Raw genomic sequence first — 70,107 nt, 5'->3', positions numbered from 1 at the left:
CCTCTCTTTAAGGCACCTCCCTGTGTCTGGACCTCTGCTTTGCTTCCTGTCCCTATATTGTCTTTGTCATCTCTCTGCCATCTGAGGCTCTCCCTTTCTCTGCAGCCACGCTCTCTGCCTCAGTCTTCCTGCCTGGATATGGGCTACCAGCCCTTGCCCTTCAGTATACTTGCGTATATATACAAACAGCCCTGAGGCTGTTTTTATGCTTAGCTATGGGAGCAGAGAGAAGGCAGCCCATGATCCCCTGGTGCCTGCCTTCCAGAAAATGGACCCAGTCCTTCTCCCAGGTCCCTTGGGGATAGCCCAGGAGAGAGCAAGGCCTCTGCCCCTTTTGGGCCAGCGTGTCTAGAAGACAGCGTGTCTAGAAATCCTCTCTGATGGTAAGGAAAGACAGTCAGGAGTAGTTGGGAAGAGTAAATAAGATTTGCATGGGAAATCCAGACTCTGAACCCCGAAGTAGCTTGTCCTTGATGGGGAGTATGGCTAAGACTCTTCAGCCCTTAGGTCAGATTCAGAGTCAGGCCCACCTTGGGTGGGGATGAGGGTGAGGTTCAACTGTCTCTGTTCCTGACTGTTCCACCAAAACTGGGCTGACATCCAGCCCATGTTTCTGGGGCCTCCAATACCTACAATATGCTCTATCACCCCTCACCCATGAAACGGGGACAGTTTCTCTAGCTAGTGAAGGGCTGAGCAAGATACAGTCTCATAAAACATGACATAGAAACCACGGCTGTGAGTCAGGAGACCTGGGTGTTAAGAGGGACTTGCTTGGGAAGATTCCTCCCCTCAGGTCTTAGGCTTCTGCAATCCAAGGGGTCAGTTTAGGTGGACCCCAGGTCAATTTTAGCTCAAAGAGCTACAAATCCATGATGTCAGAGACAATCCACCCTAGGAGATCTGGCCCCATGGGATACCCTGCCTACCTCAAACCTAATCACAGCCACTGGTGCTAGAGTCACACTACAGTACAGGGGGCTAGGTAGTCATTGCAGACAGATGGGGAGGCCCAGGGCCAAAGCCAGCCCAGCCTGGACTTTACAGCCAAACTGAAAAGAGAGCTTTCAAGCTCTCAGACACCCCCCGCCCAGACCCCTCTGGCCTGGGCCCACCTGCTGTTTTCAGCTGAGGCTGGGTTGGAAAGGATGCATGGCTGCCACCAGTTAAATTCTACTCTCCACCTATTCACTTTTTACTTTAAAACAAATTAATTTCCTGACACCTCAGTTTCTTCATCCTTAAAATGAGAACACTCTGAGGGGTGTTGTGATTAAATGAGGTAACAACAGTAGATGTCCCAGTGTCTGTAGCATAATCTCAGGGTTGTCTGAAGTGGGGGGGGGGGGCGGGGGGGCGGGGCAGGATCCTCTCTGAGATCACACATGGTGGGAAAGGAGACACAGAGCCATCCATAGGACTGCATCACACCTCATCAAAAGCCTTGTTCTTGCCTCGGTTGATCCCTTCATTGAGGGCTTTGATCCAGGATTCCTTCTCCTCCCCACTGGTTGCTTGAAACTTGATGTCGCTGACCTGCAGGGGACATGGATGGGGTGGATGGCAGATGTTTAACAGAGTTCACATTTGGGGTCTTAAGGAAGTTTCCCATCCCAGATCCCAAAGTCTGTGATGGCACAGCTGGTCAGGAGCAAACTGAAATGTCCCCCCACAACAGGTCTGACAAGGGGCTTTGGGGGAGGGGAGGAGATAGATCAAGCAGAGAAGGGGCTGGCTCTCAGCATGATGCTGCCAGAGATTTGGATTCAAATCAGCCTTGCCCTGTGGAAAGAGCCAAGATCTGGTCTTATTCCATGTGACTTCCCCAGACCAGCTGCCTGTTTTTTCCATAAAGTAGGAGCTGTCCCAGTCTACATCCACACCAGGCTGAGTACAGTGACAGAGGTGACGGGTGTGAAGGGTGTCCATTGGTGAAGGCCCACTGGAACCAGGGCCACATGCAGCTCTCCAGAAGGCCCCACACTCAGCCCTGGCCAAGTGAAAAAGTCCCAGGGTATCCTTTCTGGCCTTGAATCATAGGTTGTATGAGAGAAAGGGCACTGAGGGTCAATTTCAACCCCCTCATCTTACAGATGAGGAAAACAGAGGCTCACAGATGGGATGAGACTTGCACAAGGTGACATAAAGTAATCCCATGACTCAGGACTCTACACCCCATCCCACCCCAGGCATCCCTTCTCATCTCATGCAGGAGCTCCCAGTTCTTACATTAGAATCAGAGAGGGGTACCTAGCCAGCTCAGTCGGTAGAGCATGTGACTCTTGATCTTGGGGTTGTGAATTCAAGCTCTATGCTGGGTGTGGAGATTACTCAAAAATAAAAAAAAAAGGGGCACCTGGGTGGCTCAGTCATTTAAGCATGCTGGGTGTAGAGATTACTCAAAAATTAAAAAAAAAGGGGCACCTGGGTGGCTCAGTCATTTAAGCATCCGACTTCGGCTCAGGTCATGATCTAGCAGTTTGTGAGTTCGAGCCCCACATTGGCCTCTGCTGACAGCTCAGAGCCTGGAGCCTGCTTTGGATTCTGTGTCTCCCTCTCTCTCTGCCCCTCCCCTGCTCACACTCTGTCTCTGTCTATCAATAATAAATAAATGTTAAAAAAAGAAACTGCTTAAAAAATAAAAAAAATTGGGGGGCACATGGGTGGTGCAGTCGGTCAAGCATCCTACTCTTGATTTGAGCTCATCATGATCTCACATGATCTCACATGATCTCTGTGCTGGTGGTGTGGAGCCTGCTTGGGATTCTGTCTTTCTCCCTCTCTTTCTACCCTGACCCTCCTTGTGCGCACGCGCGCTCTCTCTGTCTCAAAATAAATAAATAAACTTTAAAATAAAATAAGGAACACCTGGGTGGCTCAGTTGGTTAAGCATATTACTTCGGCTCAAGTCATGATTTCACAGTTCGTGAGTTGGAGCCCACGTTGGGCTCTGTGCTGGCAGCTCAGAGCCTGAAGCTTGTTTCAGATTCTGTGTCTCCCTGTCTCTCTGCCCCTCCCCTGCTTGCACTCTCTCTGTCTCTCAAAATTAAACATTAAAAAAATGTTTTTAATAAAATAAAATAAAGTAAAATTAAATTAAATTTTAATTTTAAAGTGTTTTTGGGGTGCCTAGGTGTCTCAGTCAGTTAAGCATCCGACTTCAGCTCAGGTCATGATCTTACAGTCTGTGAGTTTGAGCCCCATGTTAGGCTCTGTGCTGACAGCTCAGAGCCTGGAGCCTGCTTTGGATTCTGTGTCTCCTTCTCTCTCTGCCCCTCCCCCGCTCATGCTCTGTCTCTGTCTCTCAAAAATGAATAAATGTTTAAAAAATTTAGGGGCGCCTGGGTGGCTCAGTCGGTTAAGCGGCCGACTTTGGTTCAGGTCATGATCTCGTGGTCCATGAGTTCGAGCCCCGCATCGGGCTCTGCGCTGACAGCTCAGAGCCTGGAGCCTGTTTCAGATTCTGTGTCTCCCTCTCTCTGACCCTCCTCCGTTCATGCTCTGTCTCTCTCTATCCCAAAAATAAATAAACGTTAAAAAAAATTTTTTTTTAATTAAAAAAAAATAAATGTTTTTAATCCTAAAAAAAAAAAAAGAAGAAACAGAGAGCAGCTCAGAGAACCCCCTCCCTGCCAGGATCCAAGATCAGACAAGAATTGGTAGAAGGAGCAAGACCACACAAACAGAGGGACCACTTTGCATGGCAGACACAATAGCAGTAGGTGAGTTGGACATAACACTGCTTACAGCTGGCTGACCTTGAGCCTTAGTTTCCTCATCTGTAAGGAACCTGTGAGGCACCACAACCTGCCTCATGGAGCTGTGAAGACCAAATATGTATCTGAAGTGTTGACTGTGGAGCTGGGCATAGAGTGAGTGCTCAGCAATAGGCATTATCACTGTTGGGGGCTCAGGTGGTTAAGTGTCCGACTCCTGATTTCAGCTCAGGTCATGATCTCACAGTCTCTGAATTCGAGCTCCGTGTCAGGCTCTGTGCTGAGAGTGCAGAGTCTGCTTGGGATTCTCTGTCTCTCCCTCTCTCTGTCTCTCTCCCGTTTGTGCACGCACTTGCTCGCTCTCTCTCTCAAAAAGAATAAAGAAAAAAAAAAAGGAATTATCACTATTGCCTTCCTTCTGACAAAAGAGTCCCGGTTTCCTCATCTGGGTAAAGGCATAAAGCCTAACCCAAACAATGCTGAGGGAATTAAACAGGACTGATGCCAGGGTCCCCGCACACAGTAGGTATTCAGTAAATAGTTACTGAATGAATGAGCCAGTAAATGAATGAACTGGCCCAAAGTTCCTTCCCTTGCCCCGTTTTTGGGTCACTGCCCACTCTGACCTCAAGATGCCCTAGTTCTTTGTCGGGCGGGTCGCCAACGTGCCCATCCCCCACCCTGGTGTTAGATAGCGCCTTCCCTCCGGACACCTTCAATGTTATGTAACACCACAGTCTGCCTGGCCCCCGCAGCATCCTCGTTATATAACTTCTTCCTGGCTGCTGCCGCCTCCTCCTCATACAGGGCCCTGGGTCCCACCCACCTCCCCATGCCAGGCACAGCCAAATGCTCATTTGCATGACCAGGGTAAATTCGATCCTGGCAGCAGATCTGCAGTTAAGTCAGAAACCCCAGGGCACCTTGGCAACTGCCTCTTAGCCCAGGCATCAAGGCTGCAGGGGGCTCAGGGAGGGACGGTGGCAACATCCAGGCTCTGCAAGGGCCTACCCAGCCCTGTGATGGGGACTGCCAGAAAGGCAGCCCAGGGCCAGCCCCTTGGAGCCTAGCTGCTGCTCCTTCTTGCAGGCTCCGAGATGGTGGGGCCCCTGCTCAGTGGAGGATTCAGCATGCCGGAGAGCTGCAGAGGCATACCCTTGAAATCAGCCACAGATGGAGCAAGAGTAGGGCAGAGAAAGAGCACTGGCCTGGGAGTCAAGCTAAGAGTTCTAGTGCCACAAACTCACATTGCACAGGCTTATGCACTACTTGGGGCCTCAGTGGGACAAGATCAGAGGCCCAACCCAACCTGCAATCCTTCCCCAATGACCAGCCCACCTGAGGCAGGCCTGGGCATGGAAAAGGGGTCAGCCTGTGTTCTCTTATTTATTTATTCATTCATTCATTCATTCATTTATTTATTTATTGAGACGAGTGGGGGAGGGGCAGAGAGAGAGAAGGAGATACAGAATCCGAAGCAGGCTCCAGGTTCCTGAAGCAGGCTCCAGGTTCTGTCAGCACAGAGCCTGTCGTGGGCTCAAACTCACAAACTGTGAGATCATGACCTGAGCCAAAGTTGGATGCTTAACCGACTGAGCCACCCAGGCGCCCCAGCCTGTGTTCTCTTCTGCTCCCTGTGAAGGAGGTGGCTTCAGGAAGACCTATTGTACTGGCCAAAGGAACCCCCTAGGAGAGGGAATGCAAGGTTAAATGGGACCCAGTCCCACTCTAAGGAACCTTGTTATCCTGGCTGAATGAGCCAGGCATCCCACAAGGGGGACCAGAATGGGGACAAGTGGAATACCAAGAAGTTGTTCCTCTGGCCCCACCCCTGGCCCTATGTCCTAAAGAGCCACAGGCTACACAGGTCCCTCTCAAGCCCTTCCAAGAAGCCCTGGGGCACAGGCCCTGCTTGGAGTTTCAGAACCAACAGGACTGGCCACAGAATAGGCCCACATGGCCTGGGAAAGAGGGGAGGACAAAATGGCAGAGACGAAAAAAGTGGGAGGGGGAGAGAGGCAGCAGGAAAGAGGAACAGGCCAAGCTGGCCGAGACCAGCAGGGCAGCAAGGCCCAGCTAGGCCACCCTGCTTCCTGGCAGCGTCCGCCTGTGACCTCATGGCAGGGGTGTGGGGATGGGAGGCAGGGGGAGAGGGGCATGCAAGACACTGGCGTCTTTGTTTATTTGATTAGAGGCGGGGAAAAGGCGGCCTCAGGACCAGACAGCCAGGGTCATGTGACCTCCTGGCCAGCGTGTGGCCTCACTGAGGATGGGGAACACCCAGGGTGATAGGAAAGGAGGGTGAGAAGACATGGGAGACCTGGTGCTCCGGGCGGTCCACATCTGACCCTGCTGTCTGTATGAGTTCCTCGGGCGCCAAGAGTCAGGGAGAGCTGGAACTGGATGTGCTGTCCTCCCACCGCCCTGCAGCCCCCACAACTTGCTCCACAGACTCATCTCCCTGACTTATCATCCTGTTCCCAGAGTCACCCAGAGCCAATCTGAACTCTTGGCAGGATTGGGGGGTGGAAGGCAGGGTGTTGGCCAAAGCAGCTAAGAATGCAGCTGCACAAATAGGCCTCTCTGAAGGTAAGTCCCACACTGAGCTAGGCCCCACCCACCTAAGCCCACCATCAGCTGATTGTCAGAGCTGGGGAGAGAAGAACAGCACTGACAGAGGACAGAGAAGCATGACCCCATCTGCCTCACATCCATATAAGCTCACTCAGAGAGACACAAGAAGATCCAGGCAGACCCATGGTCAGGTGAACACTCACCTCTACATAATGTACTCTGCATGTCACTCACACACATACACAACTACAGTGCCTGCTCAGAGAGGAACAGGCAGGGGCTAACTGGCCTGAAAGACCAAAATATGGCTCTCCTCTTCTTAAGAGCCCTAAGCAGCAGATGTCAAGTGAAACCTGGGCTCAACCCCCAATTCCCAGAGCTCCACAGTTGTTTCTGTGCTCCACCCACTGCAGAGTAGGACAAAGGGTTAGTAAATAACGCACCACAGCCTCCTCCAGGGCCCCAAGCCCCAAGCCCCAGCACTCAGAGGACTTAGGCTCCTGGGCCTTAAAGCTGGGGGAGAACAGAGTAGCCTCCAGCAGGCCCAGACCAGATGCTCCCCAACCCCCAGCCTCTGTGACTCAGCCTGACTCTGCGAGGCTCCACATGATGTGCAGGGGTTGGGACGAGGCGTGGCCCAGCTGCAGATGGGCGCGAGCTGGAAAGAGGTGCTGTACATGCCTGCCTCAAATCTAAACTCTCTCCTGACATCTGTGAAACTATACCATGCATCAACACCCACCCAGACTCCCTGCCAGAGAAATGTGCAAGCAGCAAACATCATCTGCATACACAGCATGTCCCAGGGGGAGAACCTCCCAGGCAAGAGACTTTCTCCAGCTTCAGCCAAAAAAGGAAAGTGCAAAGGGAAGAAAGCTGGGGGGCCGCAGGTCTCTGAGCACTGAGTCCAGGACGGAGGCAGGATGGGTGGCCCACCCAAGAAGGCCTGAGATGAAGTGGAGGCCATAGCCTTCCCTCTGCCCCAGACTGTATCAGTGCTGCAGGCCTGGTGGGCTGAAGGCCTCAGTCCCCAGCCTTCCTGTCTCAGCCCCTGTGCCTCATGTGTCCAGGAGGTGGGGAAAGGCCAAGGACCCCACCTCCAACTATAGCCTGGGAAGGAGACCCCAGTGCCTGGAAGGGGAGAAGGGACCAGACCTCAAAGCAGTGCCCCGAATGCATCTCCTATCAACCAGGCAGTGGGGAGACTCCAGGCCAAAATGAGCAAAAGGTCTAACCTGTGGCAGCCTCTGGGTTTGAGCCTCAGCCACACTCCAGAGACCCTCCAGGGGCTACATCCAGGGACCTGGCCTGCATTAGAAAGCCTTCCAGGGGTGATCTTCCCAAACCAACCCAGGTGGACCTGGAGGAAGGTCAGACAGCAGTGGGCATAGCCCTACCTTGTTCCCCGGGGATCGCTGCAGGATAAAGCGGTGTTTACGCTTGAGGAGGGCACGAAGGTCCTGGCACTTCTCATAGCTTCCCAGCTCCACTGTCTCCACACACTTCTGCTCGTCCTGGGGAGGGAGATAGAGGGGCCATGAACTAGTGAGAGCCAGATGCACCCAGACCCTCCAACACCCAGGCCCCACTGCAGACCCTGATCTCAGTCAGTGAGGGTATCAATCCATCAGAAGGCAACCTTGAGCTGCCAATCAATCACAAGATGTGGTATTCAAACCCCGGCAAGTAGACAGTGTTCAGTCCATGCTTGCTGGAGGGAGGCTCAAGGCTCAGCATCCACATGAGAAATGGGGCAGCCAGCCTGGAGGTGGGTAGCGGGGCCGACTCAAATGTGCCTAAGGCCAAAGGAAGAAACGGGAAGCTAGAGAAGCCTGCCTGGCGGTCCATGTAGGCCCGGAGGCCAGGCAGAGATTTGTGGAAGAGGCAGCCTGGAAGAGGGAGTAAGATATCACAAAATGAGAGGAAAAAAAAAAAAGAAAAGGCTTTCCAGGCAGAGCCACAGAGGGAAGTTTGGGGCTGCATGCCTGCCTTTACCACAATGATCCTGAAGTGACTTCCCCACTTGGCATCTTCCTCTGCTGACCCCTGGCTAGGTGAAGAGGCCACTCTCTGTGGCCTACACAATGAAGATGGCAAGGGTTTCTTCAAAAGCAATCCCCCCACTAGCCTGCCACCCTGAGGCCTCATCACTAAGAAGACCAGTGGCTAGAACAGTGGGCCAGCCTCTTCTAGGCCACCAAGGACACTGGCAGGGCTGCCTTCCTGCCCAATAGCCCTGGCACTTGAGTATTTTCTCCATTTGGGCTCCACCTACCAGGTGCCTCTCCAGCAAGCTGCCTGGGACAAGCTCCCCAATGTTGGTCAGTTGCTTCCTCTTCCAGGGGAGACCCAGATGGAACAACTTCTCACTGTGCTGCATTCTCACCCTTGAGCATCCAGGGAAGAAGAAGCCAGCCCTGGGGGTGGGAGTTAGAGGGGAGAGCTGCCCTAGATGCTGGCCAATAAGTTAAGGACATGCTTGCTACTGGACATCAGTCAGAGAGCCAGCAAAAGCATCCCCAGGGACTGCGTTGGTGCTCTGCCATTTTGGGTGGAATATCTGGGAGGCAGTGACTCAACTGTTTGCAGAGGAAATGCCCTGATTTCCCTCCATGATCCTGATTTCCCTCCATGATAATCTGCATATTTTAAGAAACCCTGACACTTAGCAAGCACTTTTGCATCTCTGATTCTCCTGAACCTCTCAATCACCTGAAAGCCCAGAGCCCCAGAATTGACCTCACTGTATACAGAAAGAGAATGAGGCCTGGGGGCGAACTGATTTGCCCACGAAGCATGGACACAAATGCAAGGGGCAGAGCCAAACTCAGACCTATATCCTGATGCCCAGGCCGGAGCTCTTTCAAGCACACCACACTCCTCCCAGCCAGTCAGAGGCTTGGTGATCAATGCCTTAGCAACAGGTTGCTCTATAGTAGTGGTTCTCTACATGTAGTACCTGGGCCAGCGCAGTAGCACCACCTGAGAACTTGTTAGAAATGCCAATTCTCAGGCCCCATCCCACTAAATCATAACCATAGGAGAATGGACCTAACAATCTGACTTTTAGCAAACACCTCAGGTGATTCTGATGTATACAAAAGTTTGAGAACCTCTGCTTTACACCGTAGAATCTCAACCTTGTTAGCACCTGGGAGCTTTAAAAACCCCAATGCCCAGGCAACATCCCAGACCAATTTCATCAGGACCTGGGCATGTGGAACCCAGGCATCAGTATTTTTCAAAGGAAAGCTAAGGGTGATAACCACTGACCTGCTCTCTGTTTGGCCCCTCAAGGGAAGGAGAACAGACAGATGGTCAGGGTGGCCTGATCTTTCCCATCCAGGTTCAGTTAAGTGTCTTTTCCCATATTTGCCTCCAAGCATCTCTTTGCAGCCCCTAGTCTCCAATCCTTTTCAAGTTCCTCCACTCAACATGAAGACTAGTAAGATCCCGGAAACTCTCCCGCCATACCCACAAGCCTGAGCCCTGATGCTTTCTCTCCTCTGAGGTCCCCCATCCACAAAGCACCTGCCAGGAGCAGGCACCATACTAGGTTCTAGGGACACCGTGCCATGGGGAAGAACAGTCCTCTAACTCCCTGCTGGACATCTCTCTCTACCCTGTGCTGCATGTGTCTGCTCTCTTTTCTGCCCACATAGGACCAGTTTGCTGGACTGAATACCTGACTCAGAGTAAGACCCCAGGAAGTCCCCTCCCACCTGCATCCAGAGAAAGGAAGCTGCCTGGGGAAGGATGCCCAGTCCCAGAGAGAGTAGCTCCCCATGTGCAGAGGCCTCCCTCAACTGGACAACTAGTAGCCCAAATATACCCTCCTCTCTCTGAGAACAAAAAGTCAATCCATCCCCACCACCCGGCTCCCCAGGGTTGCCTGACCTGGGTCTCCTCTCCACCCGAAACGCTGAATCATCTGGCCCTTCTGCAGCTCAGAAAAACGGATAAACCAGCAGGCACTGGGCGGGGGCAGCATTTTTGGAATGTCAGCCTCACTGACAGCAAAGAAACAGCCAAGAGTCATTTGCACTCGCCTAGTTCCTTACATCAGAAAGAGGAATTGAACTAATAAGCATTTCTCAATTCCTACTCCTGGGCCAACCTCCCCCACCCCTGAGTGCAAAGTTCTTGAAACTGCACTGAGGTTTTTAATAGTGATTTTTTTTAAGCCTGATTTAGATGTTTCGTGTTTACGGGATGTAAAATCCTTCCTGCTTCCCAGCTGTGGCCAGGTGCAGAGACACAGCCCAGGACAAGTCGAGCAGCGCCTGACAGGCTGACAGCTTGGAGGCTTGTCACTCAACTATTACGGCAGCTGGGACTGGAGGAAGCTGTGACAACTGCCTTTATTTATAAAAATATCCCCCTGCTGCCGCCACAGCATATCCTAATTTGGCGACGGCAGCGGTTGAGAACATCTGGGGGGCTCCCTGCATAATTCATTCCCTTGCCCTCCTCCAGCTGCTTCTCTGACACCCCAACTCCATGAGCCTGGGGACTCACGCAGGAAAGGCAAGGTGCTTCTCAAAGTCAGTTCCTCTAAACAGTTAGATCTGGTTGCCCAACCTTTCTTGGCCTGGGTCAGTTATGAATTTGCCAAGATAACCTGAGGGATGCTCAGAAAGGATGAGAGGACAGGCAGAATCCCTCTTCTGCCCCCAGACCAGTTCTTCCCCATGTATTCCATCTGTCAGAGGCACACAGTGATAGCCCACTTTCAGTGGATGGGCCTTCTAACAGCCTCAGTCCCAGAACACAAACAGCATCCACAAGCAAAATTCATCTTTCCTCCTCAGATCTCACCTAGAGCTTCATCGACTCTTACTTAACACACAATTTTAACATCTTTGGTTGTCCAAGTTTCAAGCCTACTGAAATGAGTAGGGGCACAAGCCTGAGGGGGGAGCTGAGGTCTCTGAGAAGCACAAGGACAGCAGAAGTGGCGACTGGCACTTGATGTTAAAGGAAAGAGAAAAGCTGAGAAGTACAGTCAGGCAGTATAGGATAATCTGATGATAGGGGACTCTGAGCCACGAAGGAAAGACTCACTTTAGTCCAACACCTTCTGTTGAATAAGGCAGAGGATATTCAACATATTTTAGAGGATTTCCACCAAAAATAAGTTTCAGAGTTTACTCGCCAGAATCTATGGGTAGAAAGAGCACTGGATTTGGTTTGGGTCCCAACTCCTTCATTCACAGAGATGCTGAACAATCATTTGGCCACCTTGGGCTTCAATATCTCCCTCTATAGAATGTGATGTGATGACACCCTCACGGGACTACTATGAGCCTCATATGAGAGGTATGCAAGAACTCCAAACAAGCAAAGTTTTGGTTGAATGGAAGAAGCTCTAGTTTTCTGGAACACTCACTCATGTTGAACCTAGCCCAATGCCAAGGAGTTACAGTATAGAAGTACACTGAGGAGACACACACATTTCTATGTACATACACTTCAAAGGGCCCCTCATGCACGAGCCTGAGACTTGCACCTGGAAGTATCGTCCCCATACCATAGAGACCCAGAGAAGATCAGGCACTTGCCCAAGGACTCAGGTCTCAAACCAAATCCAGTTGCACAGCATGTCAAAAGTGGAGCAGGTGTTCCAGTCCCAGTTCTGGGATCCTTCTGCTCGCCTGGGCTGCCATCATCCCTTTGTCTCCTGCCCCAGTAATCCCAACCTCAGGGCCAGGTGAGTCCTTACCTCATTCTCATAGACCAGCAGCTGGGCCTGGCAGAGGAGCAGATATCGGTCTTTCCAAAGTCCCAGGAGGCCTCCACTGCTCTTCTTGATCCAGCCAGCCTTGTCGGCCATCCTCGCTCCCCGAGGCTTCTCGCCCCCTTCCTTCACAACCTGTAAGATAACAACAGGACATGCCGTGACAGCTGCTGACATGGGGTCACACAGTCCGATGGCCACACAAGGGATATGTCCCTCTGCTGGGTACCTACTCATATCATCCCACATGAGCTTCCCCACAACTCCCAAGGCAGGTATCCTTCCTTAATCAAGTATCAGAAATAACAGTAATAGAGGTGCCTGGGTGGCTCGGTTGGTTAAGTGTCCAATTCAGCTCAGGTCACAATCTCACAATTCATGGGTCCGAGCCCCACATCGGGCTTTGTGCTGACAGCACAGAGCCTGCTTCAGATTCTGTTTCCCTCTCTTTCTCCCCCTCCCCCGCTCACATGCACTTTCTCTCTCAAAAATAAATAAACGTTAAAAACAGTTATTAAAAAAAGAATTAACAGTAATGACAACAGCAACAACAATAATAATAGCAATAGCCACCTCAATACTGAGCCACGCATCATCCCATTTAAATGATATAACTACTCTGAGGTGGAAGCATCATTATTCACATGGTACAGCAAACTGAAGCTCAGAGAGGTACAGCAAACTGTGTGACTTCCCAAAGTCACACAGTGGGACAAACAAACCCAGAAGTCAAACCAGGTCTCTGACCCCAGGTTCTTCCAGCTCCACCATTCTGCCTCATGGATTCATTCAACCAGTCCACAAACGCTATACTGAGCACTGACAACGTCACTGGTGCTGGAGTAAGCAGGAAACAATAAAAATAATGCATCTCTGTCCTCATAGAGCTGGCGATGCAGGGAAGGAGGAGGTGAACAAACACCAGACATAAATACATTAAGGAGCATGAAACGCTATGAAGGGAACAGTGAAAGGGGCATGAAGAAGGGAGTGAGAGTGGACAGTGGGGGACCTGGCTCAGGTCTGGGTGGCCCAGGAAGGCGTCCCAGAGAAGGACCATTCAAGCAGGAGAAGAAGGATGGAAGGAAGCAGGCAGGCAGTGGTAATCTGCCTCTCCATCCCTGCCCGTCAAGAGAATCCATTCTACGGCTTCCTGCCCCAAAGCAGGGGGTCCTCTGCTCTTGGTCCCACCACAGGCCAGGACTTGTGGGTGGCCATCCATCTGGTAAGGGCTCCAAGGACTCTGCCTTCGACCACAGGCTGGTATAGGAGGTAAACTCGAGTCCTCTTCTCAGACATGGGCAGCCACCCTGGAGCCTCCAGGCCAGCCCTCAATTATCTACTTAGGTGGCTGGGTGTCAGGTACATGCCTTTCAGATGGGCTCATTTCACCTCTGGTCCCCAGCACCTAGCACTGTTCCTTTACACATAATGGGTGCTTGAGAAATATCTGTGAAATGAAAACAAAAATACACCGATTTGCTAACCACTTTGCTTCAGTGACTGGTGCCCACAGCAGTGAGTGTGAAGGAGAGGGTAAAAGAGAGGAGGTCAAGAGCGTGTCAAATCTAGAGGATGCTAGAAGGAAATTAGCACTGACTAATTTTGAGTACTTTATAATTTACATAAAGTTCAAAAAAGGGGCCCCAGTTAAAAGGAGCATGCCTCTCCCCAGGGATACCCTGTGGCCACAGCTGGCTTTGGAAAGACAAGCCCAGGCAGAAGACTGGTGAGCTGTCAGGGGCTGGGCAAGGGGCTGGGCACCTCCCTGCTCGATATCATGGCAAGGGAGCCCCAGCTTGGCTCTCACTGTGGCCCCACCCCTCTGAACTGCACACTCCAGTGGTTGAGAGTCTGAGCTTTTGACACCCAAGTCACACAGACCATAGGCAAGTCACTTAACCTCTCTAAGCCTCAGTTTCTTCATCTGTGAAATGGTGATAATAACAGAAGTTGCAAGGATTTTAACTCCATGAGGGCAAAGATTTTTGCTTTGTTTCATGCAATATCCCCAGTGCCTAGATAGCATCTGGCATACAGTAGGTACTCAATAAATGTTTGTTGAATAAAGATATGGCATATAAAGAGGTGCCTAGAATACCCTAAACTTGGGAAATGGTATCTGTCATTGTCACTGTTGTTGTCACTGGCATCCCTTCCAGCTCTCAGGGATGTTTTCCCTGGGCCTGGTTCAGAATTCGGGAGAAGGCCTTTATGGGCTTAGCTGCTGGGTCTCAGTACCCTAGGAGCTTTAGGAATGTGGTGTGCCCCTCAGCATCTCTCCCTAACTTGTAGATGACTAGAGAAGTGGGGAAGTCAGATGGTCCCAAAGTATCTTCCCAGATGGGAGGAGTGTGGAAGTGGGAGGCTTGCCTATAGGCCAGTTCTGAGCCACCCTGACCACAGTGAGAGGAGACTTCAGGGACCTTTGACAAGAAGGGGGAGGCTCTCACATCCTATCGTGCACCACTCCCAACACCAGAGACCCTGTATTCAGCCCCCATTAGCTACACGACCATGACTGGCAGGGGCCTCATCTCCTCAGTGAGCCCTACAGGCTGGCCCAGGCCCAGGGCTAGAAGGGAAGAATGGGAAACCCCACCCCACATTTCACACATCACACCCCTCCATCAGCAACTACAGTGGCGCTGTTGGCCACCTCCTCGGCCTGCAGACTCTCAGTGTCTCTTGCACAGAGCAGTAGGCACTGGTCTCCCACTGCTGAGCTCCAAGCTTGCCTCCTGCTTTTCAGGGGCCCACCCACCACCCCATGGGATCTCACACCCCTTTGTAAACTCCTTCCCCTTGTGACCTCCTAGGCCTGCCTCACCCACTGTCTGACACGTGAAAACTTCCTGTCAGCTGGAAGCTCCCAGGGGGCAAGGCTGAAAGCTTGTGCCTTAACCACTGTCCTCTCAGGGTGTAGCAGAGCAGTGCCCAGTGAATACTGGGACTGAGTTAGTAAAGAAGCCTTTAGGGCTGGGTGGGAACAGGGTGGGACTGAGGGGAGAAGGCACTTTGGGGATGTGGGGGGAAGTGACAAGGGGCTGGAGATGGCATGAACCAAAGCCCAGGAAGGGTCTCCTTGTCAGGAATTAGCCACAGCAACAGCCACCAAAGGGAGGCCTGGCTAGAGGCCAGAGTCCTGCTTGCCTGCTACCCTCCACCCTGCCCCTCTCCCTGCCCCTCAGACACTTCCACCAGGGGGCCTGGCTATGCCCCAGTAAGTTTTAATAAGTGGCCCCTCCTCTTGGCAGGGCTCACAGGGGAGGTTTTGTCTTGCTCAGCCCAGTTTCACGGCCTTCTCTCCTCTCATTGACCAGCTGACCACTGTTCTTCCTGTTTCACCCTCTCTCTTCCCACCCATCCTCACTCAGACCCTCCCTTGCCCACTGTGAGCAGCTCCTGAGGCACCCCTGAGCACCAGACTGGCTCCCCTTTGCTTGAGGTGGGAAGATCTCTGTGTCATTCCTTTAGGACAAGAAAGAAAAGAAAAAAAGAAAAAGATGTCAGGTCACCCTAACACTATGCACAGAAGGGAAGGGAACAGGTGGAAAGCCACAACACAGGCCATGGTGGAAAGACAGAGACAAGCAGAAGAAACCTTGTTGGCACCTCACACCACAGGGAGCTTATGACAACCTTTGCCCTTTAAGCCCAATGATGTGCTGACCAAACTCTGCTAAGATCCCACGATGTCAGAGCCCTGGGATGGGGTTATCAGAGAGGAAGCATAGACTCTGCCCTGAGGGAACTTGCAGTCTGAAGGGGGCAACAGAGACCCTACAAGGTAAGTCTTCAGTCTGAGGGTGCGGAGGGCATCCCCTGCTCTTGAGGGCCCCAGCCTTTTGGGAGAACATAGGACCTACCCGGAAGGAAACATGAGTCCCAGCTCTCTGGTGCAGTAGGGGTTTGGGGTTAGTTTAGGAAGTCCTTGCAGAAACTAAGGTTTTAGTAGGAGTATGAGGCAGGCAAGAGACACACACCTTGGCCCAGAGGAGAAGGGAGGACACAAAGGGTATCAAGAGACCCTTCATTCAACCCCTTCATTATGGAATGAGAAAGTATAGCCAGAAAGGGCAAGAGATTAGCTCAAGGTCACAAAACCAGGGCTGGACAGGACACTGTCCTGCCTCTCTCTAGATGGACGTGGACAAACGAGTTGCCTGGAGCCACTAGAGGCCGAGGCAGGGAAAGGCATGACTGAGAGAGAGAAGGTGGGGGCGGAACCCCAGGGCAGAAACAGGAAAGAAACCCTAGGTTCTGGGTTTTCAACCTTACTCCAGTGGCTGCAACAATATCCCACATCTGTATTCGCAGTTTTCAAAGCTTTTGCATGCATATCATCACATTTCTGGATTGCCCACCTCCCTCTTTTTGTGGATGGGGAAACTGAGGGCCTGAGAACTCAAATGGACAAATGCCCAGTGTCTGGACCCAAACTTCTTCACTAAGCCTCAGCCTCAGCTTGGTAGCCTCAGATTACCAAGCTATTGCACAGAGGAGGTCAGTGAAGCTGAGGGGGGTTGGCACTAGGGTAGCTGGGGCCCCCAGAGAGAAATGTAAGCTAGGGGGAGGGCTGCAAACAGCCATGTGGGAGTGAGGTGAGGCCAGCCTGAGGTCATGGGGCAGAGCAGGTGACTATGATCTAAGAGGTGTTTTAGAGAAACAAAGATGGGCAAGCACTGAGACCTAGAGAAACAAGAAGTGATTAGGAGAAGGAATGGGAGGACAAGAGTGAGGGATGCCTAAGACAAGGCAGGAGATAGGGAGCCCCTCTGTGTGGGAAGGAGGTGGGCAAGCCCTTAGATGGCTCAGGTATATGGGGAGCTCTTGGCATCTGGGAGTCAGTAAATGGCAATGTTAGAAACTCAGGACTAGAGGGAGTGCAGGGCTGGGCTGAGCTGGCCAGGAGACAAACCATTGGCCCAGGAGGCCCCAGGAGAACTTCCCTTAATTGGGGGCCAGAGCAGATCTGGAGATGGAGTAATCCTGTCCCACATCCTCTGGGAGAAGGGGAGGGGCCACAACCAGACAGTCTAACCCTCACAGCAGGGGCCTGGGGTGGGGGAGGGCAGCCCTACCCCTGTCAGAAAGAAACCACAGCAAATCATAGTGGCCTGACTTTGCCCCCTCCTTCCACCCACTCTGAGAGAAGGGGACACAATCACACAGGACCCAGGGAGGAGGCCAAGCCCTATATTTTATAGAAGAGGAAATGCAGGCTGAGAGGGGAAGTGACTTATCTACCATCCCACAGAAATGCAGGGCCTGGCCTGGAAGGAACCCTGACAGACAGTGGCCCCAGGAAATAGGGAGCTGGACACTGATGGGGACACGGGCAGCCTGATCCCCTCAGGGCTTTCCAGCTGGCCAGGGTTACCCCAAGAGTGAAGCCTTCATTTTTTCCCTCCATCTATCCAGGCAAACACATCCCCATCCCTTGGGCTGGGAGGGACAAAAGCTGAGATCCCCTCAGAGGACAAGAAGCAAAGTCCTTGAGACTCAGCAGGTCCCGGCTCCAATTTATTCATTCCACATGTATACATTAAGTGCTCACTGTATGCTTCGGTGATGGGGCTGATGGGAGAACTGAGTTTGCAATTCAAGGGCAGGGGTCACTGAGTGCCAGAGCCGACTCCAGATCAAGAGGGTCCTGAGGGGGAAGAGGGAAGCTCAAGGCTGCCCAGCTCCTCCAGGGAGTTGGCCCTCCCAAGGATGTGGGGAAGGTAGGGGCCAGGATCAGCCCCTATGTGGGCCTGATTCTGGGGCAAGGGAGAAGATAGGAGAAAGAGGATCACAGGGACTTATACAGGGAAGAAAAAGGCAACTTCTCCAATCCTCACCACCAGACACGGTCACAGACTCAAGATTCCTTGACACAGGGACTCCAGACCCCACAGACTCTCCAGGACACTCAATCTACCCCTTCAGGATCAGACCCCGCCGACACGGGGTGTCAACGGTAACCAGGTTCGAGCCCAGTTCCAGGCCACTTTCAGCAAGTTATCAACTGACCAGAGCCTCAGTCTCCCCCTCAATCCAATGCGAACTATAACAACCGCGATGCCCACAGCTGGTGTGAGAAGCCAAAGAGATAACGTAGAAGGATGTGACTGCGAAGTGCAGGACACGGAACACTACCCCCACCCCTGCTCTATCTGCCTAGCCTCAGCCTGGAGAGATGGGGGTGGGGTAGGGGTTAGGTGTCGGAGTCCAGAGAGAGAGGGCTGATCGGAACAAGGGCCTGAGCCTGCGACCCCAACAAATGTAAGGGTCTCGAAGACCCCAGCCCAGGCCCCCCCCCCCCCCCCCGTCTGGCCTGGCCCTCACCTCCTCCTCCATCGCGAGTCCGCAGAAGTCCGGCCGCTCCGCCGCTCACTCCCCGCGCCGCGCGGGCTCCGCCACCTCCATCCACACCCGGCCGGGCGGCGGCTCTCAGCGTTCTGTCCCGCGGGCAGCCCGGGGCCCAAGAAACTTCGGGGGGGCGGGGTTGGGGGCGGGGAGAGGCTTCCGGGGGCGAGGGGGCGGGGCCCAGGGAAGGGACTAGCAGAGCTGGGAGGCCCAGGGCTGGGGCGGGAAACGGGTGGGGCGGGGCCGGGGCGGAGGGGTGGAGCCTGGACGGGGCCGGGTGGGGGTTTGGGGACTGGATGGTGGAGCCAGAAGGAGGAAGCAGGAGGGGTGGGCGGAGAGAGATTTCCCCGACCGCCGAGGGAGAGGGACTGGAAGGGGACAGAGGGTGCGGGGACCGGGCGGAGGGAGGGGGTGGGGGCTTCCGGCTAGAGGCCGAAGAGAGGGACGCGGGCGGGGCCCAAGGGCGGGATCGGGGTGGGGCAGGACCAGCGTGCGCCCGAGGCGCTGGCTGCTTGCGCCTTTGAAGTCTCCAGGCCCCAGAGGGCTGGGGTTGCGGGACTGGGCCACGCCGCCCTGGGCGGCCCAGAGATGGGAGCATCAAGAGGCTCCTCCTCTTTCCTCCCCGGCTGGGGCAGTGGCGACGACTTGGTTCTCTTCTCCCAGGAGCCTCCTGGCAGGACTGGGCCTGGACCTCTAGTCAGGTCCGGAGAGTCCGGTAACGCGAAGACTTGGGGCTGGGAGGCTGGACTTCGGGGGAGGGAGTCTTCCCCTGTTTTTCAGGGATCCTCAAATGCAGTGTTCTCCCGCCTTCATTGGACATTGCTCAGAGCTGTTCTCTCTGGTTCCTATACCTGAGGGTCACCCTCCACCCACCCCCACCCCCATCCAGCGGTGATCTTGCAACCTCGACAGCCTTGCTGGGTGGGAGTGGAGTGTTAGTTATACCGCGCGCCCTCATTTTATACTTGGGAGAAAGAGGCCCAGAGAAAGTGACTGGCTACATCCCAACCTCCAGCTCCCCTCCTACCCCCCACCCTTTCCGTCTCAGCTCTCATAGCCAACCCTGCCCAAGCACGCTTGTGCAGGAAGAATTAAGTATGTGTGAGATCAATGGTGACCTCCTTTGGCTCTAGCTGCTATAGCAGCAGCTGCACCAGTTGACCAAGCTCCCCTTTCATTGCCTTCTGCTGGTCCTCAGGCCCCCAAGCCACTTACAGCCCTGCATGGAAAAAGGTAGCTTGGGGCCCAAGGGGGAGGAAGATGGGGGCACACATTTTCTTTATGCCTGGGCCTGGGTTCCTTTATCTAAAAGGATGAGGAAAATCCAGGCTATGGATTTGAGAAAGTCAATGTATATGGCAACCACATGGTTTTTTATTCCCTCAGTATGGTTTATTCCCTCTCCAGAGCTGGGCACCTCATGCCTGAGGACTCAGAAGATCCTGTATCTGAAAACTCAGATTCCACCTGCAGGAGCCCAGAGACCCTGAGGAATTTGTGTTGTTGCACAGCTCATGATTCGGTTGGGGTAAGGTCAGTTTTCATATCCAGTGAGCTCTGTCACTTTTGGGAGTGAGCCACTGATAACCACTTTGGCATCGGTTTTCCCATCCAGCGAGCCATGCTGGCCCTCTGGTTGTTGCTCCCGCACCACATGCATTCATTCAACACAAATATTTTCTTTGCCTTGATCATCAGTCCTTACACTAATATCTGGAAGATAATGGCAAGACCCAGAGTTCCTGTCCTCCATCAGGAGAGAAAGGTGTGTAAACAGATGAGAAAACCGTATGTTAAATGTGAGGGCAAATGCACATAAGAAGGGCACCAAAACCAGAACAAAGGGTCAACACAGGCATTCTAGACAGAGGGGAGAGTATAAGCAATGGCAAAGAAGCATGAAACAGTATAGTGTGTGTTGGGGGGGGGGGGGGGGCAGCTAAGCTGGAGAAGCCGACAGAGCTCAGTGTCTGAGAAAGGGCCTTGAAGGCTGTATTGAGGGGACTATATTTTAACCTCAGGGTAATGGGAAATCATTGAAAGTTTTTGGCTGTGGAAGTGATGGAGTCTGTTTTGCATGTACACCATTTAATCAACAAAACTTATTGGGGGCCTTTTAAGTAGGGTGCTTTCCAATACTTCATCCTGGCATTTATTCACTAAAAGAATTTAGGGAGCCTCTGTCATCTGCTCACTGTACTAAACTCTTCACACATATCTCCTTTAATCTTCACACAAGTGGATAATGACCCGAGAGATAGATACAATTGTTATATTCATTTAACAGATCTTGAATCCAAGGCTTAGACCTGTTTAAGGTCACTTGACTGGTGAGTGGTGGTTTCAAGGATTCAAACCTCCCTTGACTCCAGAGTATGTGCTGTCTACTAAATGTTTTGGCAGCATTGTATGACCAGGCCTCACAAGATCCAGGCCCTGCCTTGGAGAGATGAAGAGCCAGTAGGAGGGTAGACAAGTCCTTAGAAGGGCTCTGATGAAAGAATACACAGTATATGGTGAAAGCTGCTTCCCAGAGGAAGGGCTGGAGTGATTGAGTTGTATTCCACTAGGGTGGACATCTTACAAAAGCAGTAACTTTTGTAGAACATCGTGACTTGTTAGGGGAACTGTAGGCAGATTTGTGCAGTCATGTGTGTGTGGTGGTGGCGGCGGTGGTGGGAGATTTCAGAAAAGTACCATCGGGGAGGCATCAGGAGCTAGAGCATTAAGGACCTTAAGTGCTGACCTAAGGTATTTGAAATTCTTCCTGCAAATTGCAGGGGGCCACTGAAACAGGGTGGACGCGATTTTCATTTTAAAACCTCATTTTTGGGGTGCCTTAGTTGAGCATCAGACTCCTGATTTCAGCTCAGGTCATGATCCCAGGGTTGTGGGATGGAGTCCTGTGTCCACCGGTTCTGTGCTGTGAAGGCTGCTTAAGATTCTATCTCCCTATGCCCTTCTCCTTGCTCATGCACACTCTTTCTGAAATAAAAAAACCAAACCAAACCAAACAAAGACAAAACTCATTTTCATGGCTGCTATGTGAAGAATGGTGACAGAGCATGAGAGATGGGGAGGCCCACTGCGTAGGAAACTGTTACAGAAAATCCAGGTTCAAGGTGATGGAGCCTGAACCAGGCCAGTGTTTATGAGGATGGTAGGGACAGATAGAGATTCAAGAGACAGTAAGGTGGGGGTGAGGAAGGGGGTGGAATTGGGAGAAAGTGGTTAAAAGATACAAACTTCCAGTTATAAGGTAAATGAGTGCTAGACTGTAATGTATAACATGATGACTATAGTTGATACCTTTGTATGATATATAGGGAAGATGTTAAGAGAGTAGATCCTAAGAGTTCTTATCACAAGAAATTTGTTTTCTTTTGTTTTTATTGGATCTATGAGATGATGGATGTTAACTAAGCCTATTGTAGTACTAATTTCACAATATATGTAAATACATGGATATTTCAGCTGAGACCTGAAAGATGAAGACAGAGACAGCCACAAAAAGAGTTGAGGGGGAATGTATTTTTTTCTTCCTTTAAACAAATATTTTTAATTTTTTAAAGTAAACTCTACCCCCATCTCGGGGCTCAAACTCACGACCCCAACATCAAGAGATGTGTCCTCTACCAACTGAGCCAACCAGGCACCCTGGAGGAAGGTACTTCATGCAGAGAAAAAAAAAAAAAAAAGTGCAAAGACTCAGGAATAGGAATGGGCTTTGGGTGTACAAGGAGCACCAAGAAGGCTATTGTGACAGAGGCATATTGAGTAAGGGAGAAAGTGGTAGACTTGAGGTCACAGTGGAAGGAAGGGAGGGAGTTGGCTGTGGTAAAGACTATGGATTTTATTCTAAGAGGAATTGCCTAGAAAGGCACGGAGGGTTTTCCCATGGAGGGAAAAGCAACATGTGTTTATATGTTTGAAAAGATCCCATCCGCTGCTGTTTGGAGAAAGGACTGGATTGTAGGGGGACAGTGGAAGCCCGGAATCCAGTGTCATTAGGAGACTACTACTGAGATCCAGGGAGAGACGATAGGCTGCTAGCTCTAGGGTGTGGGGTGGAGACGGAGAGAATAGATCCAAATTACGTTTTGTAGGCAGACAGAACAGGTTTTGATGGTGGGTTAGATGTGGTAAGTAAAGAAGGAATCAAGGGTATGGTGGTGCATTTACTGAAATGAAGACAGGAGAAAAACAGGTGTATATGGTGTTGGAGAAGGAGATTAAAAGCTCTGTTTTGGAGAAAGTAAGTTTGACATGCCTGCTAGGCATCTGTGTGGTGATATCAGAAGAACAAATGGAGACAGTCTGGAGTTCAGGGGAGAAAGGCAGGCTAGAGATACAATATTAGGAATCAGCATATAGCTGATAATCAAGCCATGGGATTAGAAAAGATGGAAAAGAAAAAAAAAAAAGATAAAGTCCTCCCCACATTGAGAGGTCTGGTTGAGGAAAAGGGAGTTAGCAAAGGAGGAGCCGATAAGTATGAAGTAACGAGTATGAAGTAGACGTATGAAGAAACGAGGGGAGTGTGTTGTGGAAAAAGAGGATTTCAAGGAAGGAGGGTTACCTGTATCAGAGGCTCAATAAATGAGTGTCAGCTGCCCCGTGATGAAGCAATGCCAAGTGAAATAGTGCTCTGGAAGCTGGAAGACCATTTCAGCATCTCTACAAATTGTCCCTGTAAGCTTAGAGTTGTTAAGGCGAAAGAGAGAAAGGACCATAAAGCTTCTTTTAAGTATCAAATGAGATTATGGCCGAAAACGCATTCTGTAAGCCGCCCAGTCCTGTGATAACGTCACTGTTGGGTTTTTATTAATGAGCTGGCGATTAGAATTAAGACCACCGGTGAGGGAGAGCGCATAAGACGTACAGAAAGTTGTCAAGAAGGAAATTTCATAATGAAGAAAACTCCTGAGAGCTTGCGTCAAAACCAGGCTTGGGGTTAGGCGAGAGATACGGGAGCAATGCTGCGCTTCATTTAGAATTTAACCCTGCGGCGATAGCAGTAAGAAAAACAGGGCGGATGGAAAACTCAAAGCTGAGAAGGAGGAAGTCCGGCCCCAAACGTGAGATTTCTCTGGCTCCGCCTCCCTCCTCCACGGGCCAATTAGGGTCCAACTGGCAGGACGGAGAAAGAGGGCGGAGCCTGAGGTCCGTTAACAACCGCTAAGCCCCGTTCAGTTATTCATTTGATTCCTTTCTCTCCAAGGGTTCACTGTTGCTGCTCCCACAAAACTTTGGGAGGGCATACCACTTTGGAAAAAGCTCTGGCAGTTTCATATAAAAGTAAATGTGTACCTGTTCGATGACTCAGCAGTTTCTCACCAAGGTATTTATTTCTGTTTATTTTTAATGTTTGTTTATTTTTTAGAGACAGAGTGTGAGCAGGGAAGGGGCAGAGAGAGAGGGAAACCAAGAATCTGAAGCAGGCTGTCAGCACAGATCCCGACGCGGGACTGGATCTCACCTGGAGATCATGAGCTGAGCCAAAGTCTGAAGCTTAACCAACTGAGCCATTCAGGTGCCCCTCACTGAGGTATTTATTTTTAAAAATTAAAGCATAAACCCACAGAAAGCCCAGATATCCATCAACAGTAAAATGGAAAACTAGTACAGTATATCCATACGGATGGAATACTACTTAGCAATAAAAAGGAACCAACTACTGATACAGCAACATGGATGAATCTCCAAATAATTACGCTGAAAGAAACCTGTACACAAACAATACATATTGTATAATTCCATTTACAAGAAGTTTTAGAACAAACTAAATTTATGGTGAAAACCAAGTTAGAGCAGAGTTGCCTGAGGATTGAGGGTGGGAATTGAGTGGTGCAAAGTGACCTGAGGAAACTTTCTAGGTGATGATAATGTTCTTAGAACTGTGCAATGAAGAAAATGTCCCATAGCTTCTAGCCACATGCAACTACTGAGCATTTGAAGTGTGGCCAGTACGACTCAAAAACTGAATTTTAGGACACCTGGATGACTCAGTCAATTGAGCGTTGAACTTTGGCTCAGGTCATGATCCCACGGTTCTTAGGTTCAAGCCCCATCTCAGGCTATGGGCTGACAGCGTGAAGCATGTCTCCCTCTCTCTATCTCTGCCCCTCCTCCGCTCGTTCGCACGGGCGCACTCTCTCAAAAAAATAAATAAAAAATAAAAGAAAACCTTTAGAAAAACAAAACTGAAGCTTAAATTTCATTTAATTTTAATTCATTTGAATTTAAAAATAGCCACATGTGGCTGGTAACTACCATATACAGCATGGTTTATATCCTGATAAGGACTTGGCTGCACAGATACATGTGTTTGTCAAAACTCTTCTCATGATAAGCGTAAGAGTTGTGCATTTCATCATTTGTGAAGTTTACATTAAAAAGATAAGCATCAGGGCACCTGGGTTCCTCCGTCCAACTTCAGCTCAGGTCATGATCTCACAGCTCCTGAGTTCGAGCCCCGCGTTGGACTCTGTGCTGACAGCTCAGAGCCTGGAGCCTCCTTCCGATTCTGTGTCTCCCTCTCTCTCTGACCCTCTCTCGCTCATGCTGTGTCTCTCTCTGCCTCTCAAAAATGAATAAACATTTAAAAAAAATTTTTTTTAAGACAAGCATTAGGGGGTGCCTAGGTGGCTCAGTCGGTTAAGCATTGCACTTCGGCTCAGGTCTTGACCTCAAGGTTCCTGAATTGGAGCCCCACATCAGGCTCTCTGTTGTCAACATAGAGCCTGCTTCAGATCCTCTGTCTCCCTGTTTCTCTGCCCCTGCCCCCCTCAAAAATAAATAAACTTAAAAGGGGGGAGGGGACTTGAAAAAAAAGGATAAGCTTTAGGGCAACTGGCTGGATCAGTCAGTAGAGCATACTTGACTCTTGATCGTGGGGTCATGAGTTCAGTCCCCACATTGGGTGTGGAGCCTACTTAAGAAAAAAAAAGCATAAACCCTAGTTAATGCTATGCATGTTAAAGTGTTTAGACATGAAATGTACTGTTGTCTGCAACTTCAAAATGCATAATAGATGGATTCACGAATGTTGAGATGGACAGATGATCAGACATGATAAAACATTAATTGTAGCATCTTGGTGGTGGGTTTATGGGTGTTCACTGTACAATTCTTTCAACCTTTCTGTTTATGTTGGAATATGTTCAGAATAAAATGCTGGAGTTCTCAAGGGCTGAGAGGAGAAAGGAGTGGGGAGTTATTTTCTCATGGGTACAAACTTTGTTTGGGATGATGAAAATTTTCTAGAACTAGTGGTGATGGTTATGCAATGCTTGAAAGTACTTAATGGCAATGAGTTGTACACTTAAAAATGGTTAAGGGGCACCTGGGTGGCTCAGTCAGTTAAGCATCCGACTTCAGCTCAGGTCATGATCTCATTCATGAGTTCAAGCCCCGCGTCGGGCTCTGTGCTGACAGCTCGGAGCCTGGAGCCTGCTTCGGATTCTGTGTCTCCCTCTCTCTCTCTGCCCCTTCCCTGCTTGTGCTCTCTCTCTCTCTCTCTCTCAAAAATAAACATTAAGAAAAAATGTTTTTTAAATGGTTAAGATGCTGGGGCACCTGGGTGGTCGATCAGTTAAACATCAACTTCGGCTCAGGTCATGGTCTCGCAGTTCCTGAGTTTGAGCCCCGTGTCGGGCTCTGTGCTGCCATCTCAGAGCCTGGAGTCTGCTTGAGATTCTGTGTCTCCCTCTCTCTCTGCTCCTTCCCCATTCGTGCTCAGTGCCTCTCTGTCTTTCAAAAATAAATAAACATTAAAAAATGGTTAAGATGGTAAAATTTTGATGTTATTTACATTGTTCAATTTTTTTTTTTTTAAGTTTGAAAGCCAAAAGGAAAAAAAAAACACTCGGGGAAAATCCATGTGGAAGTGTCTGTGCCTTCTCTAGAGGCAGTTAAGGGTACTGCACAGAAAGAAAGGGGAAGGAAGCAGGCTGTTTGTCGGTGTGCTGGGCCCATTTTGAGCAAAGGGTAGCGGGAAGAAAGAACAGTCTTTAGAAACAGACCTGGGTTCATAATCCTAGCTCTTTTCACGTTGTAGTTGTGACTGTACTTGTTTCTTAGTGCTGTTGCTGCTGTAACAAATTACCACAAATTTAGTGACTTAAAGCGACATAATCTATTATCTTGCGGTTCTAGAGGTCTGACATGTGTCTCACAGGGCTAAAATCAGGACCTGTGTTCATTCTGTAGATTCTAGGGAGGAAGAACCTACTTTCTTGCCATTTCCAGCTTCTAGAAGCCTCCTGTATTCTATGTCTTGATTCATGACCCTTTTCTCTGTCAAAGCCAGCAGTAACCTCTTCAAATCTTTCTCTGTTTCTCACACACACCTCTGCTTCTTTATCTCGTCTCCTGTTCTCTCTTGCTTTCCTGTTTGCTTTATAAAAATGCTTGTGATTCCATGGCCCACCCAAAAATCCAGGATAATCTTTCCATTTCAGGATCCTTAATTTATCACATCTGCAAAATCTCTTTTGCCATGTAAGGTAACATATTCATAAATTCTGGGGATTAGGATGGGGGCATCTTAGGGAGACCATTATTCTGCCTACCACAGTGATGTTGAGATTTTTCCCATGCCACTGGGGACTGATATGTCAAGATAGAACTGAAGAGGAAAAATATTTCTCCTGATTTTTTTTCTAACAGTTTTATTGAGATATAATTCATATGCCAAAAAATTTGCCCATTTAAAGCATCAGTTCAATGGTTTTTAGTATAGCCACAGAGTTCTACAATCAATGAAAATTTTCATCTTTGACCATTTTTATATATGAGGAAACAAAGTAAACTTGCTTAGAGTAACATCTAACTGGCAGGGCTGGGTCATGGCAGCAGCTGTCAGGAGCTGAGCTTCCAGTCCAGGCCTGGATTCCCTTCATGAAATTAGACGAGTCACCTGGGAGCAGTGTGGCATAATAGTTAAACAGCAGGTGTTCACGCTGGGTTAGACTTGGGTTCAAGGCTTTGCTTTGCTATCTACAAGCTATGTGATCTTTGGTAAAATCTCCTGGAGCCTTGGTTTCCTCATTTGAAAAATGAGGACAAGCCAATAAAGGAGGGGGCTGACTCACCAGTAAGATCCCTTCCAGCTATGTAATTAGAAGCGTCAATGAGGGGGTTGAAAAGATAATTAAAAATACATTCTCTGAGCATCCAGTGCATTTGACAAAAGGGATACGAACTCCCTGAAGACAGAGGCTCACACGCTTCCTTTGTACTCCCTGAGCACCTGACACAGGTCTAGGAATTCCTGAACGATGGGCCTCAGCCTGCTTGGAGACAAATGCATAAAATGACCCTTAAAGAGGCAGAGAAGGATGAAAAGAGGGGTAGGGGGCGGGGGCAGAGGAAGCTACAGGCCTTTGGGTGGTCGGCCCAGGGGTCCAGGAATCGGCAAGCGCCAGGTGAAGGTAAACACGGGTGGGAGGGATCAGAGGCAGCTCATCCCCCAAGGCCAAGTTCAGCCGCTGTGTGGGGGCTAAAGCAGAGAAAAAGTGTGTTGGAGGCACCGTTCTGAAAACAAATCTTCAAGCCGCGTTGTGTGACGCGACACCACGCATCGCCGTGCTGCAGCCCTCCGCCCCTTTCCACTTCCACTGGTCCTCCGGCTTTGGTATGCTCGCCCACCACTATAAGCCTCCTGCCTCCAGCTTGCGATTGGTACAGCCCAAGCTCTGGGAGTTGGAACCCAATGAAAGACACGCCCGTTGTCACGCCCCTGCCTCTGATTGGCTGGAGAATTTAAAGATCCGACCGGTGATAGGATGATTCTCTACTCCTAGATTTGAAAGTTCCTAGTGCCCAAGTTTAGTTAACTGGCCGGCTCTGCTCAGCGCGTTCCTCCGAGTGCCGGTGCAAGTGAGTGTCCACGCGATCCCGGAGGTGGGAGACAAAGTTCTGCTTTTTTCAAAAGGTCTCTGCCGGGAGGGTGCAGACGAGTGGGTCAGACGGAAGAAACAGGGATTCCTGGGCCCCAGGATCCCTCGAGATTTTCGCTGGCAAATATTCTCCACCCTATGCCCACCTTAGAGATTGGGAAGAAGAGTCAGAGCTGCGGAATCACACTAACCCTGACTCCTACCAGTCGTTGTAGCCCCTCAGTCTGTTTCTATTTCTGTACACGGGAAATAGATTGACCTGGCTGCATATAAACTAGTGAACATATCTGGAGGAAAGAAGGTGCTTATTACAAGTCAGCCCCCTGCTCATCCCTCCTCGTGCGCTTCCCCTTCTTCTTTGGGAGAGGACTGAGGATTCCCTTGTCCGCCCTGGGCCTCTTGGAAACAGGTTTCTCTTTTGTTACGGAGCCTGCTTGTCAGACAGCCGAGGCTCTCCAATCCTGGGTGCATTTGATGCTGCCCATCCACCATTCTGGAAATTACTGCGTAGGAGAGTAATGTCTCTGTGAATTCTGGTTGGCCCAGGTCTCTCACCGTCTCCATGACCTCTTTGTGTTACCAGTGACAGCCTCCGTGACCTTATTTGGCTTTGACCGGGCTCCCGTCAAAGTCTCTATACCACCTATTATGCCCCTGAGTCCTCGTGACCCCTGTGCTTCCGGCCTCTTGCAGACCTCCGGAGGCGGTGGAGATGCTGTCGGGCACCCAGGCAGCGCCAGTGGAATTCGAGGACGCAGAGCTGCGGTGTCGCGTGGCTGTGGAGGAGCTGAGCCCCAGCGGACAGCCGCGAAAGCGCCAGGCCCTACGCACCGCGGAGCTGAGCCTGGGACGAAATGAGCGCCGCGAGTTGCTGCTGCGGCTGCAAGCGCCTGGGCCCGCGGGGCGGCCGCGCTGCTTCCCTCTGAGGGCGGCGCGCCTCTTCACGCGCTTCGCAGCGGCCGGGCGCAGCACACTACGGCTCCCAGTCGACGGCGCTCCCCGCGCGGGCGCTGTGCAGCTGCTGCTCTCCGACTGCCCCCCCGACCGCCTGCGACGCTTCCTGCGCACGCTGCGTCTCAAGCTGGCCGCAGCCCCGGGCCCCGGACCGGCCTCCGCCCGCGCACAGCTGCTTGGCCCGCGGCCCCGAGACTTCGTCGCCATCAGTCCAGTGCAGCCGGAGGAGTTGCGGCGCGCGGCGCCCACCGGCGTCCCGCACGCCACGCCCGTGAAGCGGCCGAGGGAGCTCTGGGCGAGATCTGAGCCCAGCAACGTGAGGACCGGAAAGCGGGGACACCTTAGGGAGTGGGTGTGCCACTGAGATGGAAGAGACCCAGGAGGTCCAAGTTTGGGGTTGGGGGGAGGATGGTGGCAGTATTCGAGGAGGTTGCTGGTTATTTCAGAGGAGATGCCCATCAGACGTAGGAGGATGACAGAGAGATGAGGGTTGTGCGTATTTCCCATAGTGCAATTCCTGAGTAAACTAGAATGGGAAAAGAGGCCCAGGTCACGTTAAAAGGGAAAGAGAAGGAGGCCTAGAAAGAAAGGTGACTTTAGAAGAAAAAGTAGGAAGCTATTCAGCCTGGAGAAGGAGAGAAGCTTTTGAAAAAAAGAATTGGTCAGCAGTGTCTGGGCAGCCAACGGGTCTGATCATATATGGGGGGGGGGGGGGGGCGGTGTGCAAAGCCTGGTGGGTTTGTGAACTGGGGCAGATGGATGGTAGACTACAGGGGTTCAAGACTAAGCTGGTGAAAGGATGGAGATGGAACAAGAAAGGGGCCCTGTCCAGGCAGGGTTTTGCTGGGGTATTTTGTTTTGTTTACTTTTTTTTTTTTTAAGTAGGCCTCACATCCATTGTGGGGCTTGAACTCAGGACTCTGAGGTCAAGAGTCACATGCTCCACCAACTGAGCCAGCCAGGCACCCCACTGCTGGGGTATTTTGAAGTGAGAGAGACAGGTTTGTGACAGAAAGAGAAGTGAGAAGGAAGGACCTGTGAGAGAACCAGGAGATTTAGGGAAACCAGGGGAGGGAGCTGAGTGAGGTCTGGACCTCCCTTAGACCTACTTAATGCAGTAATCAGGGCACCAGGGATCAGTGGAGGGGCTTCAAGGAGTGAAGCCAGCAGAGACCTAGCATTGTGCGCAAGCTAAGAAGGGAGGGGCAATGCCTAAGGGGTGGTAGGAAGCTCTGAGTCCTGTCCCCCTATAGGAAGCCCCAAAGTGGCCCTTGCCTGTGAAGAGGCTGAGCTTGCCCCCAAGCAAACCACAGCTTTCTGAAGAACAGGCTGCTGTGCTGAGGGTTGTCCTGAAAGGCCAGAGCATCTTCTTCACTGGGAGTGCAGGTAGTGGAGGGCAGAATAGGGGCTGGGGGAACGGAGGTGGGATACAGTGGAGGAGCAGGTGACCCTGACTTTACCCTCTGCCCAGGGACAGGGAAGTCTTATCTGCTGAAGCGTATCCTGGGCTTGCTGCCTCCCACAGGTACTGTGGCTACTGCCAGCACTGGGGTGGCAGCCTGCCACATCGGGGGTACCACTCTCCATACCTTTGCAGGTAAGTAGGAACCTCTAGGGCTGAGCTGGAAGCAAGCCAGGCCTCTGAGAAGGGAGGGAGAGGGGGTCAGGGTTGGGCCAGGGCCACGGTCTCAGGCTAAATACTCTCTCTCACATCACTCACAGGCATTGGCTCAGGCCAGGCTCCTCTGGCCCAATGTGTAGCCCTGGCTCAGCGGCCAGCTGTGCGCCAGGGCTGGCTGAACTGCCAGCGGCTAGTCATTGATGAGATCTCCATGGTGGAGGCCGACCTGTTTGACAAGCTGGAAGCCGTGGCCAGGTGAGTATATGCAGTAAGGGCTGTGTTCTGGTGGTTTTCCATATGGAACCTGTCCATCCCAGCTCCTAAAGTACCCCATGCTCCTCTCCAGAGCTATCCGGCAGCAGAACAAACCATTTGGAGGGATCCAGCTCATCATCTGTGGGGACTTCCTGCAGCTGCCACCTGTAACCAAGGGCTCCCAGCCCCCAAAGTTCTGCTTTCAGGTATCACTCACCCTCTAGCCCTGTCCTCCATAGATGTCTGCTCTTCTCCCTAATACCCCTACTCTCCCCACACCAGGCCAAGAGCTGGAGAAGATGTGTCCCAGTGACCCTAGAGCTGACCGAGGTGTGGAGGCAGGCAGACCAGACCTTCATCTCTCTGCTGCAGGCTGTCAGGCTGGGAAGGTGGGCCCTGGTGAACAGAGAAGGGGCCATGGATGAGGATCCAAGTGTGGGTCACAGGGGAACACAGGGATCCAGAGAAGGGGGAAAAAATGCTTCATGGCCCCATAGAAGATGGTCACTATGTGAGCACTGGGACCCTGCCTCCTCCAAGGTTGGGTCCCCATCACCCAGCACAGGCCCTGGCACAGAGTAGGTGTCAGGGAAGTGTGGGCACATGGACACACAAGAGGAAATCAGAGATGTTAACACTCCTATTTCACAGATGCCGAAACGGGTTCAAAGAGGTGAAGTACCTTGCCCAGAGTCACAGCCAGTAAGTGCCTGGGCTGGGATTTGAACCTGGTCTGATTCTAAAGCCCAAGTTCCTTCCACTCTCAGAGCCTATGGAGTCACTTGATGAGGGAAGGAGGTTGCAGACATGATCCCACCCCAGCTAGGACAAAAGGCTGAAATGCCAGGACTAGTCTAATGTGAGAGTGGACAGGAGGACAGGAAGGTGGAAGACATGGCCCAGAGCTGGGCTTTGAAAACCAGACTGAAATGGGATGGGAGCAAGTGGTTGTGGTGAGGGGCTTTCTATGCTTAGAAACCCCTGTCAGACAGAGGAGGCAGGTAGGAAGGTGCATAGCATACACCAGCATGTGTGGGGAACAAGAGGAAGGCTGAGTGGCAGAGCAGTGAGAGATGGTCCCATTTTTCCCCCTTCTTCCACCTGATTTGCTGTTGTTCCCAGGCTTTCTCGTGTGGAGGAAAGCTTGAGATAGAAACACCGGCTAGGGGCACCTGGTCGGGTCAGTCGGAGAAGCATGTGATTCTTAATCTTGAGGTCCCCAGTTCAAGCCCCACATTGGGTGTACAGATTTATTAAATAAACTTTAAACATACACACACACACACACACACACACACACACACACATATACATACGCACTAGATTTTTGTCCCCAAAGCAGCAAGCAAGAGGCTAGAATATAGTAGCCTGGATACTTATTTGATTATAGGCTACCAGTATGACAGGTTATCGACATCAGCACCTTGTCTAGGTCCTTTAAACTTCTGGCCTATACTCACTCATCATATCCAACTTCCTCTGGAGCACTGGGGTGGGAGGGTGGCTAGCTCCTACCTGGAGGCATTCACAGGGAAGGGAGCCTGCCCATGATCATTCTCCATGTCTGGGGTCTGAGTGGGGAAGGGCAACTTGGTCAGCCTGGGGGCCAGCACATTTTGCCCTGGTGACCCTTTCTAATCCCTAAGCCTGACCCATGGCCTATTGCTTGGGCCATATCAGCTCTGTGCCCTGCCTTCCCTGGTGTTCAGGGGGGTGCTCTGCCCTGACAGCCTAGCCTCTACAGGTGCTCAGATGAAGTGACCCACCAGCTCCAGGCCACAGCCTCCCATAAGGTGGGGCGAGATGGGATTGTGGCCACGAGGCTTTGCACTCACCAGGATGATGTGGCCCTCACCAATGAGAGGCGACTGCAGGAACTGCCAGGTGAGCAGGGAGCCAGGGCTGGGCAAGACCATCTGGGAGAAGCCGTCAGGCACATGTGGGCCCTCCTCCCCCAACAGCTTGGATATTTAGGCCCCTAACTTCTCTGGCCATAAAGGCATTTACATTTGTAGATGTAACTGTAACTTGGAGAGGCAGGACTTTGAATGGGTCAAGGTCACCGAACTAGTAAATGTTGGAAGTAAGACTTGAACCCAGGCTCCTGATTCAAAAGCCCTGGCTTGCCTGAACTGTCCCCACTACCTCCTTCCATACCCTGGTCTAATATATGTTTTTGGAAACTGAACCACAAGTCAGTGACGTGTAATCTGTTTGCCCAACTCTTTTTTCCTAGGTGAGGTACACAGCTTTAAGGCCATGGACAGTGATCCCGAGCAAGCCCGAACCCTGGATGCCCATTGTCCTGTTAGCCAGATCCTTCAACTAAAGCTAGGGGCCCAGGTGAGTTGGGAAGCAGGGCCAAGACCCTGAAAGCCTGGGCCTCTCCTGTCCTTGCACCTCTCCTCAGGCTGCTTCACAGCCAGAAAGCCTAGCTGTGACCCCAGTGAACTCCCTCCCTCCCGCTTCTACCCACCTTCCCGTCTTCAGCCTCCCACTGCCCTCCTCTTGCTAGGCCTGGGAGCACCAGCAGCAATGCTTTGGACAAGTCCCTTTCTCTTGCTGAAGATCAGTTTCCACATCTGTGTAGTGTGAAAGAGCCCTGCTTCTTCCCATGGTGTTGGGGTGGGCCAAATGGGAGACTTGCCTTGGGTTCCGAAGGGCACTTAAGGGCTGGAGAGGGGTGGCAGGACCTGGGGCTGTCCCTCATGATTGCGGCCCATACACATATCGCATAACAGACATGATCATTTTCAGAGCCATGTGAGGTCTGTTACATTATTGCTCTTTCCCTCTTCCTGAGGCAAACAGCAAATGTCATTCCACTTTGACATTAGGTGCAACTGAGACCGGGGAAAATAAAGCAGCTTGCCATTGGGGTCACAGTCAGCAAATGGCAGAGTTAAGGATTAGGTCTTAGTGCCCCTCCATGAGTGCCCCCAGCCTCCTGGGACTGCTACAGCAAGTCTGGAACTGAGGCAGGGCATAGGAATGGGCTGTTCTCCATGGGTCAAGTCCTCTTTCTCTTGCAGGTGATGTTGGTGAAGAACTTAGCGGTGTCCCGAGGCCTGGTGAATGGTGCCCGTGGGGTGGTTGTTGGGTTCGAGACAGAGGGGAGAGGTAGGCAGTGGGGGAGCAGTCCTACAGCTTGGGTTTGTGGCAGGGCCCCGGGGTATGTGAGGAGGAGAAGGCCTGCTCCTCACCTCTGAGCCCTGAAGCAGGGCTGAAAGGTGGGATTTCTCCACACCTCCCTCAGGGCTGCCCCAGGTGCGGTTCCTGTGTGGAGTCACCGAGGTCATCCATGCTGACCGCTGGACAGTGCAGGCCACTGGCGGCCAACTCCTCAGTCGGCAGCAGCTGCCCCTCCAGCTGGCCTGGGCAATATCTATCCACAAGAGCCAGGTGAGCAGTCAGTGCGGGGGATGGGGACAGGGCAGGGCAGACGGGGGGACTGAATAGACCTAAGGCATGTTGAAGGGGGTTCTTAAAAGCTTTATGGAGGTTGAGTTTGCTCTGGATAGAAAGTTCCAGACCATCGCTTCTCAGCCTTTTGGCTAAGATCAAGTGTAGTCAAAGTTCCACACCAGTGGCAGAATTAACCTTTCTTTAGTGCATTTCCCATCCTCCTTCCTCTCCCTTTCCCAAACACATAATCTCCTATTCTGCCATTTTGTGAGGCACTACCAGATGTTAAATTTAATCCTTACAACTGTGCGAGGTATAGATGTGATCATCATTCCTATTCTACAGAAGAGAAAACTAAAGCTCAGAGCAGTTAAGTAACTTGCCCAAGGTTACACATAGAGTGAGAGGCAGATCCAGGATTCATTTCCATGCTTGTCTGACCCAGGCCTGTGCTCTTTCCTTTCGCCACCATCCCTCTACTGAATTTGTGTCTCTTGGACCTCCTCCCACTCAGACACTCAGCCGCTGTCAATCTGTCCCTCTGCCTTGAGAATCTCTAGACTGGGTGAGGAGCTCCAGAGGCAGTAGCTGGACTGGTGTAGGTGGGATCAGGCTCTTGGGCACAAGGGATTTCAGGTTGAGCTGGCTTCAGCTATGTCTCCCCATTCCCCCAGGGCATGACCCTGGATTGCGTGGAGATCTCTCTGGGCCGAGTGTTTGCCAGTGGCCAGGCCTATGTGGCCCTTTCCCGGGCCCGCAGCCTGCAGGGCCTGCGTGTGCTGGACTTTGATCCCATGGTGGTTCGCTGTGACCCTCGTGTGCTGAGCTTCTATGCCACTCTGCAGAGGGACAGGGGCCTCAAGATGGTAAGATGGAATCACCTGATGGTGGGCCATATAGCGTGGGAAGCCTGGGAACTAGGACAGAGGGAAGGCCAAGGGATCCTGGGGTAGGGATGGCAGAGCCTTCTCTGGCTCTGTTGGGAACAGGGGCAAGAAGAAGGAGATGTCGGCCCCTGGGCTGTGGCCTTAGGGGACAGCATGAACCGATGACTGGCTTTCTCTGTCTCTGATCCAGAAGTCTCCAAATGATGATGAGGCAGCCTCAGACCAAGAGAATGAGGACCCAAACCTTTGAGCCTCAAAGAGAAGACAAATGATGGTCTCCCCTACTTCTTCCTCCCTAGTGGGCCAGGGCCTCTGAAGATAACTTGGGGAAGATAGTCAACCCTTTCTCCTTCGTTAGGGCTCTCAGCCTCCTGGTCTTTCCTGGTCCAGGTTCAAGGGAGACTACTTCTTATCCCTTTTCCAGCTCTGCCTCAGTTTCTCCCTTTGCCCTGGGTAAGCTACTTCCAGGGACAGGAGTAACCCTTTCTGTGCCAACTGAGAAAGGGCTTATGGTGGCACCTGGTGTTATAGGACAAAGCTCTCTGCGAGGGCTAGCCCAGGGCCACACGGTTGTGAATGCTGCCCTCTTTGGGCTGCAGAGAGGAGAGGCAGTGAAGACAGGTGCTTCAGGAGCAGGAACAGGCTATAACAGTCCTGAACTGGGAGACTCAGGCCAAATACAGGCCCCACACAGAGAAAGGAACCTGGGGTTATCATCACAGCTAGGCCCAGGATAGCACAAGCCAGGACACACACTCTCCTGAGCTTAACCTGAGAACACACAATGCAAACCATGTGCCTGTTATCTTAAGCTCCCTTTTTGGAGAAGAAATCATATTTAGGGGTATTGAGATGGATGTTCTCAGATCATATTTATTTAGGACAAATAAACTTGTGAATTGTGTAAGGACTCTGAGTTGAGTCTTCTGCTCTCCTTAAGAAGGCATCCCATGGGGCTCAGTTCGTTAAGCGTCCAACTCTTGATTTCCACTGAGGTCATGATCATGGTCATGAGGTTGATCCCCCACATTGGGCTTTGCACTGGGCATAGAGCCTGCTTAAGATTCTATCTCTCCCTCTCCCTCTGCCCATCTCTCACTCTCACATGCTCACTCTCTCTCAAAGGCACATCCCTGCCTGAGGCACTGGCTGTAGTGTTGCCATGGCCCTCTCCCCGTGGGTACACACAGAGGTGTTTGTTTACATCACGATGGCTGAGCTCACGGTACCCTTATATGAGCTTTTATTAGGATCACCGGTTATTTGGAAAGCTGAGTTACCCAAGATTGAGACTCACAACGAAATGACAAGGTGAATCACCGTTGCCCAGTAGTCAGACAAAGGCACACAAGAGAATTCACATGGTAGGAAATGGGCCTGTCACAATGACTGAGTGCTGGGGATCTCAGTTGCAACTTTTTTATTTTGTGCCTTGCTGAGGCTCCAGCTTGAATGTTCCAATTGGGAAAGGATCATCAGCAAACTAACTTCAGTTGTTCAAAGAGTCAGGTGGAAATTGCTGAGGGGCCCTTACAGTTTGGCTAAAACTAAGGTTCCCTGCTTATGAGTAAATGTATTTTAAATATGAAGTTGACAACGGTAAGGAGTGAAACCTTGCTGGTTGCAGGAAGACATGAATTCTGGGTACCTGAGAGCATTTATCCTTGTCTTCCAAGAGCCAGCAGAGGCCCCAGCACACAGAGCAGGTGCTCAAGGAGTGTCTAGTTAAATGGTGGAGACCATGGGTAGGGCAGCTCAGTGCTATAGTGCTTCGGAGGAGCTATGGATCCTCAGACCTTCCCCATGGGCTTCATGGAAGAGGCAGGGTTACAGCTTGTGGAGAATTAGACTGACAGGGGACAGACCTGGCTTTCCATCTGATTTTGCCACTCACCAGCTGTGTAACTTTAGGCATGTTACACAGCCTCTCTGGGGGGTTTCTTTATCTGTAAAGTGCAGGTGGTAACTGTGACTTTCTTGTAGGGTTGTTAGGAGAAAGGCCAGCCACATGGCAGGAACTCGGTCAGGAGCTGTCATTAACATTTATGATCACTAACGATTATCACCATAATATCTGGTTCCTACACTCCTTTGGCAGACAAGATGTGGAGCCTCAGAGGGGTGCCAGCCTCACCCCTGTACAACCCCTGCCTGTCTCCCTCTTGTCACCACTTTTCCTGATCTTGAGGAGTTGATTGTTTTTCTGTAGCTTGAACCCTTTTCTTTGCCCCAAATAGAAAACACTCCTAGGAGGAACCAAGCCCATCAGGGTGACCCCCCACCCACCCACAGTGGGCAATTATGGTGGTCTTTAAATGTAGTGCCGTTTGAAAGTCAGTGTTTCCCATCTGCCTATATGACATAGCCCTCCTTGCAGAACCAGCTCTGAGCTGATCTCACCATGCCCTGCCCTCAAGGGGCTTACTGGTCTGGCTGCACTTGCTTTTTTCACTCTTTTCACTTAACACAGTTTGGGGACCATCCAGTTCAGCACAGATAGCACTTGCTTGTGCTTCCTAGCAGCTCTGCACCTTGGGGGTTCTTGGATGGAAACAGAAGAACTTGACTCAAGATAATGAGCAGGAAAGGAAGGTAATGGAAGGCTAGTTCAAAGAACTGATATGAAGCCCAGAAACCCAAGCTTGGATACAAGTGGAAACCAGAGAAGCTAGAACAAATGGCAAGAGTGGAACTGGGGGCAGAGGGCTGGGGGAAGTTCTGTGTCCCCTGGACACAAGCACAGCCATCAGGGAAGGAATCCTGTATTTTCCCGCCTCCTTGCTTCACTCAGCCCACACCTAAAGGCAGGTGCAGGTATGTGGCTGGTGGGGCTTGGTCTCCAATGCAAGCCCTGCAGCTACTAGCAAGAGTACCTAGCAAGAGGTTGGATATACCATCAAGGTACGAAAGGGACCAGGGCTTCTGCCAAGAGATGAATGTCCCATCATCCCCCAGAGCCAGGCTGTTGAAGATGTTCGAGGATCCTGGCAATGCAGTCATTTCTTCTGCATCCTCTCCTGGGGCTCTCCTCTCTGACCGCTCCCCTACTACACACTAGTAGGCATGTCCCACTACCCCCAGATTTTTTCCCCTCCCCCAAGGACTGATTTTAGCTTTCCCTGGTCTCATATGGACTTGCCCTGCTTAAAGATGTCTTCCTCACAGGACTGCCTGTATACCAGAAAGTCCCTTCTTGATGTTCTCCAGAAGGCTCCAGAGAAAGGCACACATGTCCCCTGTGAGGAGGAGCTGCCCTCAGGCCAGAGGGATATGTGTAAGGAACCTCACAGTCCTTTATGTTCTTGGCATCTAATTTAATCTAACTTCAAACCTATATCCCTGAGGGCGTAGGGAAACCCCATCTTAGAATTGAGGACTCCCCATTCACCCCTGGCATCACACAGGCTGGGAGTAGGGCTTGCAAGAGCAAGTCTCTTGTGTCCATGGCCTCATGGTGGCTGCTGACACCCACAGTGACAAGCTCCATAGGCTTTGACTCTACCCAGGCCCTAGGGAAAGGTAAGGGTGGAGGAGAGGTCATAGCCTCTCCAGGAGCCTCACACTCTGCCCTCCAGAGCCCTGCCACCTCCTTGTGGTTCTCCCAGGGCGCCTTCACTCACCCCTCACCCCTCCCTACTTTTGGAAACCCTCCTCTCTCTGCCTCTCCTTCCCCCCAGCATAATCCCCTCAAGAAACTGGAAGCAAAAGCCAGGAGAGTGTGTTCTCAGGTAGCCTCTGGATTTGAGGCAAAGAAGCCCAAAGGCCTAGTGATCCTGCTTAGAATATGGGGGTGTGGTGGACAGGTAATTATGGTCAGAACAGAGAAAATATCTCCAGTAATCACTGTCATTCTGGGATAAAAGAGACTTCCCGCCCAGCCTGTGTGTTCATTCATGCATTGATTCCACAAATATTTACCTATTGAGCACCTATAATGTTCCAGGTGCTGGGCTAGACCCTGAAGACCCCAGTGAATCAGAAAGACATGGCCCTGGGATGCAGGGAGACAGATTTATAAACAAGCAAGCAACTAACTAAGTGATCAAATAAGGAGTACCTGTGGGTGAGGAGAGCTCACTTAGAGGATAGTTGGAGAAAGGGACTGGGAGGTGGGTGCCTTCCCTCTGCATACCTCCCCGACTTGGGCTAACCTGAGATGTCCAGATTAACCCCTCATGACTCACCTCAAACATCACCTCTGTTCCCAGGACCTAGCCCTGCCCCTTTCTAGAAAAAAGGCTCCAGTCTCAGCACATCCACTGTGTTGTCCTTGCCTGTGGGTCTGTCTCCTGCACCAGAAAGCTCCTCAGAACAGGATTGAGGCCCCTGCTTCCTGCAACCGGTGCACCCAGCCCAGCACAGGGACTGGGGCAGGCCAACAGCATGGAACGAACAAAGGATGAAAGAATGCAGAGATCCCGCAGTTAGGGGCCCAGGGGGCTTCCCACCTGCCTGAGCAATGCTGTCCAGGTGATGGGGGTTCCTGTGCCACTGCTTGGGAGACCTTCTATGTCCCCTCTAGTTGCCTAGTCATGGGCATTTCCCATCCTTCTCCCCTCCAGTCTCCAGAGGAAGGCTGGAGAGAAGTTTATCAGGTGGACAAGTTGGAGAAAGCCATTTAGGAAAAGGGAACTGTGCAGTACAAAGGCATAGAAGTGTGAAAGATGGAGCTTGACATCCCACTTTAATACACTGGAAAGCAAGAGAAAATGGCTGTTGGGGGAGGCAGACATATTCCTGAGGGGGCTCAACACAGGGGTGAGAACAAAACCCTTAGCCCTCCTGGGGCTAAGAGGGGCTCCTGTGAGTCCCACTTTCTGCCGCCCCACCCCCCTTTCTGTGCCTGAAGATGGAGCACTCAGTAGTGACCTGCCTCCGATGGTAATTAGCAATTCACAAGTCTGTCTCCTCCTGGAATGAGGTGGAGCCTTTGGGAGCAAGAGACCTGGCTTCGATGTCTTTGCGTCCCCACAGCACTCAGCATGATGGACTTCAGAAAGGAGATACTTCATAAAATGTTTGATAAATGAAAGAAAAGTTCCCCTGAGAGGCAGGGATGTTTACTCTGATTTTGCAGACGAGGTAGCTGAGTCCTGGGGAGCTAGGCAGTAGCTGGGCTGGAACTAGAACTCCGTGCCCTGCCCCCCACTGTCTTCCTGGAGGTGTCCAGAGGAAGTGAAATGTGGGGCTGAGTTGGCAGATGGAGTGCCCAGCTGCACCCTACCCTCAGCGGGGCGGGGGGGGGGGTGCCCAGGGGAGGGCTTAGCTCAACATGATCACATCTTTCCTGAGGTCCTGGCATATTTTGCCCACCTCCACAGGGCCAATGGTCATGCTCAGACCCCCAATCCCAGAATAATAGGCCCTTCCGCTCCCCAAGCACTACATACTAAAGACCACTAGGTGGCACTAAGTGGTCATTTAGTCCCTTCCCAGAGACCTGGCACGTCCTTTGTCTCCTTGCTGTGCTAGGGAGGGGCTCGTGGACACCTCAGGAGCTGGGTGCCCCGTAGGTATAGGGAGGGGGAGGTTCCTTTGTTGAGAAACTTGCACTGGGTATGTGTGGAGTGCCTCGTGGTTTGTGTTCATTAGCCCTCTTGTTCATTTTTCCACAATAACCCTGAGAGGACGGTGGGACATTATCCCCACCGTATAGAGAGAAAACTGATTTCTTGAGAGGTTAGATGATTTAGCCACACTGCAAGCTGGGGCTAGAACCCAAGTCCCAGCTACAGGGTACTGGGGTTTTTGCAAAGTCAACAGAGAGCCCTAAAGCTCCAAATGGCTCCACCACTTCCCGTGTGACCTTGAATATGCTACCTAAATCCTCAACCCTAATTTCATCTTCAGTGAAATGGGTCTAAGAGCCATCAATGGAGTTAGGACAAGTAAAGAAGTGGGGTAGAGCCAGGCATGGGTAAACCCTCACAGTTAGCTCCTATTGTCTTCATTACACTTACTTTAAGTGACCACCCTGCACTGCCCCCCTCCCTTACCCTCCCAGCCTCTTGAGTGGCCCAGAGAATAACAAAGAGAATTAACAGGATCCAGAGTAAATGAATGTCCTCTTTCACAGTCTTCCCTCCTAGGGGACCCAGGCTGTGCCCACACACTATGGAGAAGGGGAGAATGAAGGCCCCCTACTTCCCCCAACAAACATAAAGCTCCAGCCCTAGTCAGTGAGTGCATTTATCAGAAATGGCCCTCTTCTTTCTTCTGTCTTTTTTTTTTTTTTTAAGTAGGCTGCATGCCCAACATGGGGCTTGAACTCAAAACCCTTAACAAAACTTTGACAATTCTTTGAGGGGATCTTTAGACTGCAATTATCGAGGAGGAGACAGGCTCACAGAAGGTGGGCAGCTCACAGTTGTTTAGCTGTAAATGGCAGAGCCAGGATGGGCATAAGGCCTCACCCTGGTATTGAGAGCCTTTGAAAAAAGGAGCAGGCATGAGTGCCTCTCAGCCCCCAGCTTTGTCCCAGAAACCCCACACTCAAGACTCCCTTTCTTGGGGGCTCCTGGCTGGCTCAGTCGGTAGAGCATGAGACTCTTGATCTCCAGGTTGTGAGTTTGAGCCCCACATTGGGTGTGGAGATTAAAAATAAAATCTTTAAAAGGGGGATGGGCAGCTGGGTGGCTCAGTAGGTTAAGTGTCGGACTCTTGATCTCAGCTGAGGTCTTGATCTCAGGGTTAGGAGTTCCTTTGAGCCTGTGCTGGGCTCAAACCTAGTTTAAAAAGGGGGGAAAAAAGACTCCATTTCTTTATGATTCCAAGAGCATCACCTGCTAGGGCAGAAATGGCTAGGAGGGGCCAAGATGGAAGGGGAAGGGCTTGGACAGAGACCCTGAATAGGGAAGTGCCAGACAAACCCCGGTGGGAGGGGGCTGACTGCTAGCCCACCTCCCACTCCTCCCACTCTTACTCCCTTGGCTCCAGCTTCCTCCTTGCCAGGAACGCCCCCTCACTTCCCTCCTGGCTGGCTGGTGTTGGGTTCAGTAAGCAGAGCCCCAGCTCCCCTGGAAGGTGTGGGGTGAGGAGGGCGTCCAATTACATGCTGGTGCTGGGGGGTCAGGCAGGGGCAATATGGGGGCAGGAGCCAAAGGCCTGGGAACTGATGGTGGGAGCAGATGTCAGGGGGAGTCCCAAGATGCCCCCACCCTGTGGGAGCCCCCCCATCCCCACCATGGGGGCCTTATCTTCTGGGCACAATTCCTCTGTGAACTTCTGGGGACTATGTGTTGTGGAGAGACCATGGCATCTGGCATCTGGTAGCTCGTGCTTGTCAGTTCCCTGAGCTGGGTCTCAGTTTCCTTATCCTCAGAATGGGGTAGGGTGGGAGTAAGCCCTGTGTGACCGATGCCCTATAGCCTGGGATTGTGCTGGGTAAACTAGAAGGGCTATGCACGCCCCAGAGAAGGTCTTCTCCTCTTTCTTTTTTTCCCTCTCCACTCAGGGTGGCCTCCTCCCCCGCCTCTCACCCTGGGCCCTGGCACAGCACTCCATGCCTATTTAAGGCAAATCTCCTGATCTCCTTTTAAATAACATTCACTTCTTGTTGTGGAGAAGACCAGCAAGGCCTGAGCTTAGAGAAAGGGGAGGGGAGCCCCAGACAGCCCATCAGAGAGTGGGGGGAGGGGGATGGGGGTGAAGCAGGTATAGGAAGGTCCTTGCCTCACCTCCCACTCCCAGCCTCCCCTTTGGTCCCCTTACTGAATAGGTCCTCTATTGGCTCAAACCCCTTTAGAGGGGCTAGGGCGCTCCCAGAATGCTTCATGCAGCCCCTTATAGGCAGTGGGGGTGGGGAGATGAGGACTAATGCCAGTCCCAGGGCCTAGGATGGGTGTATGTTTGGGTGAAGAAGTGGCACGACCAGGGTGACCCGTAAAGGGAATGGGAGGGTCTAGGGTAGGATTGACATCTGATCTCCACATCTTGCATATATGAAGGATGAAACACAACAGTTCTTTGGTTCTAGAATCTGACGTTCAGAGAGGCCAAGAGACCTTCCTAGGGCCACACAGCTAGTGAGCAGAAGGGTCTGAAATACAGGCCTGGCCTGGCCTAAATTTAATGCTTTCTCCCCTTCATACCAGGTCTCCTCATGCCTGGCATGCCTATATGTGATACCTGAGAGTGACCCTTATCAGGGACAAGGCATCCTTGAAAGCCCCCTGCACACACCCTTCCTCTGCCTGCAGAGCTCCCAGGTGGGGGTCCCTGACTCCTTCCCTTCTGCCTCCCTCCTCTTTCATCCAGGCTTACCATCCCTCTCCTTCCCCTTCTCCAGGGTTTCTGGCCCAGGCCCACTGCTTCCAGCCTGGCCCAGAACAGTTCACCTCGACTTGGTTCATACACAGAGAAAATTATAGGTGGCCGGTGGCATGACCCACAACCCTCCAGAGGAGGCAGGCTGGCACCTTCTCACTGCAAGACCCCTGCAGGGCCCTTCCCACAGCTCAGTTCTTACCCTTTGAGATCCCAGGCCACCCTCTCCTACTTCCTTCTCTCCCCTCTTCCTAGTCTTTCCCCCAGGTAGCCACCTCCCCAGCCTCCCATCTCTGCATGGCTAATGTCCCTGTGGTCCTCACATGACTGAGATGCCCTCTCCAGGGTTCAAAAGGAGAGGGTCAGGGATCCTTTACAGATCATGTTGCCTCCTCAGGACCAGGTACTCCCTCCCTAGGCATGTGAGCCCCAGCAACAGGACCAGCCTCAACCCATGTTAGTGTCAGACTGGATTAGGCACTAGGGGAAGCCCTAGCCTGTTTTTCTTTGGGTACTCAGAGCAGAAAGGGACCATAGCAGTCCGCTGGTCCAATGGCCTCAACAAATGAGCCAGCTGTGGCCCAGGGAATGAGAGGGGAGGCTCTGGGGTCCCACAGTAAGATAGAAGCTGAACTGGATCATACTGGAACCCCTGATAACCCCAGGTAAGGGCTTGATCCCTGGAGGAGGGGAGTCTATTATAGGAGGAAACTTGGCTCCATATTTAATGGGAGTGTCATTGGGCTGCTAAGGTTTCGTTTTTGTTTTGTTTTGGTTTTTTTAGCATGCCTCTACTATTTTATTTATTTATTTATTTATTTATTTATTTATTATTTTAATGTTTACTTATTTATTTCGAGAGAGAAAGTGTGTATGCGTGAGCTGGGGAAGGACAGAGAGAGAAGGAGAGAGAGAATCACGAACAGGCTCCTGCTGTCAGCGCAGAGCCCGGCACAGGGCTCTATCTCAATAACCGCAGGATCATGACCTGAGCTGAAATCAAGAGTCAGATACTTTTTTTTCTTAATTAAAAAAAAATATTTACTTATTTTTGAGAGAGAGAGAGGCAGAGCATGAGCAGGGGAGGAGCAGAGAGAGAGGGAGACACAGAATCTGAAGCAGGGTCCAGGCTCCAAGCTGTCAGCACAGAGCCAAACGTGGGGCTCAAAGCCATGAACCGTGAGATCATGACCTGAACCAAAGTTGGAAGCTTAACCAACTCAGCCACCTAGGCACCCATACTTTTTTTTTTTTTTTTTTTTAAGTAAACTCTATGCCAAACCTGGGACTGAAACTCATGGCCCCAAGATCTAGAGTCCATGATCTACTGACTGAGCCAGCAACGCACCCCAGTGTGACTCTATTGTTAACCTCTTGTGTGTCCTTAGGTAAGCCCCCTTCCTTCCTTGGGCCTCAGTTTCCTTGTGTAAAACAGATGGGTTGGGTGGATGATCTTTGAGATCCCTTCTGGCTCAGACCTCCTGCACCTTCCATCAGCCCCACCCATCCCCAAAGGCCTCTATTTCTTGGCTCTTGCCCTGGCCCAGACCTCCCTCGTGGCTCACGAAGATTGCTCCAACAGTCTCTGCACTGTCTCTGGTCTCCACTCTTTTCTCCTCCACCCCACACATCACCCAGGTAAAATGGCTTTAGGAACCTCCTGTGGTCTCCCATGGCCTCCCTTAGAATGATTCACTTCATCAGCTGGCATTCAGCACATCCTGCCTGCAGTCTTGGACCCTGGACTCAGTTTCCTCATGTGCCAAGTGGCACTAACAACCCCTGAGTTAGAGGGTTCTGTTATGGACACACTGGGGCACATGCGAAGAGCCTGGGGGAAACGCTGGATGGCCTGACCAGCACTCTTGTCTTCCCTGTGCTGGAAAGGCTGCCCATCCAACCCCCACTCTACTTCATCCAAATTGGGAAGGTCCTCAAGGCTGGTTCCAGTACTGCCCCCTCCTAGAGAGGCCAGGTCCCCCAGCAGCCCCATCAGAGGTAACCTTGCCCATATGGAGCTGCTACAGGGCTGGACTGCCTCCATCTACAGCTCCCACCGTCCTGTGGGGAATGCACAACTGGGAGCTCCTAGACAACCAGCTGGCAGGATGCTTGCTGAGAGAATGGCTGGGTCTGTGGGCTCCTGCCCATGCCCTGTTCCTTCCTACAGGGCTGTGTTTTTGACAGGGGATTATCTTTGACCCTCAGAGACAGCCTTACTGCCAACTCCACAAAAGCTCCTAGTGGGGACTCATGGCAGGTTTTTAGCTAGAAGCTTTAGACCCTCTCTTGCCCTGTTCCAATGACTGACCCAGTGGATTCTCAGAAACCTTCCCAAAGGCCCAGGAAGGAATAGCTGGCAGGAAATACAAGTTATTAGAAGAGACATCTAAGGGAAGAGAAACCAGAACCTAAACACTAGGAGACTTCTGAGGTCTAAACACTGTCAGCCACTTACTAATTATAGGAGGACCTTGAGGAGATTACCTAATGTCTCTGAGCCTCAGCTTCCTCACCAGTAAAATGGGGACAATAACACTATCTCATCCTATGACAAAATAATTAAATGATATATGTAGAGTGCTTATTACCTCATGGCTTGGCACCTCACAAATGCTCAGAAAATGGTAACTATGGGGGCACCTGGGTGGCTCAATCGGTTAAGTGTCCGACTTCAGCTCAGGTCATGATCTCACAGTTCGTGAGTTCAAGCTCCACATCAGGCTCTCTGCTGTCAGTGCAGGGCCTGCTTCAGATCCTCTGTCCCCATCTCTCTCTCTGCCCCGCCCCCACTTGTCTCTCTCTCTCTCTCTCTCTCTCTCTCAAAAAATAAACATTAGAAAAAAAGAAAATGATAACTATAATCCTTGTTGAAGAAAGATGGATCAAGGCCCCCAGCTGAGGTAGGAAGGACTATGGGAAGGAGGGAGGCACTGAGGCACTGGTCGCTCAGTCAGGGGTAGGCAGGTGGCTAGTAGCTAGCATAAAAACACAAAGTTCCAAGCCCGGTGCCAAGCAGTCTACATACATTATTTCATTTAAACCTCAGGCTCTTCCTTTGTTAAAAGTAGGGGTTTGGAACAGAAGCTTCCTAAGGCTTTGCCAGTTCAGTGAGCACTTGTTTTCAGTTCACAGAGGTTTTCCATGTAGAAAGTACTTTTGACTTTATAGAGCCAACTCTGTGAGTGTTCTGATAGTTGTAGATGGTCATACAACCAGATCTGGGACTCGAACCAGGGAGGACGGCTCCATCTTTCCCCAGAATCTGGTGGCAGATAGCTCTAAGAGGGTTGGGTGAGATCTGAAGTCCCACCAAAAGCCTAGGGAGGAGCATGGCCCTTGAAGGCAACGACGTCATGGAAGCTTGGCTCTGGCTCCTGCCCAGTGTCCGGTTCTGTCGGCCTGTACCGGGGCCCAGAGGCCTGGGTCTGGAACTCATCAGCCCCACCTGTCAAACCCTCCCCTGGCCGGTACCCAGGGGCCTTCAGTTATCACTAAGGAGTGCATGGCCTCAGTCCAGGGGCCCTGTATCCCTTCCCTGGTGGGGACTTAGGGCGAGGAGCTATGCCCCCATCAGACAAGCAGCCCCAGTTTGACTGAGCTCTGTTATATGACAGGTACCATGAAATATACAAAGACCTCAGTCATTTAATAAATATTTATTGCATACCTATAGTGTGCCTGGCCCTGAGCTGGCTCCAGGGAATCTGACAGAAACTCCTGCCTACACTCCAGTAAAAGAAATTGTAAAGGAAAGCAGAAGTGTGATGGGAAATAAAAAAGAGAGCAATTCACTTTACACAGAGTAAGTAGTCAGAAAAGGCCTCTGAGCTGAGAGAGGAAGTACAGCTAGAAAGAGCAGTCCAGACAGAGGAGAGGGCCCATGCAAAGGCCCTGAGATAGGAAAATCTGGACTGTCTGGAGAGCCACAAGACCACTGTGAGGGGGACCCAGCAAGCTCTCCCCCAATAAGTGCCCACTGGACAAATGAACAAACCATCACGAGAATTTCTGCTTCCAGCTGAGTTGGAGTAACCGGGATTGGATTTATGTCCCCACCTGAGATGACTAAAATTCCCCACAGAATATGTGAAACAACAGTTCTCAAGGCATTGGACGTCAGACTAGGAAAAGCAGTGACTCCTGAGAGTAGGAACGAAATGGGGAGAGGCTTATGAATGCCCCACCTTACTGTCTAAAGAAATTGTCCAGACCAGAGCACAGGGAGAGAAGGGCAGGTGGAGACCAGCAGTCTCCTGCACTGACAAGATGAAGTCAGGAGCCTGGGGACACAAGACAGAGAACCAAAAAGGAGAAAGTTGCACACAGAATTGTGGAGCTCTACAGAGGTAGTACCCCTTTGGTCATTCAGCATAGTGCCTGCATTTGAAGAAACTACTCGAAAGCACGGTTAGAATCAACCAGTAGGGTTAGAGAGAATAATCCTGGGAGCTCACACAAGGCTAGGAATAGTGCTGGCTCCCAGGAACCAGAGTGGAAACCTCACAATTAATGGGGCATTGAGTAGAGCACTCACAAGACTTTTTGACTCAGCAGTGGGTGAAGACAAAACATCACTCTGGCCCCAACAAAAGCAAGATCTGAAAAAGGACCAAATTGTTTCCAAGTGCTTTTGCACCCCAGAGCAAAACTCAAGAATATTGATAAGATTACAGAAATATCCAGCACCCAACAAAATAAAATCCACAGTGTCTGCCAACCGATAAAAATTAGCACATATACAAAGAAACAGGAAAGTATGACCCATAATGAAAAGAAAAACCGATCAATTGAAACCTACCCAGAAATTACCCAGATGATGGCATTAAGAGACATAGACATTAAAACAGTTATTATAACCACGTTCCACATGTGCAAGAAGATAAAACAAAGACTGACCATGTAAAGTAGAGAAATAGAAGATATTTTTAAAAGACCCAAATTAATTAAAATTCTAAGGATGAAAACTGTAATGTCTGAGATAGAAAATACACTACATGGATTAATGGAACATTAGACATGGCAAAGGACTAACGAACTTCGAATACATAGTACAGAAACTATCCCAAGTAAAATACACAGAGAAAAAAAGCTTCAAAATAATAACATGGCATTGGCGGGCTGTGACATGACTTCAAGTGATCTAATGTGTGTGTGTAATTAGAGTCCCCCAAAGAGGGAAGGGGAAGAGGATGAGAAAAAGAAATACTTGAAGGAAAAGGAAAAAAGAACTGAAAAACTTCTAACTTTGATGAAAACTGATGAAAATCTGATAAATCATTAGATCTAAAATATTTAATGAACCCCAAGCACAATACACAGAAACTATACCAAGCCCTCTGCTCCTCCCAGCTCAACACACTGCTGCATCTCCTTGTGCACTGCCAGTTGGTTCCCTGAGACACAATGGAAAAGCTCGGAGTAAACGGATTTGGCCATATTGGATACCTGGTCATCAGGACCACTTTTTTTTTTTTTTTTTAATTTTTTTTCAACGTTTTTTATTTATTTTTGGGACAGAGAGAGACAGAGCATGAACGGGGGAGGGGCAGAGAGAGAGGGAGACACAGAATCAGAAACAGGCTCCAGGGTCTGAGCCATCAGCCCAGAGCCCGACGAGGGGCTCGAACCCACGGGCCGCGAGATCGTGACCTGGCTGAAGTCGGACGTTCAACCGACTGTGCCACCCAGGCGCCCCCACTTTTTTTTTTAAATATTTTATTTTGGGGGCACTTAGGTGGCTCAGTCAGTCAAGCATCCGACTCTTGGTTTTGGCTCAGGTCATGATTTCACAGTTAATGGGTTCGAGCCCTGCATCGGGCTCTGTGCTAACAGAGCCTGTGTGGGATTCTCTCTCTCCCTCTCCCACTGCCCCTCCCATCTCTCTCTCTCTCTCTTTCTCTCTCTCAAAATAAATAAGAAAACTTTTTTAAAAAGTATTTGATTTTTAAGTAATCTCTACACACAATGATCAAGAGTCACATGCTCTACCAATTGAGCTACCCAGGCCAGGTACCCCAAGGGCTGTTTTTAATTCTAACAAAGTACTGTTGCCATCAGTGATCCCTTCATTGATCTCAACTACATCGTCTACATGTTCCAGTAAGATTCTACCCATGGCAAGTTCAATGGCCCAGTCAAGGCTGAGAATGGGCAGCTTGTCATCAGTGGAAAGCACATCTCCATCTTCTAAGAGTGAGATCCCACCAACCTCAAATAGTGTGATGCTGGTGCTGAGTATGTTGTAGAGTCCAATAATGTCTTTACTATCTTGGAGAAGACTGGGGCTCACATGAAGGGTAGAGCCAAAAGGGTCATCATCTCTGCCCCTTCCTTTGATGCCCCCATGTTTGTGATGGGCATGAACCATGGGAGGTATGACAACTCCCTCAAGACCATCAAATGCTTCCTGCACCACCAACTGCTTGGTGCCCCCTGTCTAAAGTCATCCATGACAACTTTAGCATCATGGTGGGACTCATGACCACAGTCCATGCCATCACTGCCACCCAGAAGACTGTAGATGGCCCCTCTGGTAAGCTGTGTCATGACAGCCATATGCTGTGCAGAACATAACCCTTGCTTCTACTGGCAATGCCACAGCTATGGGCAAGGTAATTCCTGAGCTATACGGGGAGCTCACCAACATGGTCTGCCATGTCTCCACTCTCAATGTGTCAGCAGGATATGACCTGCTGCCTGGAAAAAGCTGCCATATGTGATGACATCAAGAGGGTGGTGAAGCAGGTATCAGCCCCCTCACAGGCATCCTGATTTGCACTGAGAACCTGGTTTGTCCTGCAACTTTAATAGGGATACCCACACTTCCACCTTTGACGCTGGGGCTTGTGTTACTCTCAATGAACACTTTGTCAAGCCCATTTCCTAGTATGATGATGAATTTGACTACAGCAAAATGGTGGTAGACCTTACAATCCACATGACCTCCAAGGAGTAAGAGTCTCCCAGACCAAGAGCCCTAGCAAGAACACAAGAGGAAGACAGAGGCCCTCAGCTGCTTGAGGGCCCCAACTCAATCTCCCAACACACTGTATTTTCCAACTCAGACCCCCTAAAGAGTGGGAGGAGCTTGGGGAGCCTTCCTGGTCATGTACCACCAATAAAGTACACTGAACCCAGCCCACTCCCCTCCAAAAAACCTATACCAAGGTATATTGTAAGTTGTTTTTAAAATGTGATAAAGAGAAAATTTAAAAGCAGTCAGAGTAGGGGCACCTGGATGGCTCAGTCGGTTAAGCATCCAATTTCAGCTCAGGTCATGATCTTGCGGTTTGTGACTTTGAGCCCCATGTCCAGCCCTGTGCTGACAGCTCAGAGCCTGGACCCTGCTTCGGATTCTGTGTCTCCCTCTCTCTCTGCCCCTCCCTTGCTCATGCTCAGTCTCTCCCTGTCTCTCAAAAATAAATAAACATTAAAATTTTTTTTAAAAAAGCAGCCAGAGTAAAAAGACATATTACATACAAATATAAATAAGGCTAATGGATTTATTATGGTCAGAAACTGTGCAAGCAAGAAAATAGTGGAGCCACATTTTTAAAATGCAGAAAGAGGGGCACCGGGCTGGCTCAGCCAGAAGAGCATGTGACTCTTGATCTCAGGGTCGTGAGTTCAAGCCCCATGTTGGGTGTAGAGATTACTTAAAGAAATGAACAAATACAAACTTGAAAAAATAAAAATAACGGGCACCTGGGTGGCTCAGTTGGGTAAGCATCCGACTTCAGCTCAGGTCATGATCTCAAGGTTTGTGAGTGCAAGCCCCACATTGGTTTCTCTGCTATCAGCGGAGAGCCTGTCTCTGCCCCTCCTCAGCTCACATGTGTGTGTGTGCACACTCTCTCAAAAATAAACAAAAAATAAAAATAAAATACGGAAATAAAAAATACAACATCAACCTAAAATGTTTACCTTCCACCTTAAGACACCATAAAAAGAAGAGCAAACTAAATCTACAGCAAGCAGAGATAAGGAAACAGTAAAAATTAGAGTGTAAATTAATGAAATAGAGAATAGGAAAATAGAGAAAAATCAATAAACCAAAAGTTGTTTTTTGGAAAGGTCAACAAAACTGACAAACCCTTAGAATGATCAAGAAAAGAGAAAAATCACTAGAATCAGAAATGAAAGAAGGAACATTACTGCCAACTTTACAGAAATAAAAAGGATTATAAAAGCATAAGGAATACTATCAACAACCTTCTGCCAATAAATTTAATAACTTAGATGAAATGGACAAGTTCCTAGAAAGAAACAAACTACTGAAACCAATTCAAGAAGAAATAGGCAATCTGTATAGACCTATAACAAGTAAAGAGATTGAAGTATTAATTTAAGAAATCACCCACAACCTTAGATAGTTTCACTGAGGAATTCTACAAAATATTTAAAGAAGAATGAATACAATTCTCCACAAACTCTTCCAGGAAACAGAAGAGAGGGAAACAATTCTCAACTCATTTTATTATGTCTGATACCAAAACCAGACAAAGAGATTACAAGAAAACCACAGACCAATATCTCTTAAGAATACAGAGACAAGGGGTGCCTGGGTGGCTCAGATGGTTAAACGTCTGACTTCAGCTCAGGTCATGATCTCACAGTTCATGGGTTCAAGCCCAGCGTCAGGCTCTGTACCGACAGCTAAGAGCCTGGAGCCTGCTTTGGATTCTGTGTCTCCCTGTCTCTCTGCCCCTTCCCTGCTTGTGCTCTCTCTCTCTCAAAAATTAATAAATAAACATTAAAAATTAAAAAAAATACAGAGACAAAAATCAACAAAATACTAGCAAGCTGAATCCAGCAATATATAAAAAGAATTATACCACGGTGAAGTGAATTTATTCTGGGAATGCAAGGTTAGTTTAACTTCCAAAAAATCTATTAATGTAATAAACTTTATCAATAGAATAAAAACCAAAAACCACATAATTGTCTCAAAAGGTAGAAAAAAACCAAAAAGCAATGGACAGAATCCAATACCCATTCATTTAAAAAAAAGGGGGGGGGGAATAGAATGGAATTCCTTCCACATGATAAAGGGCAGCTATAAAAACTGCACAGTGGGGGAGCCTGCGTGGCTCAGTCAGTTACACATCTGACCCTTGGTTTCAACTCAGGTCATGATCTTACAGTTCATGGGTTCAGGCCCCACATCAGGCTCTGCTGCTGGCAGCACAGAGCCTGTTCAGGATTCTCGGTCTCCTCTCTCTCTGCTGCTTGCCCATTCACACTATCTCTGTCTCTCTCAACATAAATAAATAAACTTAAAAAAAAAAAAAACACTACACAGCTAACATCGTACTTAACAGTAAAAGACTGATGCTTTCCTCCTAAGATCAGGAACAAGACAAGCATGTCTGCTCCCACTAATTTTATTCAACATTGTATTAGAAGTTCTAGTCAGAGTAACTAGGCAATAAATAGAAATTTTAAAAATCAAGATTGGTAAGGAAGAACATACAACTATATATGTAGATGACTTGATCTTGTATATAGAAAGTCCTAAGGAATCCACACACACAAAAAAACACTATTAGAACTAATAAACAAGTTCAGCAAGTTTACATGATGAAAGATTAGTATATAAAAATTGATTGTATTTCTATATATAAATCAAGAATCTGAAAATAAAATTAAGGAAACAATTCCATTTATAATAGCATCGAAAAGAACAAAGTACTTAGGAATAGTACATATGCTGCAAAAGTGCATACCAAAATACTTAGGAATAGATTTAATAAAAGAAATGAAAAACTTATACTCAGAAAACATTATTGAAAGAAATTAAAGATCAAAATAAATGGAAAACATCCCACGTTCATGAATCAGGAGACTGAGTATTGTTAGGATAGCAATACACCCCATTTATTCGATCTACAGATTCAGCACAATTCCTGTCAGAATTCCAGTTGCATCTTTGTAGAAATTGACAAGCTGATGCTAAAATTCATATTCAAATTGCAAGGGGCCTAGAATAGCCAAAACAATCTTGAAAATTAAGAACAAAGTTGGGGGATCTATACTTCTTCACTTTAAAACTTACTGCAGGGGCACTTGGATGGTTTAGTCGGTTAAGTGGCTGACTCTTTTTCTTTCTTTTTTAAAATTTTTTTGAGAGAGAAAGAGAGCACAATCAGGAGAGGGGAAGAGAGAGAGGGAGAGAGAGAGAATCCTAAGCAGGCGCCACACTGTCAGCACGGAGACTGATGCAGGGCTCAAACTCACAAATTATGAGATCATGACCCGAACTAAAATCAAAAGTCAGATGCTTAACTGACTGAGACACCTGGGGGCCCCAAACACCCCTGCTCTTTCTCTCTCTAAATAAACTTAAAAAACATAAAATAAGACTTACTACAAAGCAGCCAACAATAATTTAAGATAGTGTGATACTAGCATAAGGATAGACATATAGGTCAGTGGAATAAAATTGAGAGTCCAGAAACAAACCCATGTGTCTATGGTCAATTGATTTTCAACAAGGGTGAAAAGACCAATTGTGAAAGAATAGTCTTTACAGCAAATAGTGCTGTGACAACTGGATAGTCAGTCATGTGCACAAAAGAAACAAAAAAAAAAAAAAGCAGTTGGAAACCTTACCTCATATCATATACAAAAAGTAACTCAAAACAGATCAAATACCTAAATGTATGAGCTAAAATTATAAAACTCTTATTTAGAAAACATAGGAGTAAATCCCAAATTAGGCAAAGGATTCCTAAATATGATGCCAAAAGCACAAACAGCAAAAGAATAATCAGATAAAATAGACTTTATCAAAATTTAAAAGTTTTGTGCTTCAAAGGGCACTCTTTTTAAATTTTTTTTTTCAACATTTATTTATTTTTGGGACAGAGAGAGACAGAGCATGAACGGGGGAGGGGCAGAGAGAGAGGGAGACACAGAATTGGAAACAGGCTCCAGGCTCTGAGCCATCAGCCCAGAGCCTGACGTGGGGCTCGAACTCATGGACCGCGAGATCGTGACCTGGCTGAAGTCGGACGCTCAACCGACTGCGCCACCCAGGCGCCCCAAAGGGCACTCTTAAGAAAGGGAAAAAACACAGAGTGGGAGAAAATGTTTGCAAACTATATATCTGATAAGGGACTTGTATACAGTATAAAGAACTCTTACAATGAGATAGTAAAAAGGGGCGCCTGGGTGGCTCAGTCAGTTAAGTATCTGACTCTTGATTTCCGCTCAGGTCATGATCTCTCAGTTCATGGGGTAAAGCACCACCTCCGGCTCCCCGCTGACAGCATGGAGGCAGCTCAGGATTCTCTCCTCTCTCTTTGCTCCTCCTTGCCCCGGCCCCCCCCCCCCCCCCGCCACTCACATGTGCACACTCTCTCTTTATCTCAAAATAAATAAGCATAAAATAATAATAATAAAAAAACAAACCAATTAAAAATTGAGCAAAAGATCTGGATAGACATTTCTCCAGAGAAGATACACAAATGGCCAATAAAAGTTGCTTGACATGAAAAGTTGCTTGACATGATTCATAAAAACTTTATGACAATACATTCGATAACTTAGATAAAATGGACTAATTCTTTATGACACAAAGCGTGAAAGCTAACCCAAGAAGAGGTAAATAATCAAAATAGCCCTATATCTATTTTAAAAAGTGAAAAAGGATAATCTTTCAACAAATGACGCTGGGACAATTGGATTTTCATAGCTACACAAAAAAAAAGAAAGTTGACCGACACCTCATATATATGCCCAAACTAACTCAAAAGAGATGACAGACTTAAGAGTTAAAATTACAGGCAATTATTAGAATTTCTAAAAAAAATTTAAACCCTTCTTGGCTACCACTTTATTTTTTTATTATTATTTTTAATGTTTATTTTTGAGAGAGAGAGAGACAGAGCGCAAGGGGGGAGGGGTAGAGAAGGAGGGAGACACAGAATCTGAAGCAGGCTCAGGCTCTGAGCTGTTACCACAGAGCCCCACGTAGGGCTCAAACTCATGAGCCATGAGATCATGATCCAAGCCAAAGTTGGACGCTTAACCTACTGAACCACCCAGGGACCCCAGAATTTCTAAAATTAAAATTGCTGAAACTAAAGGTTTAGTGAAGATGTGAAGCAACTAGAACTTTCATACACTGCTGGTGGGAATGTAAAATAGTATAGCCACTTTGAACAACAGCTCAGCAAAACTTAAGCATAGTATTCACCTACCAAATGACGAAGCCATTCCACTTCTAGGTATTTATCCAAAAGAAATAAAAGCATTTATCTCTGTATAAAGACTTACACATAAATGTTTGTAGTAGCTTTATTTGCAATAGTCAAAACCTGGAAATAACCCAAATGTACATCAACGGGTAAATAAAAAAAATTGTTATATATCCATGTAATTGATTACTACTCCACAACAGAAATGGATCTATTAAGATATACAACCACATGGACGACTCTCAAAACAATTAAGCTGACTGAAAGAAGACAGACAAAAAAGAGTACATGTTGTATGGCTCCATTTATATAAAATTCTATAAATGCAAACTAGTCTATAGTAACTGAAAGCAGCTGAGTGGTTGCCTGGGGTGACAGTCAGCAGGGAGCTGGAGGGATTAAGGAGGGACAGGAGGAAACTTTTGTGGGGGATGGTTATGTTCATTATCTTGAATGTGATGATGGTTTCACAAATGTATATCTACATGAAAGCTTACAAATGGGGCACCTGGGTGGCTCAGTTGGTTAAGCATCTGACTCTCGATTTTGGCTCAGGTCATGATCTCAGGGTCATGAGATTGAGCCTTGCGTTGGGTTCTGCACTGACTGTGCAGAGCCTGCATGGGATTCTCTCTCCCTCCCTCCCTCTTTCTCTGTCAGTGCCCTCCTCTCACAAGTGCTCTCTTTCAAAAGGAGGGGAAAAAAAGCTTCCCAAACTGTACTTTACAATGTGCAATTTATTGTATGCCAATTACACCTTGATTAATGTTTAAAACACTATTTTTTAATGTGTATTTATTTTTGAGAGAGCACATGTGCAGCTTGGGGGGGGGGGGGCGGGCAGGAGAGGAGCCAAGAGAAAAGGAGATAGAAAATCCCAAGCAGGCTCCCTGCTGTTCCTGTGATGTCTCTGCTGCTAAATTGCTATGTGACCCCAGGCATGGTGGTAAGCCTTTCTGAGGCTTTTTTTCTGTAAAGTTCAGGAAGTAATAGAAACTACAAGTGCTTGGGGCACCTGAGTGGTTCAGTCGGGTTAAGCGGGTTAAGCATCTGTCTGCTCAGGTCATGATCTCGAGGTCCATGAGTTTGAGCCCCGCATCATGCTCTGTGCTGACAGCTCAGAGCCTGGAGCCTGCTTCAGATTCTGGGTCTCCCTCTCTGTCTGTCCCTCCCCTGCTCATGCTCTATCTCTCTCTCTCAAAAATAAATAAAGATTTTTTTTAATTTAAAAAAAAAAAAAGAAAGAAAAAGAAACTATAAGTGCTAGTTTAAGCCAAAAAGGGAATTTACTAGAAGGAAGCCTCAGAAAGTCATGGAGCCCCGTGGATCCCAGAAGACTTTTTCCTATCCCTTATCTTTATTTCTCTGATCACAGCTTTCCCTGTTTCCCCATCTACATGGTAGAAAAGAAAAGCTACCAGCTTCTGAGCTTTGTATGTTACAGGCTTAATTACTCAGGATGCTGAATTAACTCCCTGTCAATCACAGATCCAAATATAAATTCTCAGGGAAGGACTGTATTGATCCATTTGGGTTAAGGGCTCCAACATGCACCAAGGTATGGGGTCAGGCAGCAGAGCCACAAAGGATGAACCTGACTGGTCTTAAAATCTACAGATGAAGAACAGGACAAGTGCTAGGAAAGTGCTTGGTGGACAGACCACAAGAGGAGTGCCAAGAGAAACTACCAAGATAGTAGCTGGAATTCAGGACACCTGGCTTGTTCTGTACTCAGAATTGTGTCTCTCGATAGGGGCAGCGTGTATATATGTAATGTTCCAGTGAGCAGCAGTGGGAGATCAGTGGAGGAAGAAATCACTTCCAACTGGGCTGTCTAGGAAGGTTTCATGGAAGAGGTGCCAGTATCAGTTCTGTGGGGAAATTTATGCCCAGGATTTGCATGGCCTTTAAAGTTCACTAAGTGCTCGGGGCACCTGGGTGGCTCAGTCATTGAGCATCCAATTTCGGCTCAAGTCATGATATCGCAGTTTGTGAGTTCAAGCCTCACATCAGGCTCATTGCTGTCAGCACAGAGTCCACTTGGGTTCCTCTCTCCCCTCTCTCTGCCCCTCCCCTGCCTGCACACATGCTCTTGTGCTCTGTCTCTCTCAAAAATAAGCATTAAAAAAAAAGTTTACTAAGTGCTTTCGTATCCTCTCTTTACAATGTAGACCCACCTTCTCAACCTCTCCCCTGGGATTAGTAGTATTATACATCCCATTGCACAGATGGGGAAACTACCAATGAGAGACATTGATTGAGTGATTTGCCCAAGTTCACACAGCTTGACAGAGCAAGATGTCACCTCTAGTGTTTTGACTGGAGAGCCCTGACTTGCTCTCTCTCTCCAAGGCTGACTTCAAATGGAGTGTAGGGAGGAGGGAGCTTGCTGGGTAAGTGCTTAGCAGGGATTGAAAAGGGAAAAAAGTTCAGGTAGCAGCATTTCTGAGCTCCTGTGCAGAAGCCCTCTACCCTGGCTCCAAATACCCAGAGACCACCTTTGAGCTTTGCTTCAGACTCCCAGGCTGGTTTCCACTCACTCTCCTGACCCTTTATCCAGCAGCTCCAACAGGTTGGGGGAATCTTAGATTCAAAATGCCAAGAATGCCAAAGAAAGTCCTGCAGAATGCCAAAGAAACCTCAAGAGACCCACCCCAACCACCTGAGGATCAACACGAAGGATCAAAGAATGCTGCTACGGACATACACAGGTCTTGGGCTCAGTGTGTTACACACAGTACTGATTTTATTTCATATACATTGTGAGGTAGGTACTGCTACTATCCCCACTTTACAATCGTGGGAAGTATATTCATTGGCAGTTGATTCATTGTCTCAGGTTAGGTAACTGGTAAGTGGTGGATCTAAGTCTGTCTGATTACAAATGAACTAAAATCATCCTCCTAAATTGTTTCCTCTTCTCAGTTTGCCCATTTCCACCAAGCTCCCAGGCCTGAGACCTTGCCATTTCTTTCAGCTTCAGTGTCTCAGGACAGCCAGCAGCTCTGAAAGAGCTGGGGGCTCAGGACAGGTGATAGGCCATCTGCACTGATGTGGTGGGAGGCAAAGGGGGACTTGACTGTTGTGTCAACCATGGGTTTAATGTGGCTACTAACTTCTCTTTTTCAGTAATCTCTACACCCACTGTGGGGCTCGAACTCAGGACCCCAAGATCAAGAGACGCATGCTCCACCAACTGAGCCAGCCAGGCGCCCCCGTTGCTAACTAACTTTTAATCCCGACTTTTGAAGAGTTAATGTAATTGGTGGGTTGCATGTCCTGCAGGTTAAGAGCAAGGAATCAGAGATCAGAGATACTTGGGTTCCAGTCCTGTCCTGGCTTCCCTACTTTCCTGCTGTGTGATCTTGGAGCAGCTTCTAAACCTCTCTGAGTCACAGCTGCCTCATCTAGAACAGGGATAACAAACCCCAACCTCTTGGGTTAGAATGTTATGGGGAGATGGGTTCCAGTAGAGATGGGCAAGGCTCAGGTTGTTTTAAGCAGCACACTTACTCTATCCATCCCTCTAACCGAAGCTATTTTACTTCAAAACATTTAAAAAATATATTCAGGGCCCTGGGCGGCTCAGTCAGTTAAGCATCCAATTCTTGGTTTCAGCTCAGGTCATGATCTCATGTTTGTGGGTTCGAGCCCCACATCGGGCTCCGTGCTGACAGTGTGGAGCCTGCTTGAGATTCTTTCTCTCCCTCTCTTTGCTCCTCCCTTGCTCACTCTGTCTCTCCCTCAAAAATAAACTTAAAAAAAATTGTTTTAAATTAAAAATATACTCAACTTTGTCAGATGGTTAAATCCTTTTTTTTTAAGTAATCTGTACACCCAATGTTGGGCTCGAACTCAGGACCCTAAGGTCAAGAGTTGCATGCTCAGCCAACTGAGTCATCCAGATGCCCCCATGGTTAAATCTTTTTGATGCCTGCTTAGATTTAATTTGTCTGGAATGTTCTTCCAGTAAGTCCACATGTGAGCCTCAATGAGCCCCTGGACTCAAAGCAGCCTGTAGAATCAACTAAACCTGTATCTCAATGCCCCCTCTGAGCTTTTCTCATGCTAATGTGCATTGTGGGCCTCCCAGAATAGTGTTAAGGGGTGGAAGGGGAGTAATGGAACTTACTTCCTACAGCACCTACTAATACCTCTTCTCTGGGAAGGCAGCCACTGCCTGCCATTCATATTGGGTGGGCTTTTCCTTAATCTGTCCCCAGCTAGCCTCCCATTTCCAGCCTGAGAGACAAATGTCCTATCAAATCCCACTTTCTTCTCTGTCCTGCCCCTGGTGCCCTCCACCCAGGGCCCAGGTATCACTGTCCCTCCTTCCTACTCCCCTCCCACAAAGCTCTGCAAGGCTCAGTGCTGTCTCTTTCCCGACCCCTAAGGCCCTGCACTTGTCACCTCTTGATGACCCTTGATCTAGCTCCCACCAGGGTCCTAACAACCTGTGGACCCAATTCTACTTCTTGCCTTGCTCCTTAGAGCTCCTCTCTGTTCACCTGACACTCCAGCCAAACAAGGCTCTGCATACTCTGAGTTTTTCTATGCCCATGTCCTTTCCTCTGCCTGGAATGCCCCAACTACCCATCATCAGGGTCCAGCTCTGGTGCTGTGGCCTCCCATTCTGCTTGGGCATAGTTCTTTGTGCTTGAGGCTGCTTCACTGCTGGTGAGGTCCAATGTTGAAGAGATGTGCACCCTGCTACTAGGAGACAGGACTGAGGGGGTTCCTGCAGGGTTACACCCCAGGCTAGGCTTTTTCTGCCATTCACTTGGAAAGGAAGCCCTCCAGGGGCTACATTTTCCTGGGAAGACAACTGTCTAGAGCTCACACACTACAGACCCTTCTCAGCTAGGTCCCCTGTCCTGGGGAGCCATCCACTCTGGAAGTCTCTGGTTCATTCCCACTCTATCTCTCAGATCCTTCCCAATGTCATTCCACAATTCCTTGTACTACCACCTGGACAAAGTTTGAGGCAGAAAGGGCCTCCAGGATTATCCATCCAGGGGACCCACAAAAGCCTCAGAAGGTCCTTCACGTCCCCAACTGTGTGCACAACTCTGTGTGTGTTCTGAACACACAGAGACACCACCTAAATCTCAGGGATGTCCAAGATCCAAATGACATACAGAACAACTTATCTGTTGAGCTCCTCATTATATAGGTGTTAATATACATAAGGCTCTTAGGACTGTACCTGGTACATTTCTTTTAAGTTTGTTTGTTTGTTTATTGGGTGTGTGTGTCGGGGGGGGGGTAACAGAGAGAGAGGGGGAGAAAGAGAAGCCCAAGTAGGTTCTGTGCTGTCAGTGCAGAGCCTGATGTGGGGCTTGAGCCCGCAAACCATGAGTTTATGACCTGAGCTGAAATCAAGAGTCAGATGCTTAGCTGACTGAGCCACCCAGGCGCCCCAGTACCTGGTACATTTTAAGCACTCTCTAAGGTATGAGTTGGCCCACAGCCTGTTTTTGCAAATGAAGTTTTATTGGAACACTGCTATGCCTTTTTTTTGTATTGTCTATGGCTGCTTTCCCACTATGGCTACAAGGGCAGATTTGCATGCAGATGTAACTGTATAGCTCACAATGTCCATGAAGAATTGGCTGCCGTTACAGGTAAACAACAGCAGGCCCTAAGGCACGCAGCTAGTAACCTGGGGCTTGAATCTGTCTGTTCAAGGATCCTGTAACACACCTCTGTGCTTCTTCACTCACCTTAACACACAGTACTCATTCATTCATTCAGCAAGGGTTCAAGGATCCCCTTCTGTGTCCTCTAGGCTGAGCTATTGGGAGGAACGGTTGGGACAGGGGTTTGAAGCTGACCTTATAGATTTGAAGAATGACCTCACTCTGCCTCCAGGGCCCTAAGTGACTAGTCCTGAGTGCCTTCTTTTTGTCTGTCGAATACAAAAATATTCTTCCTACCTCAGGACCTTTGTATGTGTTGGCTTAGCTGGCTCTTTCCTGTCGTTCAGGTTCTAGCTCAGATACCACCACCCTGGGTATTAAAACTCCTGGGCTCCAGTCACTCTTTATTCTCACGGGGCACTTACCACCATGTGAAATATTTTGTTTACTTGTTTTTTGTTGGTCTTCCTAAGCATAATGTGAGGTTTATCTCATTCATTGCTACAGCCTAGTGCCTAGAACAGTGCCTGACCCACTGGGCTTTCATGGTATTCAATAATTGTTTACTAAATTAGTGAAATGACTCCTGGACAGGGTGTCAGGCAATGTGGCTTCTCTTCCTGGCTCTGTAAACCCACTCACTGAGCCACATTTCCCTTCTCTGGGCCTCAGTTGCCTCCTATGTAAGGTGGAATGTGAGGGTTGGGTGAGAAGCCCCTAATCTTTTGGTTTGAACATTTTATGATTTAAAAACATTTGCCAGGGACCTGCTCTTGGTAGGTTTGGTGGTAAAGGCTGTATTTGACTGTGAGCCTAAGTCCCAGCCCAGGCCCTGGGGACAGATGAGAAAGTCTCTACTGAGGGATAAGGGAAGGAGGAGGTGGGGGGAGGGGTGAATAGGAGGAGGGGGAGACCCAGAATCAGTCAGGCAGGGAAGGCTCTGAGAGCTGCAGGCCAGAAGCCAAGGAGGAAGTGCACAGAAAAGGGAGGCAGACGAAGGAGAGGGAGGATATGGGTTGTGGGGAGAGCTTCTTTCACTTTTTAGCCCACGAGCTTCAGAGTTGTTTGAAATTTGTATAACAAATATGCATTATTTTTGCAACTGGAAAAATTAAGATGTACATGCCCTTTGACCCAGTAATTCCATTTCTAGGAAATCCCTGCAGATAGAGGCATGTGTGAAATGACCCATGTACAAGGCTATTCACAGCAGCCTTGTTTGAAATAGCAAAATACTGGAAACAATCTAAGTTTCCATCAAAAGGGAACAGACAGGCTAGATAAACCAGAGCACATCTCGAAAATGGAACAGTATAAAGATGTCAAAAGCAAGAGCCTAGCAAGTCTGTACGTGCTGACGTAGAATAATCTCCAAAATCTGTTAAGTAGAAGAAACAAGGTACAGAACGACGTATCCAACATGCTGCCATTTATATGAAAAACTATACACACAAATGTTTAGAAATGCTCAGAATATCTCTGGAACATGTGCCAGTTGCTAGGGGATAGGATTGGGGGGAGAGACTCAATGTTCAATATTCTTTTTATAAAGTTGAGGTAAAATTCACATAACATGAAATGAACCATTTGAACCATTTTATTAAAAAATTTTTTTAAATGTTTATTTATTTATTTTTGAGAGAGAGAGAGAGACAGAATGCAAGCAGGGGAGGGGCAGAGAGAGAGAAGGAGACACAGAATCTGAAAAAGGTTCCAGGCTCTGAGCTGTCAGCACAGAGCCTGACGCAAAGCTCAAACTCCCGGACAGTGAGATCATGACCTGAGGTGAAGTCGGGCGCTTAACCGACTGAACCACCCGGGTGCCCCCATTTGAACCATTTTAAAGTGTGCATTTTCCATATAGTCCAACCATCACCTCAATGTAGTTCCACATTTTCATCGCCCTGAAAAGAACCCCCCCCATATGCACTAGCAGTCCTTTCCCATCTCCTCTCCCCCAGCCCCTAGCAGCCACTAATCTGCTCTCTGGCTCTATGCATTTGCCCATTCTGGGTATCTCATATAAATGGAATCATACAGTATGTGACCTTTTGTGTCTGGCTTCTTTCACTTAGAATGTTTTTGAGGTTCATCCATGCTGATTCTCGTCATGGCTTTTATTTTCCACTTTAGGGATGTACCACACCTTGTTTATCTGTTCATCAGTTGGTGGAGAGTCGGGCTGTCTCCACTTTTTGGCTATCAGGAATACCACTGCTATGAAGACTCATGTACAGGTTTTGGCTTGAATACCTGTTTTCAATTCTTTGGGGTACGTATCTAGGAGTGCAACTGTTGGGTCATATGGTAATTGAAGAACTGAAAACTGTTTTCAGTATTCTTTTGTACCTTGTGAATTTTATGCCATGAGCCCCATGAGCAAATATCAGCACTTCCCCCACCCCAGAAAAGAAAAAAAAAAAAAAAAAAAAAAAAGAAGGTGTACATAATGGGAAAAAAATAAAGCATATTGTAAAAATGCAAAGGGTTATTGTTAGGTAAGGAGTGAGCAAATATTTATCTAGATGATTTCTGAAAGAAAAATGCATTTTGAACTTAGACCTCAATTCAAATTCCACTGCTCTGTTTCATTCTAGTTCTGGGTATGGTGTACAGGAAGACTTAGCATCAAATCCCAGGTCTGACTGTTATAGCTGTGCATCACTATACAGGTTACTTAACCTCTCTGTGCCTCAAATGTAAAATAAGGAGAAAGCATCTACCTGGCCAGCTGTGATGTGTTATGCCTGGGCCTATGCCTGCCCCACAGCTGGTTGTGGCCTTACACTTGCAGAGTGCAGGAGACAATCTCTTCTCTCTTGGGATCACTGTTCTCTACAGCCCCTTTCACATAAGATGCTCTGATTCCCCACATGCTCAAGGAACTCTTAGAGGCCTGGCCTGCTGAGCAGTCCTCCTCCCACAATTTCATCATCTCTAAAGCCAAACCTCTCAAAAGAGGGGCCAAACAAGGTGTGAGGGGACAGGAGTCAAGGTCAGGGGCTGGGAAAGGGGCCTGCTGTCTGCCTAGGACCTCCCAGGGACAGGGAGCATGGGTTTGCTTTATGGAGCCATGGAGCCCAGGGCCATATAGGTGGAGGAGTTGGGTGGAGACACAGGGAGACAGAATTTGGGTTTACCTGGAGGAACAACTTTTTAATCGACAGGACATAATGCCAAGCATGGTGTTAAATAAGCACTGTTACATGATTCCACACAAAGTGTCCTCATTTCACAGATGAGGAAACTGAGGCTCAGAGTCCTTTGTCACTGTGCCCAAAATGACAAAATGTAAAGTGCAGCAAGATGTGAACCCAGGCCTGTCTCAATCTAGAACTTGGAAGCTTAGCGTCTGTGCTAAGGGGTCAATGGCCAAGCACGTGACAAATGTGAATGATCACTAATCATCACGTGATAACAATATTGCTGTAAGTAGAGCTGGAGGTGGAGCAATGCAGTGAGCAGTTTGAGGTGGAGGGTATGAGTTGCTTCTTCCCAAGTTCAGGCAGAGGCTGGATTAGCTTTTGGTAGAGATTCAAGTGTTTGATACAATCGACTAGATTTGAGTCCTGGGTTCTAATTGTGAAGGTATGAGATTCCCAAGATCTGTCCCCAGAGATTTAGCTGTAGTTGTTTTCATATGGTTCCCAGGAATGTGTCTTTTTCCAAAGACGATTCAGGTCTGCAGCCACATGTGAGGTCCCCTGGCTTGCATGACCTCTAGGGTCCCTTCTAACGTCGATTCCATGATCTGCAATGCCTTAACACCCATGACGGGGAAAGCATTCCTTTGGGCAAAGCATTGCCCTCTCCTCCTACAGCCTTCTTAAATTCCTAAGGCCCTAGAGAAAATGAGTGCAGCAAGCTTTTGGGAAGGCAAAAAAGATAGCAAAGATGGAGGGCACAGAAGCCTCACTGTCACTTTCAGTGGTGACGTGATGCCAGCTCACCTTCCTTCCTTGGCCCGCTCTACTCCACCCCATGCAGAGCCCCAAAACTGTCACGTGCCCTACTGGACCCCAGTCAAGTGCAACCATTCCTACTTTCAGCCCCTTGCTCTCTCTCTGAAACTGCCCAGTGGGGTCAGCTTCCCAGGCATATCAGACAATTCTGCAGAGTTTGTCTGGTCCACAGGGTCCTCTCCCAGCTTCTAGGAGGCCAGTGGCAGGCAGGGAGGCAGTCCAGAGAGGCATTCTCAATGACCTTTGGTTCCCTGGGAAGGACTCAAAGCCGGTAAAAGTTTAGCAAGTACCATGTAATCATTGCCAAAACTCTTTTTTTTTTTTTTAAAACATAGACTTTCTGGGTAATAAAATTTGAGGACTCTACAAGAAATTACCTTTGATTAGTTTTGTTTTTTCTCAAACAGAAAATGTCTATGCCACCTGCTTTTGGCATTAAATAGAAAGTATGAATTCAGTACCATACTGTGTGACCTTAGGGGATTTCAGCTGCTGAACCTCAGTTTCCCCATCTGCAAAGGCCACTGGCCAGTGGTCTGGTAGAAACTGGTGCTGGGGCAGGGGCTCTGGCTGCTGAAAGGGAGGATGTTAAGTCGGGAGCCCAGAGCACAGCTTAGGAAACTGTGGTCTGCCAAGACACCCCTTTTGGGTTTCTGATCATTATTTTTTAATCTTCTGCTTTCCTTGCAGGTTCCTGGCATCCCGTTCTCTCTCCCATCTTAGGAGAAGAAACGTAGTCATTGACATATTAGTATAAAAGTACTTCTCTCAGGGATTTTTCCATGGTAACCCAAGCCTTCCATTCATTCAATGTTCATTACTGAACCCCTTCTACAAGGACTTGGGCTGGGTCCTAAGGATTCAGAGATACAAAAACAAACAAACAAGCAAACAAAAAAAATCATCCCTGTCCTCAGGGATGATGTCCTCCCCTAATTTTCAGCCATGTGGGGATGGAAGAAATAGCTTTTTTTTTTTTTTTTTTTTTTTGGAAGTGAGGGAGATGCTGCTCTTTGGTTTGAAGTGAAGTTCTAGGTTCTATTCCTTTGCTGATTTTATAACCTCTCCTCCTGTTGCCCTATAGCTCTGAGACCATCAGAGAACTTCCAGAACCAGGATTTCACTTAGCACTCATGCGAGCCTGGGTAATACTCATGAAAGCCAAAGGCATCTCTAGTTTTACTATGAGAAAACTAAGTCTTAGAAAGTAAACTACCTGCCCATGTCATACAGGTTGCTATTGTCGCCTGGATTCAAACCTAGATCTTCTGGCACAGGTATTTTGGGAATACTGTTTGCCTTGGATTTGAACCTATGATACATGTTACTATGTGGCCCAGAGTAAAGGAGGCAAGAGGAGAAAGAGAGAGCTCAGGCACTTAGGGCTGAAATGACCCGATCTCTGGTCCTGATCTGCACCACTCTGACCTTGGCCTTCAAACTAGCAGTAGGACCAGCAGCAATAATCACAACCCCCAAGAATTTACCATGAAGTTATTTGTCTTATGTAACGCATCCCTGAAGTTGTGGATTAGTTTCCCCATTTTACAGATGAATTGATTGATGCTTAGCTGGGAACTTGTCCAAGGTCACCAAATCAGAATCCCATCATAGGGCTGCTTCATGCTTCTTGTACCACCCATGCCATCCACCAGTAGCTAGGCAAGTTCCCCCAATACTTCTGAGCCCCTGCTTTCTAATCTATAACTAGGGATAGCAGGAACAATGCAAGGACTGTATGAGAAGGCATATTCACTGCCTAGGGTAGGAAGAAGCAGGTACTTTATAAATGACAGCATCCTGCTCCCTTCCCTTCCTGAGACCTCTTGCACCCAAGTGGAGTTTAAACCTATAAATGCCAAAAAATACACCTCAGATACATCCTAGTCTTTGGGCCTCAAGGTCACCTTCTTTACATGCCTTATTACTCAGGCTTTCCTGATGGTAGGGGAGGTGGAGTTAGAATAGGAGGCCTGCTTGGCAGTAGCCAGGCCCACCCTCAGGATGCTAGATCCCAGGCAGTGTTTCTCAAGAGGGAGGACATCTGACTCTTTTCCTTACCCTAAGAATGAAACAAATGATAATGTCTGTACAGTAGATCAGAGAGAAGGGGCCACAGCTGTCAGATAACCTGGAGGCCCCAGGAATGGCCCAGTACCATTTCCACAAAGGTTTATTGAACACCTACTACTGCAAATGCCCACCACTCATGGAGCTCTCTGTTGGAGGCCAGGTGGCTGCAGAGATCCAGGGTGGGGGGCTCTATTCACTTAGCAGGGTTTGTGAACACTTCTCAGAGTCAGAGATTTTCCCATGTGGTAGGTAAGACTGAAAGACAAGGGATTCCCAGGATTTCCAGGCTCACGAGGACACAGAGAAGGCACTCTGAGAACATTCAGGAAGGTCAGGAAGTTGGGAAAGCGGGGTGGTTCCAGGCAAAGAGAACAGAAATGTGAGAAGTTTAGAGGTGATGTGGAGAGGATGGGAACGCTGAAAAGGCTACTAGACTCTGGGCTACTAGGGCACAGTTGGGTAAGACAGAGAAAGAAGGCAGTCTGCCAGAGTTGTACACCCCGAACTCCTCTTTTCAGCCCCATCTGCATCAACCCCAAGTTAGCATCAATGGGTACTCATGCCAGGCTGGGTAGAAGCTTTGCATTTGTATGATCTCCAAATTGCTTTGGGGCCAGACAGTCTTCCAATCCTGGGGTTATTGAGGATATACAGAGGAATAAGTTGCTGTCCCTAAAGTGCTTAAGGTCTGGGGGTGCCTGGTTGGCTCAGTCAGAAGAGCATGTGGCTCTTAATCTTGGGATTCTGAATTTGAGCCCACATTGGGTGTAGAGGTTGCTTAAAAATAAAATCTTTTTTTTTTTAATTTTTTTTATTTTTATTTTATTTTATTTTTTTAACTGATAACCAATTTATTAAAAGGCGGATTTAAGCATCTGCAATGGTGACTTCCACCTCAACTCCTGGCTCAATACTGATGGAAGTAATCTGTTTAACAATCTCAGACGGACTGTGCAAATCAATGAGCCGCTTGTGGATCCTCATCTGAAAACGATCCCAAGTCTTAGAGCCTTCACCACAAGGAGTTTTTCTTGTAGTGATTCTCAGAGTCTTGGTGGGCATCCGAACCGGTCCTTTCACTTTGAGATTCTTTTCCTTGGCGCCTCTGATCAAGTCGGCACACACCTTCTCCAAAGATTTTACGTTGCGGCTGGTTAGAGTGATTCTAATTCGGTGAATCGCCACCTCCGGTTCCACGGGGGTCTTCCCGGTGTCTTTAAAAGCCATGGCTGCGGCGCGGCTTCCTGACCGACTTGTTCCTCGGCGAGAGCGAACAGCGGTGAGTTCGGAGCAGGCGCGGGGGCCTCCAAAGCACCGCTCCGGCTGCGACCGCGTCTTCCTCCAAAAATAAAATCTTTAAGGGGAGCTGGGTGGCTCAGTTGGTTAAGCGGCGGATTTCAGCTCAGGTCATGATCTTGCAGTTTGTGAATTCGAGCCCCACATCGGGCTCTGTGCTGACAGTTCAGAACCTGGAGCCTGCTTCAGTTTCTGTGTTTCCCTCTTTGTCTGCTCCTAACCCATTTGTGCTCTCTCTCTGCTTCTCAAAAAAAAAAAAAAAAAAAAAAAAAAAGTTAAAAATAAATAAATAAAATCTTTTAAAAAATGTGCTTAAGCTCTGGTCACACAGAAAACTTTCTGAGGCATTAAGAATCCTTGTATAAGGTGTTTCTTAAGAAGGCAAAAAAAGAAAAAAATAGAAATCATGCAAATGTCTAATAACAAGAGATGAAATTCTGGCATACCTAATAGCGGTTAAGCAATTATTAGAAATTATGACTAAAGACTGGTGCCTGGCTGGCTTAGTTGGTAGAGCATGCGACTCTTAATGTCAGGGTTGTGAGTTTGAGCCCCACGTTGGGTGTGGTGCCTAACTTGAAAAAAAAAATTATGACTAAAGAACTTAAAAAGAAACATTCATGACAAATTTAAGGGGGGGGGGAAGGAGTATTCAGACTATTTGGCAATTTTGATTTTTAAAATATGCACAAAGAGACTAGAGGGAAATAATAATCTTGTTCTCCAGATTTCAAATTGTTTTCTAAACTATTATGTAGCTTCTAACTGTCCAACGATAAGCATGTATTGTTCTTATCATCATGAAAGTAATAAAGATTATTTAAATAATCATCAGTCTCTCATATCCTGGAAAAATACAGTGATGGGGGTCAATTGTGGACCCCGTTTTGTTTTGTTTAGTTTTAAGTAATCTCCACACCCAACATGGGGCTCAAACTCAGGACCCTGAGATCAAGAGTCACATGCTCCACTAACTGAGCCAGCCTAGTGCCCATTTGTTATTTCTCTGGGCCTCAGCATCCTCATCTATAAAATGAAGACCTGAGGACAAGATGAGAATCCCTTCCTCTTTGAAAAATTCAAACTTTCTTTTTTTATTTGAGAGTGAGAGAGAAAGTGTGTGTGTGTGTGCACACAAAGAACCAAGGAGGGGGCAGAGGGGCAAAGGCAGGGGAGAGAGAAAGAATCTTAAGCAGGCTCCATGGTGGGGGTGGGGTGGGGGGACTCAATCCCATGACCCTGGGATCATGACCTGAGTGGAAAT

At 48.9% G+C, this 70,107-nt stretch overlaps 3 protein-coding genes across 11 annotated transcripts in view; 1 reads left to right on the top strand and 2 right to left on the bottom strand.

The window, feature by feature from the left end:
• The window catches only part of PLEKHO2 (pleckstrin homology domain containing O2), a 23,976-nt gene extending 5,486 nt beyond the window's left edge, over positions 1-18,490 (bottom strand). The window contains exons 1-4 of the mRNA XM_040492977.1: positions 18,361-18,490; positions 12,013-12,162; positions 7,688-7,804; positions 1,432-1,536 (exon numbers count right to left, since the gene is read on the bottom strand). Of these exons, the coding sequence (XP_040348911.1) occupies positions 1,432-1,536; positions 7,688-7,804; positions 12,013-12,162; positions 18,361-18,372 (384 nt within the window). The 5' untranslated portion in view covers positions 18,373-18,490. The remainder of the gene's footprint in view (positions 1-1,431; positions 1,537-7,687; positions 7,805-12,012; positions 12,163-18,360) is intronic.
• Positions 18,491-22,833: 4,343 nt separating this feature from the next.
• PIF1 (PIF1 5'-to-3' DNA helicase) lies at positions 22,834-63,929 on the top strand. 9 transcript variants are annotated; one of them, XM_040492968.1, is made up of 14 exons: positions 22,834-23,722; positions 28,977-29,553; positions 30,491-30,623; positions 30,709-30,834; positions 30,960-31,113; positions 31,205-31,319; positions 31,396-31,502; positions 31,765-31,815; positions 32,858-32,997; positions 33,350-33,456; positions 34,146-34,233; positions 34,370-34,515; positions 58,434-58,640; positions 63,646-63,929. In XM_040492968.1, exons 2-14 carry the CDS (start codon positions 28,996-28,998, stop codon positions 63,733-63,735), a joined length of 2,022 nt encoding a protein of 673 aa, XP_040348902.1. In that variant the 5' UTR covers positions 22,834-23,722; positions 28,977-28,995; the 3' UTR covers positions 63,736-63,929. The 9 variants fall into 9 exon arrangements, with proteins under 9 accessions (XP_040348902.1, XP_040348903.1, XP_040348904.1 ...); XM_040492969.1 differs by lacking the exons at positions 58,434-58,640; positions 63,646-63,929 and adding exons at positions 35,193-35,384; positions 35,596-36,316; XM_040492970.1 differs by lacking the exon at positions 31,765-31,815.
• Positions 63,930-68,377: 4,448 nt separating this feature from the next.
• On the bottom strand, positions 68,378-68,883 carry LOC121041833 (40S ribosomal protein S20). The gene has a single exon (XM_040492967.1). It carries the CDS (start codon positions 68,772-68,774, stop codon positions 68,415-68,417), a length of 360 nt encoding a protein of 119 aa, XP_040348901.1. The 5' UTR covers positions 68,775-68,883; the 3' UTR covers positions 68,378-68,414.
• Positions 68,884-70,107: the final 1,224 nt, after the last annotated feature.

The sequence above is a fragment of the Herpailurus yagouaroundi genome, unplaced genomic scaffold (assembly GCF_014898765.1).
Source record: "Herpailurus yagouaroundi ecotype Mexico unplaced genomic scaffold, PumYag 184, whole genome shotgun sequence".
Taxonomy (NCBI): Eukaryota; Metazoa; Chordata; class Mammalia; order Carnivora; family Felidae; genus Herpailurus; species Herpailurus yagouaroundi.
Note: the sequence above shows the minus strand (reverse complement) of the source record. Positions and strands in the feature narration are given on the sequence as shown.

What these genes read in the sequence shown, in the direction of transcription:
- PIF1 (XM_040492968.1), top strand. Translation starts at nt 28,996, where the DNA reads ATGCTGTCGGGCACCCAGGCAGCGCCAGTGGAATTCGAGGACGCAGAG. An exon ending in GCGACTGCAGGAACTGCCAG is followed by an intron (nt 32,998 to 33,349) that starts GTGAGCAGGGAG and finishes CTTTTTTCCTAG; the next exon opens with GTGAGGTACACAGCTTTAAG. An exon ending in TATTTCATATACATTGTGAG is followed by an intron (nt 58,641 to 63,645) that starts GTAGGTACTGCT and finishes TTTCCACTTTAG; the next exon opens with GGATGTACCACACCTTGTTT.
- LOC121041833 (XM_040492967.1), bottom strand. Translation starts at nt 68,774, where the DNA reads ATGGCTTTTAAAGACACCGGGAAGACCCCCGTGGAACCGGAGGTGGCG.